The 72,089-nt window shown below is 37.9% G+C and overlaps 3 protein-coding genes across 4 annotated transcripts in view; 1 reads left to right on the forward strand and 2 right to left on the reverse strand.

Moving 5' to 3' along the window:
- Positions 1–8,054, reverse strand: part of LOC115212068 (ruvB-like 2) — a 65,381-nt gene extending 57,327 nt beyond the window's left edge. Inside the window, exon 1 of the mRNA XM_029780877.1 lies at positions 8,007–8,054. Coding sequence (XP_029636737.1) covers positions 8,007–8,015 — 9 coding nt within the window. The 5' untranslated portion in view covers positions 8,016–8,054. The remainder of the gene's footprint in view (positions 1–8,006) is intronic.
- Positions 8,055–42,546: 34,492 nt separating this feature from the next.
- Positions 42,547–43,053, forward strand: LOC115212154. Its single transcript, XM_029780994.1, has one exon. It carries the CDS (start codon positions 42,547–42,549, stop codon positions 43,051–43,053), a length of 507 nt encoding a protein of 168 aa, XP_029636854.1.
- Positions 43,054–58,532: 15,479 nt separating this feature from the next.
- The window catches only part of LOC115212155 (glycerol-3-phosphate phosphatase-like), a 122,713-nt gene continuing 109,156 nt past the window's right edge, over positions 58,533–72,089 (reverse strand). The window contains exons 2-5 of one of the 2 annotated variants that reach the window (XM_036502702.1): positions 71,217–71,364; positions 70,101–70,160; positions 63,860–64,001; positions 58,533–59,052 (exon numbers count right to left, since the gene is read on the reverse strand). In XM_036502702.1, the coding sequence (XP_036358595.1) occupies positions 58,875–59,052; positions 63,860–64,001; positions 70,101–70,110 (330 nt within the window). In that variant the 5' untranslated portion in view covers positions 70,111–70,160; positions 71,217–71,364 and the 3' untranslated portion in view covers positions 58,533–58,874. The remainder of the gene's footprint in view (positions 59,053–63,859; positions 64,002–70,100; positions 70,161–71,216; positions 71,365–72,089) is intronic. The other variant, XM_029780995.2, reaches the window with a different exon arrangement.

Consider the following 72,089-nt stretch of genomic DNA (forward strand, 5'->3'; position numbering starts at 1 on the left):
TGTATGTATAGATGTATATGTATACATGTATATGTACAGATGTATATATCTTCTCGATCTACATCTTGCTGACAAAACACTGATTCCAAAAAATGACCAGCTAAGCGAACTTAACTTTCAACCTGTCATTTATATTCATATTTTTAAGCGTTGATTCGTAACCCTAAATCCCGTTTCTCTATCATTTATTTCGCCATCTTGTATACATGGCTTCCTGTCTGTCTTAAGATCATGCATTTTCAATCCCTCCTTTAATTTCAGTGTCATCCCGTTATTATTCCATTCCCCAGAATTCCATACAAAATATTCTCTCTCTCTCTCTTATTTATATTATGTTTTACTCGATTCCCGAAGTTTCTAGATGTTCAGTAATTTCTGTTGCAGAAATTCCCCTACGAATTAATTAAACCTGTTGTTCCTTCGTTGTTATTCTTTTCCCCCAGAATTCCCTACAAAATATTCTCTCTCTCTCTTATTTATATTATGTTTTACTCAATTCCCGAATTTTCTAGATGTTCAGTAATCTCTGTTGCAGAAAATTCCCTACGAATTAAACCTGTTGTTCCTTAGCTCTCTCTTTCCTCATGTTGCCACCTGATAACCCCCCACCCAACCCCTAACTCTTTATAAAGCAGTGTTCGATTTATCTCGTCCCTCTTCTCGATCTACATCTTGCTGACAAAACACTGATTCCAAAAAATGACCAGCTAAGCGAACTTAACTTTCAACCTGTCATTCATATTCATATTTTTAAGCGTTGATTCGTAACCCTAAATCCCGTTTCTCTATCATTTATTTCGCTATCTTGTATACATGGCTTCCTGTCTGTCTTAAGATCATGCATTTTCAATCCCTCCTTTAATTTCAGTGTCATCCCGTTATTATTCCATTCCCCAGAATTTCCTACAAAATATTCTCTCTCTCTCTTATTTATATTATGTTTTACTCGATTCCCGAAGTTTCTAGATGTTCAGTAATTTCTGTTGCAGAAATTCCCCTACGAATTAACTTAAACCTTGTTGTTCCTTCGAGGTGAACCCGCCCTCCCACCCCTCCACCGGAACATCTGCTGGATGTGTAATGTCAGTGTGCACACATGACAGTGAAAGTGCTCTGAGAGAGAAATAAGAAGCATTGAATGTGGCGTACAAGAGAGACGTTTGTGCTGGTATGGTCATGTACTACGGATGGGTGAGGAGAGCTGTTTGAAGAAGTGCCACTCCCAAACAGTTGAAGGAATCCGGGGTAGAGGAAAACTTGGGATGAGGTGGTGATGCATGACTTTCTAACGTTGGGCCTCATAGAGGCAATGATGAAAGACCGAGACCTCTGGAGATATGCTGTGAATCCGAAGACCTGACAAATAAAGTGAGTTCATGACTGTATCCTACACCAGTTTCACATAATCAGCCCCAGCCCATTCAAAAGTACCTTGGATCATGGGGCAACCTGCTGTGCTTGAGGAGACCTATTGAGGCAAGTACATCAACATCAAAATGAAAATCAAATGGAAATTGTAGTTGTGATACCCGTGCCGGTGACATGTAAAAAGCACCATCTGAACATGCCCGATACCAGCACTGCCTTGACTGGTTTCTGTGCCGGTGACACATAAAAAGCACCAACCGATCATGGCCATTGCCAGTCTCCTCTGGCCCCTATGCCAGTCTCACATAAAAAGCACCCGCTACACTCATGGAGTGGTTGGCATTAGGAAGGGCATCTAGCTGTAGAAACACTACCAGATCAGATTGGAGCCTGGTGCAGCCTCCTGGCTTCCCAGACCCTAGTTGAACCGTCCAACCCATGCTAGCATGGAAAACGGACATTAAACAATGATGATGGTGATGACATCTATGCACATGCATCTATACATATACATCTGTACATATACATGTATATATATATACATCTGAACATATGCATGTATACATATGTGTGTATATATATATATATATATATATATATATATATATCATCATCATCATCGTTTAACGTCCGTTCTCCATGCTAGCATGGGTTGGACGGTTCGACCGGGGATCTGGGAAGCCAGAAGGCTGCACCAGGCTCCAGTCTTATCTGGCAATGTTTCTACAGCTGGATGCCCTTCCTAACGCCAATCACTCCGTGAGTGTAGTGGGTGCTTTTTACGTGCCACCTGCACAGGTGTCAGGCGAGGCTGGCAACAGCCACGGTCGGATTGGTGTATTTTATGTGCCACCGGCACGGAGGCCAGTCGAGGCAGTGCTGGCATCGGCCACGAGTCCGATAGTGCTTTTTACGTACCACCAGACCAGGGATCCTGGCTGGTTCAATTCGATTTCGATTTCGCTTGCCCCAACATCCAACATGTCTTCGCAAGCAAAGGGGGTTGGCATGGGTGCCTGTTGTACGGTCGGATTGGTGTATTTTACGTGCCACTGGCACGGAAGCCAGTGGAGGCGGCGCTGGCATCGGCCACGAGTCGGATAGTGCTTTTTACGTACCACCAGACCAGGGATCCTGGCTGGTTCAATTCGATTTCGATTTCGCTTGCCCCAACATGTCTTCGCAAGCAAAGGGGGTTGGCATGGGTGCCTGTTGTCGGATGAGGTTCTATATCGACTTCACTTGCCTCAACAGGTCTTTGTGTCCAAGGGAGGAAAGGCATTCATAAGTGGGCTGGGCTCACTTGTCCTGCCTGGTCTTCTCACGTACAGCATATTTCCAAAGGTCTCGGTCGCTGGTCATTTCCTCAGTGAGGCCTAAAGTTCGAAGGTCGTGCTTCACCACCTCGTCCCAGGTTTTCCTGGGTCTACCTCTTCCACGGGTTCCCTCAACTGCTAGGGATTGGCACTTTCTCACACACCTATCTTCATCCATTCTCGCCACATGACCATACCAGCGCAATCGTCTCTCTTGCACACCACAACTGATGCTTCTTAGGTACATTTCTCTCAAGGTACTAACGCTCTGTCGAGTATGTACACTGACATTACACATCCATCGGAGCATACTGGCTTCATTCCTCACAAGCTTACGCATGTCCTCAGCAGTCACGGCCCATGTTTCACTGCCATGTAGCATGGCTGTTCGTACACATGCATCATACAGTCTGCCTTTTACTCTGAGCGAGAGGCCTTTAGTCACCAGCAGAGGTAAGAGCTCCCTAAACTTTGCCCAGGCTATTCTTATTCTAGCAGTTATACTTTCAGCGCACCCACCCCCACTACTGACTTGGTCACCTAGATAACGGAAGCTATCAACTACTTCTAGTTTTTCCCCCTGGAAAGTGACGGAAGTTGTTTTCTGCAGATTTTTGGAGGTTAATGCTCCCGAGCATCTGCCACATACAAAAACTATCTTCCCAGTTAGCCTACCTTTGACATTGCTGCACCTCTTATGTGTCCATAGCTTACAATGGGTACATCTTATAGAGTTTCTACCTACACCTTTTCTACAGATCGAGCAGGGCCATCTTCCTGAAGACATTTGTGGATTGTCTACCTTCCTACTTATTAGTACTTTGGTTTTAGCTAGGTTGACTCTAAGGCCCCTCGATTCTAAACCCTCCTTCCACACCTGGAACTTCTCCTCCAGTTCTGATAGTGACTCAGCAATTAGAGCAAGGTCGTCAGCGTAGAGGAGCTCCCAGGGACAACCTGTCTTGAATTCCTCCGTAATTGCCTGGAGGACTATGATAAATAGGAGGGGGCTGAGTACTGAACTCTGGTGGACCCCAACCTCTACTTTGAATTCTTCTGTGTACATGTTGCCAACCCTAACCTTACTTACAGCATCTCTGTACATGGCTTGCACAGCCCTCACCAGCCATTCATCTATCCCTAGTTTCCTCATTGACCACCAGATAAGGGATCGGGGGACCCTATCAAAAGCTTTCTCCATGTCAACGAAAGCCAGGTACAGGGGCTTATCTTTGGCTAGGTATTTCTCCTGCAGCTGCCTTACCAGGAATATAGCATCAGTGGTACTTTTCACTGGCACGAACCCAAACTGCATCTCATCCAAACTAACTCTCTCTCTAATTAGTTGGGTGATGACTCACTCCGTAACCTTCATTACCTGATCCAACAGCTTGATACCTCTGTAATTATTTGTATCTAGGGCATCACCTTTACCTTTGTAGCAGTTGACTAGTATGCTGCTACACCAGTCATTGGGTATGACTCCGTGTATCACCTTGTTGACTATACGGGTGACTAGGTTATAGCCGACACTGCCAGATATTTTGAGCATCTCTGCAGTAATTCCTGATGGGCCTGGGGCTTTCCCTGTCTTCATGCTTCTAATTGCTTTAACTACCAAAGAATTTTCAACTCGGATGGCTGGTCCCTCTGTTGGGTTGACATTCGGCAGACTCTCTTTATCCCATTCATTTTCTTTATTCAGCAACCTTTCATAGTGGCATCTCCAAACCTCTCTCTTTGCATCCTCATTTAGCGCAAGTGAACCATCATCCATGCGAACACACTTCTCTCCTACCACATCACGATTCTCTCTCACACACTGTCTTGCAACACGAAATATCTCAAGTCTTTCATCCTCACAGCTCAGAACACTGGCAAATTTTTTCTTATCTGCTTCCCCTCTGGCTAAATAAACCTGTCTCTTAGCTTCCCTTCTGGCTGTCTGATACAATTCCCTGCTACCACCGTTCTTCCAGTCCTTCCAAGCCTGCTTCTTTTCTCTAATAACCCTGTCAACAACATTGTTCCACCACATTATTTTGTGTTGAGAGGGGACTTTGCACCATTCATAGATCTGGTCAGTGGCCCTCAGCAGGTTGTCCCGTAGAAACCTCCAGTTGTCTTCTACATTGTGTGAAGCTATATCCCCTTCGAGTAATATGTCTCTAAATCTCTGTCCATTCACAGGATCTTTAAGCTTTTTGACCCTTCTCCTCCATGCTGGTCATCTTCTGAGCATCCGTTTAGCCCTGATCCTGAAGTCACTAAGTACCAGTCAAACGCCTGAGGTTTTGGCATTTATAAGCAGCCATCTTTCCCTTTTTCTGGCGAGGATGTAGTCAATTTGGCTAGTGTGTCTACCAGAACGGTAGGTGACTGGCAAGTTTCCTGAAGTTAGTATTGCAAACCATATGATCATTTGCATCACAGAGATCCTATACTATAAGGTTTTGCAGAATAGCAGCTTTACTAATAAAATCTTTTGTAACCTCCCAGAATATGTTCCACAATATTTTATGATTTGTCCCAATCTTCTTCCTAAATGTGAGGACAAATATCGGGAGAAGATACTTTTTATTAGACAATCACATACCCAGAAACTATAAATATAGGAAGTTGTTTAATAAGAACACAATTTCTGTAAAGGCTTTATATCAAGAAGTAACTGATGATTTAGACCAGTCCTTGATGCACATGCAGCAATAAATCTAAATGGTCTCTAGAGCAGGCATCAGGAATAGGTATCAGCAAACTTTGGCAAAGGCTGGACAAAGAAGAAATGTTTTATATGGATTGTCGAAGAAAACTTTAAATCCAGATACAGCAACCATCTTTTATACCTTTAGATGACTCTAGAAGAGACATGCAACAACCCTCTCAACAATAAGGGCAAGAACATCAACTACAACATCAAATGGAAGATCCTGATGTTCCATATGCCTGCTTGAAAAACTTCTTTTAATTGTATAAATACCAGGAGCAAGATACTTTTATGTCCCCATTTTACAAAATACATCTTAGCAAGAGTTAAAGATAAACCATTGGATACTTAACACATTCCAGTGTTGGTTTACATAATTATTTGATATTCAAAAAACTGATTATATTTCCGGCAGAGTTAATTATCTCCCTTAGATTTCTCTTTTTCTAGCTACTTGTGCTCATTCAAACTTTAATTGCATTGAATGTAGTTGCTGATCTACCTTGTTCTTTTTATCAGTTTAATAAAAGGCAAAATAAATTAATATTTCAACCAGGAAACTCTGGGTAGCTGAATCTCACAAGACTTTTTATGGTTTTTATCATTATAATATATACTTACTCTCTTAATTGATTGAATGCTATATTACTTGTAGAATTTCATATCACACAGTATGTATATGTAATCATCAACATTATCCCATCCTCTAACATATGTTTTCCATGCTGGAAAGGGTTGGATGGTTTAGCCAGAGCTGGCGAGCTGCACCAAGTTCTAGTTTGATTTGACTTGGTTTCTACAGCTGGATGGTCATCATTACGCCAACCATATTACATTGTATGCTGGGTGCTTTTAATGTGGCATCGTAAGAATGCTTCAATGTGGCACTAGCAGTCAAATCCTCATCACCAAGGAGAATGGCTCAAACACTTATGCTGTGGAGGATAGGTCTTCTTGAGTACAGCAAGTATCTCAGTCCTTTGTCATCCCATGTAAGAGGTTCAGCATCTAGAGGTCATCCTTCAGTACTTCGTCCCATGTCTTCCTGGGTCTCCCTCTTCAATGTGTTCCATCCACTTTGAGAGACTGGTACTTTTTTATGGAGCTGTTGACATCCCATCTGCATCACATGACCAAATCAGCACAGTCTTCTCTTGCACACTGTATCTAATTCCTCTTATGCCTAACTTTTCTCTCAATACACCAGCATTCTATCGAACATGTACACTTACATTTCACATCCAGCAGAGCATACTAGCCTCATTCCTCTCTAGCCTTTGCATGTCTTCTGCATTCAGGGCCCACATCTCACCACCATATCCATATACAACATCATACAACCTTCCTTTTGCTCAGAGCAAGAAACTTTTGCTTGTCAACAAAGGTAAAAGGTCTCCAAATTTTCTCCATGCTATTCTGATTCTAGCTATTACATTTCTGTACATCTTCTCCCACTACTAATTTGGTCTCCTAGGTAGCAGAAATTATTCACTACCTCTAAATGAGCCTCCAAGGCATTCAAGAAAATCAATTTCCTGAGTATCTGTAGTGATCAATACTATTTTTTTTTTTTTTCACTTTAAGTAAATTCCCAGGTAAACGTTTCTAATAAAAAGGCAAAAGATACCAGAAGTAAAAATAAGGAAAATACAAGCACAGTTAAATATAAAAGTGTGAAGTATAATTTGTTACATAATCTCTATAGTAAAAACGATATTGAATGAAATAATTCCCCATTTGAATTTTTTAAATTACATATGTGTGTAGAAATCTACAGATGCACAAACGCACAAAACGGAGAAAATAAAACAAATATGGACTTGTCCCGAAACACCCCCGAGTGGGAAACAGTTCTCAAAATTAACCCCAATTGTTTTCCCCCAAAATTCTTGTCCTCGGTATATTTGTAGAGAATTTCAATATAAAATATCCATTTTCTTGAAACTTAAAACGAAATGAAGTGGACTCCGGTGAATTTTCCGAAATTCCCTACCACCCCTCCTAAAACACTTTCCCCAAAACATTTTGTATATTCGGAATCTACACGATATAACATATTCGTAGACAATTTCATTAAAAAATATTCATTTTTCTGAAAGTTATGATCATCCAATCGGCGATGGGCAGAAATCTGTAATTATACTGGAAAAATTTAAGCGAAAATGTCATTATCACAAAGTTTAATAAATTATTGACGGCTTGGGCACTCTCGTCTCGTAAACTCATAGTACATTAACTAAAAAAAATTCTAGTGTTTTTTTTTATGGAATGTTTAGAATTGTAATAAAAATAACTGATATAAAAACAGAATATTCTAACTAAACATTAACTATAAACCTCAAATCTAATACGGTAAAAGAAAATTATAATGGTTTTACGATGAAGTTGAAGTAAAAATTCATCTTGACCAAAAGCATTCAGGTCTTGACATGCATGCATTGAACAGCAGAACGCAAATTATGTAAAGCGAACAAGCTTAAACACCTAGAACATGTGGTAACATCTGTTTATTCAAAGAATCTTAAATAACAAGCACAAAAGCAATAATTTAGTTACTAAGAAATTAAATTCTTAAACAGTCGTAATACAAATTAAATTAGTAAAAAAAAACTACTTACCGCTGCCATTTTTGTATTTGCTGCGTCTTTCTATATTCTTTCCTTTGAAGTAAAAAGAGATATAAGCAAGGGAGGTAATTAATACACTCTTGGGCTTTATTAACTCTTACAGTGAGAAACATTCCATTAACAAGCAAGCCAAAAAAATAAACACAGGAAGAAAGAGCAGATTTGCAGAATACACTGCCCATCAGAGAAGGTAAAAGACAGAAATTATGGAGTGGTTTGGGACAAACTATAAAAGCGATCATAATTAGGATATTGAATCTATGGAGTTCTGTTCAAAGCACACCATTTCACTGGTCGTAATTTTTTCAGTTTTGGGTATTTTCAGAAAATGTTTCGAATTTGTATTCTACAAACTCTATCGTACAATTAAACTTAAAATTTGGTAAATTTTAGGAAGTACATCCACACGAGTTTCACCAAGAAAAGAAGAAGAAAAAAATGCGCCGGTGAACGGGGTAGTGGTGAGAGGACTGGGAACATTCCCGATGTGAATTTTCCAAGTCCTCTCTCTCCACTCCCCGTTCGTCAGCGCGCATTTTTTTTCTTCATATTCGTTTACTACACATTGTTTTACACATATTACACTATTAAAAAAAATTTTTTGACAAGATCTGAAACTAGAGTTTAACTGAAATTTGTGGGGGGAATTAATTCCGAAGAAGTGTGGGGAGTACTATCGGAAAATTCACACGATCCTCTTTTTCCCCCTCATAACTTTCAGGAAAATGGATATCTTTTACGGAAATTTTACAGAAACACCGGAGAGGACGTCGGAAAGTTCACATGATCCGTTTTTTTTACCTCCTCATAACTTTCAGAATCTAGTTTAACGCCCGGTCACCAAAACGAGAAAGAAAAAAACAGTCTAATAAGTGTTTTAAAAAAAACAGATGTAGAAAACGAATATGAAAACAAAAAATTACGCGAACTTTTGTAACGGGTGTGAGAGTTAGCACTTCCTTCTCTAAGCTTAGATTCGAAATCGAATCCAAGAATCATCGGTCGTCAAATACCAATGCATGTATAGGCGCGAAATTTAAAGATCCTTTGTTCTGTCAAAAAGTGATTGATCATCTCCCTTTGACCTGCGACCTCAGCCATGTCAGGCGAAGTTCAACTGGACAAACGCTGACCTACTTAGTATGTCTATCTGTTGCAGTATGTCTATCTTTCTAGCTGTTTGAGATATTATAAATACAAGGGAAAAACAGTGAAAGACACACAATCGGAGCTGACACATCAGCAGACACCCCGCGTTTTGGAGACGACAGAGAAATGCCTACAGGCTACTGTTCTGAATGATTCACGCACACACACCCACACACACAAACATATTCATCTTTAATATGTGTTCTATACAAGCAATGCGTAGCATTTGCTTACAGTTTTATGTAGTGTACTTATAACCCATGTAAATAAATCCCTTTTTAATCATGAAACAGTTTATGTATTTATTAATACACACACACATCCACTACATTTGGTGACCCCGTCAAACGAATTGCGCCTTCCCTGGAACCAGCTTCATCAACCGCGTCGAAGAATTACAGCTTGCACATCACCCGGCAACGAAACACCTGAGAATTCCGACGAACACAATGGCCCTCCCGGAACAGAATCCAGCGGCCAACATCATACCTCCGATCGACATGGCATTCCAAGCGGCGATTTCTTTGAAAATTCCACCATTCTGGATCCACGACCCTGCATTATGGTTTTACCATATAGAGGCACAGTTTTCCTCTCAGATTACTGAGCGATGCGTCTCGACTTTCGCATGTTATCGGTTCTCTGTCGCCAGAAATAACAAACGTTGTCCGTGATTTTATCATGGCACCACTCGGTTCTGTGTCGTACGACACTTTTAAAACCACGCTGATAAACAGAACCTCCGAATCGCAACAGAAACGACTTCACCAGCTTCTGATATCGGAAGAATTGGGTGACAAAATGCCGTCCCAGCTTCTTCGTAGAATGAAGCAGCTTCTCGGAGATGAGAGCCTCCCAGAAAAAAATTTCAAGCAGCTTTTTCTCCAGCGTCTGCCCTCCAATACCCAGGTTGTTCTCGCTTCTACCAGAGAAAATACATCTGTAGCAATATCGTTCTCTCATTGCTATCTTCACTGTTTGAGAAGAGTATTAAGAATAATTTCATTCGAGATTATAGACATCTTCGGCTAGTTCAACATTGTTGTAAACACTAATTCGATTGGCTGACACGTGGTCTCTACTACGTTCACACCGCTGGTTATCGCGTGACGCGATTTGCCTCCGCTTATTTTCGCGCCATAGTTCCAAGCAGCCAATCACAGCTTTCCATTTCTGAAGTTCATTGGGAGCCACATAAACCTTATAAAACAAGGGTTCTCAGACAAGTATTCGTCTTAGGTTTCAAGTCCTTCTCAGGGCGAACCTCTGACCACACAGAGCATACTCGACCAAGTTCCAGTTCGAAAGGCAGGCGACCACCATTAATACAAGATGTTACAGATACCTCTCATACTGTTAGTGTGAAAATATCACCACGAAAAGAACGGTTACAGGATATCTATAACTAGAGAAAAATAACCAAGCAGAATATATAATGAAGACGCAGCGAAAACCAAGCGACAGACACAACTCATCGCCAAACATCGAAGATTTAATTTGTACACAAGACAACTACAGATTCAGCTATAGCGGTTAGGTGAAAATCTCACCACGGAAAAAACGGCTACAGTTAACACATCTGGAAGTGTATTCATATCAAGAGAAAGATAAACACAACGAGTGATTCAATTAATCTCAACTACGAGACGCAACCTCTTGATATGGAACTCTTACACGGTACCTCATAAACGGTAAATCAATTATCTGTTCTTGGGTTCTAGTTCTTCTAAGAAGCCATCTGTTACTACCTGTTGCCAGGCTGATACCAACAACATGAACTGTGAACTAAATTCCATCGTCATTTCACTGGTCAGTACCTTTTACGCCTCACGAACACACAGACACAAAAACATGCTAACACTTACAAACTTCCAACATCAAGCATGATTGTAAAATATGTAAAATAAATAATGTATATATCTCAAAAAGAAATCTTGTTGTCATTCCACTTATGTGTTTTGCCGCTGCATGTAAAACTGGTCAGTAAAGACTCATTAAGAATGGGATCGCGTGCGACTGTGTCTCTTATACGATACGACCGAATGTGCTCCTATTTTTATACATCCATTGAAGAACTGGCGGAGCTAGCTGACAAAATAGCCGAAGTACCACACAAATATCCAACGGTATCGACGGTGACGCCAGCCGCTCCCAGTACCAATCCTTTCTGTGCACAAACCAGTTCTTCCGAGATTTCGGACTTGCGTGCATTAATGACACAGCAAGCTGCTCAAATACAGATCCTCACAACCCGAATACAGGCCCTAAAGCTTAGTCCCCAGCATCGAAGCACCAGCCGATCGCGACGAGATGGCAGACGGTCCCGAAGCCCCAGTGTTACCCGCAACTCACATGACACGTGTTGGTACCACCGAATATTCGGAACACGGGCACAAAAATGTACGGTACCGTGCTCGTTTTCCTCACCCAGTTCGGGAAACGGCACAGCCAGGAATTGGACGCGACGGAAGTTCCTGGCTCGCACCCACACAGTCTCCTGTTTTTTGTTTGCGATCGGGTAACAGGCACGCGTTTCCTAGTTGACACCGGTGCGGAAGTCAGCATCATCCCTGTCTCCAACACTTCTGGAAAAAGAAAAGAGACATCAGCCTGTCTTCAGGCAGTCAACCATTCACCCATCCCAACCTACGGTGAACAATCCCTAACATTGAACTTAGGACTACGCCGCACATTTCAGTGGGTATTCGTCGTCGCTAAACTGCCGACCCCTATCTTAGGAGCCGATTTCCTGCATCATTTCGGTCTCCAGGTAGACATAAAGAACAGACGACTTGTCAACACCACCACCAAGCTTACTGTGCGCGGTATAGCCGCTCGTATGGCCACAGTCAGCCCAACTGTATTGCTTACAACAACAACTCGTCACAGTTCCATCCTGAAGGAATATCCGGACGTCGCTCGACTAGTATCCCACAACCAGCCGATCAAACACGACGTTACCCACCACATCAAAACCAGCGGTCCACCTGTTGCTGCAAAGCCCAGAAAGTTACCACCTGATCGTCTCCAGGCCGTCAAGCGGGAATTCCAGCACATGCTCGACCTCGGAATCATCCGCCCTTCCAGCAGCAACTGGTCCTCGCCGATACACTGCGTCCCAAAAAAATCATCGACCGATTGGCGGTTTGCGGCGATTATCGATCGCTGAATAAAAGCACTATCAGTGATGCCTATCCGGTGCCTTTTCTTCAAGACTTTTCGAGCTCGCTGCATGGAGCTCGCATCTTTTCCAAAATCGACCTGGTGCGAGCATACAACCAAATCCCAGTGGAACCTGCGGACATCTCAAAGACAGCAGTTACTACACCTTTCGGAATGTTTGAATTCCTGCATATGCCTTTCGGTTTACGCAACGCGGCACAGACATTCCAAAGGTTTATCGACATGGTGACTAGAGGTTTGCCTTTCGTCTATGCCTACATAGACGACATACTCGTGGCCAGTAACTCGGACGAAGAACATAACCAACACCTTCACCTGCTATTCGAACGCCTTCGTCAATTTGGTGTTGTTATCAACCCTACTAAATGTTTGTTCGGAGTTGCTTCCCTTCATTTTCTCGGTCACATCGTCGATAAGAATGGAATTCGTCCCCTTCCCGAGAAAGTCAAGGCCATCGTGGATTTTCCACCACCCACATCTCTCCGCAAATTAAGGGAATATCTCGGTCTAGCGAATTTCTATCGACGGTTCGTACCCCACCTCGCTGAGATAGCGCAACTGCTCACGGATTTGCTACGTCAGCGAACTTGCAAAAATGCAGATATAGCTCTGACCGAAGATCAACTCGCTTCTTTCGCTGCCCTGAAAAAAGCGTTATCCAACGCTACCATATTGGTTTATCCAAAACCAGACGCCCCACGATGTTTACTCGTTGATGCATCCGATTCCGGAGTTGGAGGTGTACTACAGCAGCTTGTTGACGGTATATGGCAACCGTTGTCTTTCTTTTCTAAGCGATTAAAACCCGCGGAAACCAAATACAGCACATTCAGTCAGGAATTATTAGCGGCATACCTGGCCGTTAAGCATTTCCGTCACATGCTAGAAGGTACCAATTTTGCCATATACACCGACCACAAGCTATTAGTATATGCATTTAACACCAAGCCGGATCGCCACTCGCCGAGAGAAATCCGCCACCTCGACTTCATATCGCAGTACACGACGGATATACGCCACATCAAAGGGACGACCAACTTAGCAGCCAATGCACTTTCACGCGCGCAGATCAATGCTATCCACACCACGTCTACAATTGATCTGGCACGTATAGCAGCTGACCAGGAGAATGACGAAGAACTTCTAAAGTTCCGGAATTCGTCATCTCTGAAATTTCAGCATGTTCCGCTACCATCATCCACATCCCATATTTGGTGTGATATCTCCATTGGTTACCAACGCCCTTATATACCACAGAAATATCGCCGAGAAGTTTTCTCCGCTCTGCATTCTCTGTCACATCCTGGTATTCGCTCCACTCAAAAGCTGATATCGACCCGTTTTGTGTGGACCAGTATCAACAAGGATATCAGAGAATGGACCAAGTGTTGTGTTGCGTGCCAAAAAGCGAAAATCCACCGGCACATAAAATCACCAATCGGTTCATTTTCGCAACCCGACGCACGATTTCAGCACGTTCACATTGATATCATCGGACCCCTGCCACCTTCGCAGAACTATACACATTTGCTTACCTGCGTAGATCGTTTTTCGCGATGGCCCGAAGCCTGGCCCTTATCTAATACATCACCAGAAACGGTCGCCAAAACGCTGATATCACAATGGGTTTCGCGTTTTGGCACACCCGCAACAATCACCACCGACAGAGGACGTCAGTTCGATTCCCACCTTTTCACCGAGCTGACTCGTCTCCTCGGGTGTAAACACATCCGCACTACGGCTTACCACCCTGCAGCAAATGGCATGGTCGAACGCTTTCACCGCCAACTCAAGGCATCTATCAAAGCAGCTCCAGACAGTTCTCACTGGTTGGAACATCTCCCTCTCATCCTCCTTGGAATTCGATCCACGGTTAAGGAAGAACTGGGATATACTCCGGCCGAACTCGTTTATGGCACAGCACTCACCTTACCTGGGCAGATGATCGAACCTGTTTCACAAGACTTTCCTGACCCACAACAATATGTGCACCGATTACGGACATCCACGTCGCAGTTATCACCTTCAGGCCCCAGACAACAGAACGTCGTTTCACGAGTCCCAAAAGATATCAACACTTGGACTCATGTTTTCATGAGGAATGATGGGATACCATCTCAACTTCGACCACCATATTCCGGGCCCTACATGGTAATCAAAAGAGAACCCAAGTATTTCGTCCTCGATATTGGAGGCAAATGAAATACAGTCTCGATTGATCGTTTAAAAAAAAGCTTTCATCGAGGATGACTTACATTCAGTTCCCTCCTTTCCTCGAACAGACTCAACAACTCCAGCAAACACCACAGATTCTGCACAACCCCGACACACCAAATCAGGAAGAACAGTTCGATGGCCAGCAAGGTTTGTGCAAGTTTTTCGGGTAAGTTCCGAACTCTTAACTTATCCATCTTCCTAAATGAAATGCATACATCAACACATAACCCACATACAAACCCAGAGAAATCAAAGAACATTCGTGTACATAAAGAAAAAAAATGAAAACAAAAACGTTGTTCCACATCAACGAAAAACTGTCTGTATGAACATTTACGGAACATTTCACAATCGAACTTTGCCGATGAACATTTCTTTCATTTTTGCATGTACATATTTTTTGTTTTCTCTTTAAAATGTTTTGCTTTCTTGTAAATATATTTTTGCTAACTGTATGTTCACACACATTTACAAGTCATATTCTCATGTGTGCTACCACTCGATCTTTTTCGCCACTGAAAGACACCTTGCCTCTATTAGACCTCTAGTGGGTCGAGTAATCAATAGACGCACATCTCTTTCAACGCGCCAACATATTTCTGCCTGGGCACATATACATATTGCCCACCATATAGCACATACAAACAGTAAACCTTTGATTCATATTTTTATTGTTCATTTGTCTGTTACAATGTGTAAATTTTTTCTGCATACACACAAAAAATAACATTTCCAATATCGTTCGATCTCTGTGGCTTTCTCACATATTGTAGTGTAAGAGTTAGCACTTCCTTCTCTAAGCTTAGATTCGAAATCGAATCCAAGAATCATCGGTCGTCAAATACCAATGCATGTATAGGCGCGAAATTTAAAGATCCTTTGTTCTGTCAAAAATTGATTGATCATCTCCCTTTGACCTGCGACCTCAGCCATGTCAGGCGAAGTTCAACTGGACAAACGCTGACCTACTTAGTATGTCTATCTGTTGCAGTATGTCTATCTTTCTAGCTGTTTGAGATATTATAAATACAAGGGAAAAACAGTGAAAGACACACAATCGGAGCTGACACATCAGCAGACACCCTGCGTTTTGGAGACGACAGAGAAATGCCTACAGGCTACTGTTCTGAATGATTCACGCACACACACCCACACATACAAACATATTCATCTTTAATATGTGTTCTATACAAGCAATGCGTAGCATTTGCTTACAGTTTTATGTAGTGTACTTATAACCCATGTAAATAAATCCCTTTTTAATCATGAAACAGTTTATGTATTTATTAATACACACACATCCACTACACGGGTATTGTTGCAGATGTGCAAGATGAAAGAAGAACTACTCGAAGTTGTAAAGAAATCTTTTACCTATTTCTTTACTACCCACAAGGGGCTAAACACAGAAGGGACAAATAAGGACAGACAAACGGATCAAGTTGATTATATCGACCCCAGTGCGTAACTGGTACTTTATTTACCGAATCCGAAAGGATGAAAGGCAAAGTCGACCTCGGCGGAATTTGAACCCAGAACGTAACGGCAGACGAAATACGGCTACCCATTTCGCCCGGCGTGCCAACGTTTCTGCCAGCTCGCCGCTTCCTCATAAGAAATATTTTACCACTACACATACATGTCCTTGATGAGATCTCCAGTAGTTGATTTCAGAGGGGCTGACTTGGTTGCGGATGGACCGAGGGCCTTCTTCAGACCGGCATACATCCCACGGGTGTCGCCACTGTCAGCAGCTGACTGGATACTCTGACAGATTTCCTGCCAATACCTACTTGCACAGCGTCTGGCAGTCAGTTGGGTTTTATTTCTTGCCATTCTGATTTCTTCGAGTGACTTTGTAGAAGAATCACTCTTGTATTGCATCAGAGCTGCACGCTTTGCTTCGATAACTGGTTCCAGCTCTGAGAGCCCAGCACTGAACCAATCTGGGTTTTGCCTTTCTCTCATGCCGAAAGTATCTATTGATGTGGTATACAAAGCTTCCCTGATATAATTCCACCTAGCAGAGGAGGTTGGGCAGCTACTGAGGGCAACCTTGATAGAAGCAGCAAAACATTTTCGCAGTGTAGGATCTGAGGTTTTGGCAGTGTTAATGCGTGGTCGGCCCATTTTCTTGGAGTGATGGACTTTTTTAGGCAGAATCCTCACCCTACTTCTAATTAGTGAGTGATCTGTGTCACAATCCGCGCTGTGGTAACTACGGGTCAGTTGAACGGAATTCAGAAAGGATCTTCGTGTAATGATGAGATCCAGATGATGCCAGTAGTGAGATCTTGGATGTCTCCAAGATGCCTTGTGGGATGGCTTGTTGGCAAAGAATGTGTTGGTGATGCACAGGTTATGGTATGTGCAAAATTCAAGTTGTCTCTGACCATTGTCATTCATGTTGCCAATACCAAAGTGTCCAACACAAATGGGCCATAGATCATGGTCAGATCCCACGTGAGCGTTAAAATTTTCTAGAAGGTAGATGTTTTCATTGGTTGGTATATTTTTAATGACAAAGTTGAGATCTTTGTAGAACTGGTCCTTGGTCTCCTCTGAGCTGTAGTGAGTGGGAGCATAGATGCTCAGTAGATGTACTGAACCAGAAGAAGTCGAGAGGCGCAGTGAGTGGATACGCTCAGTGCCTCCTGATGGTGGTTCTATTGAGGAATGTAATGAGTTTCTCACTAGACCTTCGTTCGCGTTATCCTGTCCAGGCTACAACTGCTTGCTTCTCAAATTTATCCGGAATCGCAGTGTGGCTTTAGAAGAAGCAGATCAACTATTGACATGATATTTTCCATATGCCAACTTCAGGAGAAGTCCAGAGAGCAGAAATTACCATTATATATGGCCTTCATTGATCTGACAAAGGCCTTTGACTTGGTAAGTAGAAAAGGCCTCTTCATCCTGCTCCAAAAAATCGGATGATCACCAAAGCTGCTGAGGATCATCAAATCTTTCCATGATGATAAGCAAGGCACCATACAGCACAATGGTTCAACATCAGCCGCCTTCCAAATAAAAAACGGGATAAAGCAAGGTTGTGTCCTTACTCCTACATTATTTGGCATCTTCTTCTCGCTGCTGCTCTCACATGCCTTTGAGACATCAGATGATGGAGTGTTTCTGCACAGTAGATGTGACGGGAAACTGTTCAATCTCTCGCGCCTGCGTGCCAAGACCAAAATCAGAAGCGTCCTGATCAAGGAGATGCTATTTGCTGATGATGGCCGCTCTGGTATCATACACAGAAGAAGCCCTCCAAAGGCTCATCAACTGTTTTGAGCAAGCATGTAACGACTTTGGCTTAGTTATCAGCCTCAAGAAGACCAACATCATGGGTCAGGCAACATCGGACATCCCAAACATACATATTGGAAACCACAGATTACAGGAGGTGGAGAAGTTTACCTACCGTCACCTACAACCTATCCCTTGATGCTGAGCTCAATATACGCATTGGCAAGGCAGCTGCTGTGATGGCCCAACTCTCCAAATCGGCATGGGACAACAATAACCAAGATCACCAAGATCTAACCAAGATCACAAAAATGAAGATCTACCAGGCATGTGTACTTAGCACTCTACTGTATGGAAGTGAGACTTGAACGCCATACACGCGTCAAGAGCGTCGCCTAAACATCTTTCACCTGCGCTGCCTCCGGAAAATCCTTCGCATCAAATGGCAGAATCATGTTCCCACCAAAGATGTCCTCAAGCAAGCAGAAATCCCAAGCATGTTTGCACTCCTCACACAAAGACGTATGAGATTGCTTGGACATGTTAGCCGTATGGAAGATGGCAGAATCCCCAAGGACATACTCTACAGAGAGCTTGCTCGGGGCACTAGGTCTGTGGGAAGACCGTTCTTACGATACAAGGATGTTTGCAAAAGGGACATGAAGGCCTGCAACATCAATATTAGCAACTAGGAAGCAGTTGCCAGCAACTGTGGAGATTGGCGACGTACCGTAAAAGAGGGAACACAAAGGAGTGACAGAGAGAGAGAGAGGAGAAATGGAAAGACAAGAAAAGATGTCAACAAGAAACTATGACATTACAACCAGCCAGGAAAAGTCTTCGCTACATTTGCGGCACCTACCAGAGGGAGTGCTTGTTCAGGATAGGACTACACAGCCACAGCAGGAAATGTATTAGGACATGAAATGTAAAAGCCGGACTAGATTATTTTATGCGCAACTCCATTGTCTCCCGAGACAAAAAGGATGCCAACACATACATGTACTATACCTTCGTCTTGTTGGGGTGGACCTGACGCACAGTTACTCCTCGTCGAAACCGACCTTTCCGTTTTTTTTTCTTTCACCAGATTCCTATTATTTCGATGACAGAGATTCCAAATATGCAAAAACCAATTTTTAATTCCCCTTTCCCCACCCTCACCCCGCCCAATTTTTAATTTATAACTTTTTTCGAAATTCGTCTTTTCAATCTATGTGGGAAAATACGGAGATTAAAGATATGGGGGGTGGGGAACAAATTTTAATTTCAAATTTTTTATGAAAAACTCCAAAATTGATCAACACCCCCTCCCACCCCATCTCACTGTCTAACAGTGAAAATGAACGGCTGTTTTGTCCGTTTCCGCATGCGTAGATTTATAATGAAACAGCAAAATGAACACGGCATGTGAAGCCCTCACCACGAAACTCGATACGCTAAAAATAACAGCTAAATGTCTGGAGAATTTTTGTGTTTAAATGAACAGAGAAAGAGGTACTCTTTGGAGATTCCCGTTCAAACTCGAATTGGGTTTAATCTTTGTGTGTAAGTGGGGGGGAGAGAATAAAAGTTTTCTCTCTACAAAGAAACGATTTAAAATAAATATAGACTACGACTTCAGAAAAAGTATTTTTAGCATAAACTACATACACTATAAATGTTAACATATTAATTCACATTGTATCAACTAGTAAATATATATTTAATAATGAACCATGTAATCCACACTTTCGAAAACGTATTTCTGTAAAATGTTAGTGGGGTGGAATTTCCGAGGGTTCCACCCTACCCCACCCCCGTTTTCCAGACCCCAAAAAGGGTTTTGTGCCATATTAAGAGGTCACCGTAATTCATTCAGCGAAAAAAAAATTCCAATGATTCAGGGATGGGAGGTGATCCAGTTTCCCACACATACCCCTTTTTTGCGGCACATTAGAAGGTCAGGATATTTGATTCCACTCAAAATATCCGAGTTTTGTTTTTTGTTTTTTTTTGTTTTTTTTAGTAAAACTCGTGCGTGTGCATTTCCCAAAATTTACCAAAAATTTTTATTTAATTTCTTTTCACACCACCCGTTTTTGGCGTGATCCTAACCCTAACGCTAAACGTAACCTTAACCTTAACCCTAGACCTAACTCTAACCCTAAACCTAACCCTAATCCCAGCCCTAACCCTAAACGCCGAAAACAGGTAGCGGAGGCGTATTCTTTACCTTCCATTCCAATTTCCTGAAATTCTCAAATTTTGAAGGGAAATTTTGGACAAACTAAATAATGGAGTGATTTGGGACAAACTATAAAAGTGATCATAAATAGGATATTATTTGGATAAACTTTAAAAAAGGAGTGGCGTGTAATTAATTAGAAACAAATAAAATTAGGGTATTCATCGGATAAATAAAATGGAGTAATTTGGGACAAACTAAAAAAGAAGATAATAAGGTGGTGAGACGAAGAATAAAAGGATCTTTTCGGTTTGAACGGCAGTTTTTTAAAATAATTTCCACGTAACTAAACACTTTTAAACTTCGTACACTGGTAGAATGTGTTTATAAAGCATCTTTTTCTCTTGGCTTTATTGAGAAAATTGTATGGTTTGTAAGATATTTGTTGTTTTTTCTTCAATTTCTGCAATTTCAACCAATCAATGACGTCTATTGGGGTGAAAAACATTCTGTGCCGTATGAATATGTCCCTCGTTTAAGAAACAGATTGGGTTTATTTATATTTCTGAAGAAAAAAATATACCCTTCCCCCCACCCTTAACCCTAACCCTAACCCTAAAACAGACTGAAATGCAATAGATCGATACTAGGGTCATAATTATGGGTGACAATTTCATATGACACCGCTAGAAAAAACTGCCGTTCAAACCGAAAAGATCAGAATAAAATGTTTACAATGTTAGAAGTGTTGGCTCGAATTTGTGTTCTACAAAATCGCTGTTTTAGTTTATCCCAAATTACCCCCTTGAAATTTGAAAATTTCAGTAGTGGGTGGATAAAAAATTTTAAATCAAGAATTTTTTTTTTTTTTGCTTTATCATGCGAGATATCGTGTAGAACACAAATTGGCTATCTTTCGTTTTGACTCGAATTTTATCAACAAATTACTCAGTAATTTCCGTGAGCACGTGTTGTCTTGTCAACTGTCAGTTGACGTATCAAAGTGGAAAGAGAAAGCTAATGGGTTATATGTGCATGCGTGCTTGTTCCTCTGTGTATGTGTGTGTGTGCTTGTTCCTCTGTGTGTGTGTGTGTGTGTGTGTGTGTGTTTGTGTGTGTCTGTGTGTGTCTGTGTGTGTGTGTGTGTGTGTGTGCTTGTTCTGTTTTTATGTATTTATGTGTTGTGGAATGTAGATATAACAGAATTACGCCAACAATGTCGCATTTTAAACTTGAAGACAAAAAGCCTTGCATATTTGTTCTTACCTGTTTTGTGTGTATATGTAAAATTTGTAAATTTCGAAGCAGAAAACGAGAATGCCGAAAACGACGTATCAGTTATAGTAGTCCATGTGGGTTTTTTTTTAACCACTAAAAAGCCGAAATATTGCAACATGCATGGAGAAAAGGAAGAAATATAAATTAACACTTACTATTGATGAAAGGAAATGCGGAGGAAAGAACTATAATGACATTGAATTTTTATTAATTTTAAAACTAAATTAAAGAAGATCTGCGGGACTATACAACACATTTTATGAAATTCATAAAAAAAAACATTTTTGAAGTTGTTAATTAAACAGTATAATACAGTCTAATGCATTTTATGAAATTCATAAAATCGTTATTTTTGTTGTATCGTCGCCAACTGAACTCCAAGAGATAAGTAGAAAATAGTGCATCTGATGTGCCATGCGTGTTGCGATATTTCTTCTTTACGTGGCTCCTCAACCCCTACACCATGTTCGTGTAGATCGTAGGGTCATTGGGGTCGACAAAATGGGCACTGTGGTTCACTGTGGAATGATTCAGCAAAGCATTATATACCTGCCAGCAATCAGTCGCAATTTTAGTTCCTGGTAGCTCATGTTCATTGGTTATTGGCAGAAATGTAGCAGCACTTCTATCCAAGACAGGAACTAACGCACATCTTAAAGTACCACACTCTACCATTCCAAGTACCCACTATGGTAATTACGGTGCATGAACTTTGACTCGTCTATCTCTACGATGACATCCTGTCCCCTAGGTTGGACAGGATTGTCTATGCACCACATGGCACAAATGTCCTGGAAGTAATTATACCAGTTGACAATCGCTTCCGATGTGACCCCAACTTCTTTCATTACCATAGACTGCTTAGAATCCATTTCGGTTCAACTATATATTAAAGTAAGAAGTCATGTCATCGATAGACGGGCACCCGAAAATAAAAATAGAATTTTCTCTTAAACTCTGATGTCACCCACAAGTCGGTCATCTCCACATCTTTCCTTCAAACACTCTTTTCTTCAGTGTCAGGAACATCCAGTCATTGCAGCACTCAGAAGAATTTTTTATTAGCCCTACAGACGCAAGGAATTCGATAGTCAATGTCATGCTATTTGCTATGCCTTGACTCTCACTAAGAATATAGTTTCTTTGTGTCAAGATATGAATAAAAATGACTGAATTAACTGACATCGACCTTCCATTCTGAAATCTAATGCAGGCGTGTAGGGGCTGTTCCTAGAATTTAAAAAGAAAGAAAGGCTGGAAACTGCTGTTTATATAAGCAGAGGGTGGCTCAGCATATACTTTTTTCCTTGTGTTGGGAAGTTGAAACTAACCAATAACTCGAACTAATTTGGCAAACTACTAAGTCATGTGACTTGATGCTAAAGAAAAGAACTTGGTCGGTTCTGGTGACCCAAAATTTTCTGAAAATGACAAAAACTAAAAAAAATACTCGATTTGTCTTCCAAATGATCGCTTTTTTAGTTTTCCCAAATTACTCCATTATCCTCATTTTAAATTTGTCCTAATTTATACCATTTTGTTTAATGTGCTGGTATAGCTTAGTTAAGCTATACATAAAAATAATCTGGAACAAAAGTGTGTCAGTATATTGCTTATTTTGTTTCATTCAGTTACATTTTGTGAGGGCGGGAATTGTCAGAATTCTCCTGGCTAACCGGAAGTCCCTTCTCTGTGACCAGCTCACTAGCTAGCCTGCAGTGAAGTTCATATCTACAGTTCGTCTGTTATCAGCCCATTGGCAGTGCCCTACCTATAACCCCCCCCCCACGAACTGGCATTTGAACGGGGAATGTCTTTTAACCACTCTGCCCGTGTATGGTTACTCTGCACTTTAGTGACTGTTTGTTGTCAGGGGTTGATGTGATTTGCAGAGGGCGACCTTTCTTTGGTGGTTGAGCTACTTGAATGGGGAAGTCAGTATCAAGATAGGCCGGTTTCAATTGGTGTCTTGTCCACCAATCAGGAGTTGAAATGATTTGTCTCCTGGATGTAATACTTCATATGGGCCGTCATAGGGTGACTGAGGGGTTTTTTGTCATGCATTGCGACGAACAAACACAAACTTAGCCTTGTGGAAGTCATTTGGTACGAATGACTTAGGTGTCCTATGTGTTGACAAGGGAACAGGTTGTTAACTGGCCCACACTGTCTCTCGATTGCATAGGATATCTTTTGACATCTGAGTCTGACTTTGTACACCATTCCCATGGAAGAAATGTTGAGATTTCCTTTGGGACGGTGTGGATTCCCAACATCACCCATGGAAGTTGGTCAATCCAGTTAGGCCCATTAAGTTTGGTTGCAAATTAATTCCTTCAAGCAGCAGTGAAATCTCTCCACTAATCCATTAGCCTGGGAATGGTAGGCTGTTGTGCATTTCATTGTGTTGCCAAAAGGCACATACATGTCATTCCATAGCTTCGAGATGAATTGAGGTCTACGATCGGATGAGATGCTGTCTGGGACACCAAAACAGGCGACCCAGTTTGTGATGAAGACGTGACTGATTTCTGCTGTTTCCGTGCTGCAGAGAGAGATAGCCTCAGGTCAATAAGTGAAGCAGTCCACCAAGGTTAGTAAGTATGAGCAACCTTGCAAAGGTGATAGGGAACCAATGAGGTCAGTGTTGACATGGCTGAAACAAGCTTGTGGGGGTTCATAGCTGCCAAGAGGTGCTTTGGTGTACCGATGGATTTTGGCTTGTTGACAGGGGATACAGGTTTTGGGCCACTCCCCAATTTGCTTGGCCATACTGTACCAGATGAATTAACGTGATATCAGGTACTGTGCGTTTCTGATGCCCAGGTGGGAGAGCCCATGGATGACATCAAAAGCTTTATAGCACCAGGCTAATTGGACAATTGATCATCACAAAGTAGGATTGTTCCATTGGAACCGAAGTGCACATCCTGTAAGGAAAGGGAGGTGATGGCAGTGTAGTAGGCCCTGATCTTATCATCTGTCTGTCGAGCTGCAGCCATAGCCTCATAATTAACACCTTCTGTTATTGTAGCTATCTAGGTGTCAGAGAATTAGCGAGAGATTTCACCGCTCCTTGAAGGAATCCCTAACAACCAAACTTAATGGACCTAACTGGATTGATCAACTTCCATGCTGATGCTGGGAATCCATACTGTCCCTGTGGTGTCGGTGGAGAGGACAACAGATAAAGGAGGGTGGAAGTAGGGCTTGCAGGGGCCCGGTGGAAGACTGGAGGGCGCATGTGCGCGGGGAAGCGGAAGCGGTCAAGCGGGACGCACGTGTGGCGATCGAGGAAGCGGGCAGTTCGAGCATAGACGAGGAAGCGACAGGACGTGTTGACTTTGTAAGAGACCTGATCTTCGCCGAGGTAAGACCTGTTTGTATTTCTTCTCCTTCTCCTTCTGTTGTCCTCTTCATCCATCCCAAAGGAAACCTCAACACTTCTTCCGTGAGAATGGTGTACGGTATCGGGAGAGTTTCTTCCACACACAAAGTCAGACTCAGATTTCAAAAGATTGAGAGAGTGTGTAAGCAACGGGTTGCTCTTTCCAGTTATGTGTTGAATATCTGTAGTGTGTTCAGAAATGGCTGATAACTGTCACTGCTGACATGCAGACCATGGCTCTGACAGCTTGCTCATAGTGAAAGAGTGGTTTGTGGTCTGTGAACACTGAAAATGCAACCTTCAAAAAAAAAAAGCAGACACTTAGATGGATGGCTAGTACCTTCTTGTCAAAAGCGCGGTATTTCTGCTCAAGTGTTGACTGAAGAAGGTGAGAAATTGCCAATAACCGTTGATGTATTGTTCCAAAATGCCTCCAGTGACTGTGTCAGAGGCATCAACTACGAGTGCAGTCCATGCTGACATATGAAAATGGGAGGGCTTTTGTGGATTTGAAGGCTGAGTTCGTTGCACTATCCCACTCCACCTGTCTTTTTGAACTCTCTTTTGACAGTGCCTTGCTCTTGCTGCAAAGGGGATGAAATGATGATAAAAGTTTACCATACCCACAAATTGGTGCAGAGCCTTGTTTAAGATGAAGCATAGAAAGGATAGGATAACTTTCGTTTTTTTCTGGCAGGAGTGTAGCACCAGCACCTGTGATTCGATGTCCCAGGAAGTTGATTTTCTTAACACCAAAGACACAATTGGTGGGGTTGATTACCAAACCATATTGTTCGAGTCTATCAAAAAGAGTCACTAGGTGATTCTTGTGGAGCTCAGGATTGCAATAAGGATGTCATCTAGGTATGCAAGGACAAAATCGAGATCCAGGCACACACTGTCCATCAAGGACTGTGCAGCATTTTTTAGGCCAAAGGGTGTACATAGAATTTTGTACAGGAGTGATCACAGCAGTTTTAGGTACATCATTGCCTCATGCCAGTATTTGGTGGTAACCTTAGATGAGTGTTATGAGGGAATTGGATCAAGAGTCCAATCATGTTGTGTGTAATATATTTCAGACGACTAATCTTGTATGTGCCTTGGGGCCTCCTTTTTTCCATAAATTGATGCAACAAATAATTTACGAGTCAGACAGGTGAGAACTTTCGTGGAGACGAGTTTGCAGATCCTGCTGCTTTCAGAGGAGAATTAATTTATAACAGCCCATGCAACCTTCAAGAAAACTGAGCACCCACTAGCTGGCCTGAGAAGTCCTGTTTGTGCAGAATGGGTTAGGATGTCTAGCACCTTTGTTGCTGTGTCTCATCCAGTGCCACTGTTACATAAGAATACTTTGTTTGGTCTGAGGTGATCTTCCGTATATTGAATTGTGCTTCAACCTGTACGAAACATACCTCAGCCCACTTCGGTCAGAATTGTGGGAGCTTCAGTGCGGTGGTATGTTTGCTTGCCATGTTTGCGTTTTCTACTTCGGGGTCACCAGTTATAGCTTAGTTAAACTATACATAAAAATAATCCAGAAGAAGAGTGTGGGATCTTTTCACTTTCATCAGCAGATCGAGAAATTAATTTTTTGTAACTAAACACTTTCAAACTTCGGACACTGGTTGAATGTGTCATATAAAACATCTTTTACTCATAGCGTTTACTCTCTTTTTTCTCTCTTTTATTCTCTTTTACATATTTCAGTCATTTGACTGTGGCCATGCTGAAGCAACGCCTTTAGTCAAGCAAATCGATCTCAGGACTTATTCTTTGTAAGCTTAGTACTTATTCTATCGGTCTCTTTTGCCAAACCACTAAATTACAGGGACGTAAACACACCAGCATCGATTGTCAAGCGATGTTGCGGGGACAAACACAGACACACAAACATATACACACACACACATACATACATACATATATATATATATATATATATATATATATATATATATATATATATATATATATATATATATATATGTATATATATATATATATATATAAAATGAGATAGGGGTTGTAAATTCAACCCTCCATGGGATAACATATATCCAATATACTGCTAGAGAGGTACCCAACAAGACTAATACATAAATGTTAAAAATTGCGGTGCAATTAATTCATTTACTGTATTATGTGGGCATGGGTAAAATTATTACCGTAAATTAATAATACAAAATGAGAAAATGGAGAAACATACTTAAATCAATCAATCATCAACCATCAGATAATACCCAATCAATACTTTATTACACCATTACATAACAGCAATAACATTATACATAATATATTGCAAATATAACTAGACATGGAAATAGAAATATAAAATACAATTACATCATATCTGACAGCTGTTTCGGCCGTGAAGACAAGTATGTCTCATTTAACCCATTAGCCATATAAAGCAGGTATAAATGAGACATTAACAAGGATGTCACACGGCCTCTTCAGAGAATTTAATATAAGTGTGAAAAAAATTTACATATAAATATAAAAATATAAAATAGAAAAATGTGTGCATAGACACTCATAATTCTACACATATATATATACACATTAATATAATAATACAATATAAACAAAATATATCAGTATACATTAACAAACACAGTTATTTTCCATATTGGACTCCTAGTTCCATAACTAACATCAAGGAAATACATGTACACTCACATTTAAATTTAAAGCAGACATATATATATAAAACAATCCAGTTCATTAAAATGTATAAATATACAAAAAGTCAATAAAAATTAATATTAATAATAATAATAATAATAATAATAATAATAATAATAATAATAATAATTAATAATAATAATAACAACCATGATTGTACCATGTAAAGCAAGCGGACATCTTCATCTGTCCGCTTGATATTGATTTTCCTAGATAGATTCGATTGGCTTATAGTTTTAAATTTGAATCACAATGGAAATTTTACGGTTAGTTAGTCAAGAAACGCACATATGCACACGCACATCCACAGATCCAACGCACATACATACATAATTATATGTATACACACACACATACACCCATACACATACACACATACATAGCCACATACACAGCCAAATCATAAATAAATAATATAAGAGGTATAATCGTAACTATACACATGGAAAAACAGAGAAACCCAACCGATTGCACATACATGCATGCAGACATCAAGCCCCCCCCCCCAAAACGACAACAAGGCCGTGGTATTAACTAAGTAGATCCACTCACATATTTCCATAAAACATTAATTGCAAAGATACATACAATTATATCAAGACATAGAATGTAATTTTTCATAAGGTACATAATTCATATGACACCGTATTTTTCGTAGCCATAGTATTTTATAACTAAAAGTCTGCTAACCTAACCGCTATATGCTATATTCAAACATACGCTAAATTATAAAGTATAGATTAAACATTTCCGTTTGACTATCAAAAGACATAGAATTATACATATACTAAGTTAACATCGGTTTATAATAATTAAATTATAAGAGATTAATGGTAAGAAGTCAAAATACGCTAATATTCTTGGATATATAAACAAAATAACTCCTTATAGCATAAATAGATATCATCTCTACGTAATAAATCCAATGTTATTATAATACTAATATATATCTATCAAAACCCTTACCAACGAACTAATAGAATTACACTCACATCTACATGCCCATATGTATACTCATGTGTAGCAACAGACATACACATACACACCATATATTTTCACATGTGATGTGCGTGTAAACATTCATAGTACTTATATATAAATATACTTTTAAGCATCAGTGGACACATAAATACAAATGTAATAATTAACCGGATTTGGCATTAAATAATATCAGTGGAGGACTTACCAATAAAATAGTATATAAGTAAATAACAAAAATTAAATTAATTATAAGTTAATAATTGTAATTACTTAATATTAAAATGTAATAAAATAAAATAAGATGAAATAATTAAAATTAAAATGAGAATATAAGTACAAGCTAGTATACATGTATCTATATTTTATTATAATAAATAATGGATATGTATGTATATATCTACATATAAATAAATAAATGAATAAATAAATAGATAAATACCATAGAAAACAAATTAAGATAAATACAAAGGTACACCTAATATATAGTAATGCTAATATGTATATATCCACATATGCATAAAAGAATATATAGATAAATAAATAACATAAAATAAAATGAAGATATATATTGAAAAAAGTACATATATAAACTTAGTATACAGGCTACTATTATGTAAACATTTACCTATAGATAATGAATAAATAAATAAATAAATAGATAAATAACTTAATGTACAAATCAAGATGAGTACAAATATAGACTAAATATATAAGACTGCTAATATGTATAAAGCCAAATGAATAGGTTTATTAATAAATAGCATAAATACAAATTTAGATGAGTACAAAGATACACTAAATATACAATATAAATACCTGCCAAATAAATACCTGCAAAAACCCATATACTCATCCAAAACAAACAAAATCCAATATTGACTCTCATTTATTACATATTAGTATTACAGTATCTAAAACCAGGTATCTAACTATGATACTCATACACACTCTGCAATTTTGGAAAACTCCAAGAATATCATATTACTGTGTATATACCAAAATGTATAAATTCTTTCTTGCCGCAGTGTATTTCCCTTATAAACCAGGACAAAAAACCAAAAACAAAAAACAATTAATACAGGACATATATATTTATATACATGTGTAGCTACAAAATTATATAAAATTATAAATTTATAAGTTGCATGTTTTAAAATTGTAGAAGACTACTAGTATAATTAGATACAGAGGAGAATTAAAATATTACTAGTAGAAAAGCTAAGTTCTATTTAAATCTAGAGAAAGTGTACGGTAGTTTATGAATGCAAAAAAATTTTTTTCATTTATATTATTAATAATAGGCCTACCCGCTTTGATAATGAAAAAAATTTCATTAATACATAGAGAGCATTTTTTATTTTTCCATTATACACAGGTGCAGAAGTTAGTATTTTCCAATTTAATTTAAAATCTAAGTTCTTACTTTTGAGTTCCCAAATATACGCACTTAACCCCGTAGAGTACATCCTATTTTTATTTCTAAAAGTATATCTATGATAATAAAGTCTCTGTTTCATGCTATTCATAGTTGCTCCGATGTATACCCTACTACTAAATTGTGTATCCACAGTGCATTGATAAACTACCTCTTTCTTGAGGCATTGATTACCAAACACACATTTCTGTTTCTGAAATTACAGTTATCAACAGGTTGGGGTAATCTAACATTGGCCAACATTCCTGTAACACCATTCCCATTAGTAGTGTTACGATTATTTTTACTATCCAATCCCAAATTCAACGAATGATTTGATTTATCATTATTGGCGATATTCCTATCAATAGTAATAGTATTGGTGATAGTGGTATTATCAATTACATTAATATATGTGAGTGGATCTACTTAGTTAATACCACGGCCTTGTTGTCGTTTGGGGGGGGGCTTGATGTCTGCATGCATGTATGTGCAATCGGTTGAGTTTCTCTGTTTTTCCATGTGTATAGTTACGATTATACCTCTTATATTATTTATTTATTTATTTATTTATGATTTGGCTGTGTATGTGGCTATGTATGTGTGTATGTGTATGGGTGTATGTGTGTGTGTATACATATAATTATGTATGTATGTGCGTTGGATCTGTGGATGTGCGTGTGCGTATGTGCGTTTCTTGACTAACTAACCGTAAAATTTCCATTGTGATTCAAATTTAAAACTATAAACCAATCGAATCTATCTAGGAAAATCAATATCAAGCGGACAGATGAATTAGACTTATTGATATGTAGATGTCCGCTTGCTTTACATGGTACAATCATGGTTGTTATTATTATTATTATTATTAATATTAATATTAATATTAATTTTTATTGACTTTTTGTATATTTATACATTTTAATGAACTGGATTGTTTTATATATATATGTCTGCTTTAAATTTAAATGTGAGTGTACATGTATTTCCTTGAACTAGGAGTCCAATATGGAAAATAACTGTTTGTTAATGTATACTGATATATTTTGTTTATATTGTATTATTGTATTAATGTGTAGAATTATGAGTGTCTATGCACACATTTTTCTATTTTATATTTTTATATTTATATGTAAATTTTTTCACACTTATTAAATTCGCTGAAGAGGCCGTGTGACATCCTTGTTAATGTCTCATTTATACCTGCTTTATATGGCTAATGGGTTAAATGAGACATACTTGTCTTCACGGCCGAAACAGCTGTCAGATATGATGTAATTGTATTTTATATTTCTATTTCCATGTCTAGTTATATTTGCAATATATTATGTATAATGTTATTGCTGTTATGTAATGGTGTAATAAAGTATTGATTGGGTATTATCTGATGGTTCCTCCATTTTCTCATTTTGTATATATATATATATATATATATATATATATATATACACACATATATGATGGGCTTCTTTCAGTTTCTGTCTACAAAATCCACAATTTCAACCAATCAATGACGTGTATTCAGCTGAATAAAATTCCTGCTGTTGTGTATATTTCATTTGTCACTGTTATTTATGACATCGCTTGTGCGTTTGTACTGGTTTTAGCTTTAGGGTTTTTTGGTTAGGGTTAGGGTTTTAGGGTTAGGTTTGGGGTTTCAGGGTTAGGGTTTTGAGGGTTGGGATTAGGGTTTTAGGGTTAGGGTTAGGGTTACGGAAAAAATGAAAATTGAAGAAATTGGATGGGGCCAAAAAATTTCAAAATTCCAATTTTTGGCAATTTTCAGGAATCTCCGTATCTGAAAAGCTGGGTTTTTGGCAAAAAGAAATTTTAAAAAACAATAATTTGTGAGAAAATTGGGGTGGGTGGGGAGGAAGTCTTTCCAAAAATAGTAGCTGAAAAATAGGAAAAACCTAAAAAGCAGTAGAAATGCACAGACGATTATGGTGATGTCATGAAGTAAACGAGCTTCAGATACACTCGTTTATTCATTACGAACGTAACTGAGATGAAATATGTCATAATGAATAACAGGGACAAACAAAATATACACCGCTGGAAGTTGTTGTCAAAAAACAACAGTAGTAATTTTATTTGGCTGAATACACGTCATTGATTGGTTGAAATTACCAAAATACAGCTTTAGCACGAAATAACTTCATAAATAGAAACATTTCTCCACAACACTATGAGTAAAAGGTGTTTTATATGACACATTCTACGTTTGAAAGAGTTTAGTTACAAAAAATTCATTTCTCAATCTGCCAATGAATGTGAAAAAATTCGGGAAATGAAATACTGTAACTGAAGAAATTGAGGGAAGTTAAGAGAAGTTAAAAGAAGTTGAAATATACGTAGGGTCAATGAAAAGACTTCATCTCAGTGAAGGAGCATCTCCACAAGGCCACAGCATCCAGCACCGTATTCCAACAATGTGATGGGTATTTCTTCACCCGATACTGGCAAGTGGGACAGATATCATCAACCTCAGAATCACTAAAGCACACTTCATTGAGAAGAAAGTACCCACCTTTAACTGTCAGAATGAGCTCAACAGCTGAAAGTATATCTACTGCTTCCAGAGTTTTTAACCAACACCAACAATAACCACCACAAAAAATAAATCGAAAGAAGGCACTTTGATCTGAAAGCGCTCACATGAATAAATCTAATCTAACAACTAGCAACAAGGCTATCCACAGATTAAACTCCACATGTAGGTCGTATCTTTCTATCTACTGTTCTATTTCTCTGTCTGTCTGTCTGTCTATCTATCTATCTATTTATCTATCTATCTTTCCACCTGTCTCTTATGTCCATGAACTTTCTAAAAGAAAATTGTTTAAGCTTTTATAACCTTTGAACCTTTTGGAACTTTAAATTTAAAACTTTATAAACTTTAAATCTTTAAAATCTTAAAACTTTAAGGCTTGAAAACCTCATGACTGAATTTTCTGAGATACTTTGAGAATTTTTTGAGAAGGGTTTTTGAAATTTGTGAAGTTTTATTAAACCTTAAAAAACATTTTTTTAAATTCTAAAAAGAAATGTTCATCTTCTTTTGTCTTGTTCTTAATTGCTTTTAACTTCTTTTAGCTTACCTTAATTCATTCAGTTACAGTATTTCATCCTCCTCCTTTACCTTCTTAACCTCTCCTACAAAAGGCGTTACCCTGTCATCTTTCTATACAGTCCAATTTGTTTTTTTGTATAAATGCGCCGATTGGAATGTAACACATATGTATATGATACATATATAATACAAAACTGAGAAAAAATTGTAAAACATGATCAAAGAAAGAAAAAAGGAAAAATCACATCAATTCAACAGAAAACACATCAATTCAACAAAAAACATCAATTCAACAAAAAAAAAACAATTCAACATCGTGCTCAATTGGTTGCACACTACAAGGTTCAATAGAACCTATCAAAGCAAGTCAACATGTTCTTGGCATTACTATGGATGATGGCAAGGCATTGGAACAATCAAGTACCTTCATGGGCATCACTTGACACTTCAATAAGGCAAACCAACAACAACAACAAGAACTTTGCCATTAGCAGCCCAGCTCCTCCAAACATCTCAAATGCCACAGGCTGGAAAAGTGGTTCACTGACAAGTCCCGATACTTAAGGATTTTGTTCCATTCAGCTACAGAAGCAGTGACCCTATATTTACTACAGCATCCAGGATAGTTGTCAATTCCTAAGTTATTGTATTTTCTCAGAGTTAGTCTTTCTCATAGATTCTTGTTGTCTCTCCAATGCTTAATCTTCAGGAAATTCAAATGCTTGGTCAATCTCAGACTCTCTCCAGAGTCCTGCAACCAGGCTGCTTTACCCAAATGGTTTGAGGGTCATAAGTGCTCATCTCCATCTCTTATTTTCTTGCCTCCATCTACATCCGCTGCCCTTTGGTAGGGATATCCTTTCCTTTCCAACATGGACTAGTTCCAACAGGAAAATGGGTGAAGCTCTGTTTTAGTGGAGAGAGCTCATTTTCTCAGTTCCTGACATAGCTGAGGATTGAGAGTAGCAAAGAGTATGGGACAATCTGTGCTCCAGTTCCACTTTCAACTCCCTTTTTGATCAATCTGATAAATTCTCAAGGTGTTGCCTACTTTCTGCAAAAGCAAAATTCTCTGTGGCTAACATTAGCATTCCGCTTTGTCTCCATTGCTCTCAACGTTTGGTGGGGATTGAGATGTCGCTGTTGTAGGCCCCTTAACTCTACAAACCTTCACAGTTTGTCTTGCTGCCTAAATGCTGTTTTGCTCATCACACCAAGCTAAACTTAATCATTAAGTCAGGGTCTGCTTAATGATTAAGGTTAATATCCCCTCAGTTCTGGAGCTAGTAGGATTATCCAGAAGTGATGGGAAGAGACCATAATCTTCATCCCTGTGTAAGAGGAAGGTTTCTTACATGGGATACTTTGTGACTCCTTTGCTCCCTCCCACATCCAGAATGCTGTGGTAAATGGAAGGGTTACTGCTTCTATAGCCAAACAGAACAAAATCTTTAAGTACCGGGACCTATCAGTGAACCATTTCTTCCAGCTTGTAGCATTTGATATGTTTCGAGGAACTAAGCCACTAACAGCTAAGTCCTAGCCCATTTTTTTACCTGAATGATGCCCTATTTTTGTTTGTTCCTAATTAATTTGTAGCAAGACCAGTTTGTATTGTTGCATTAAGTTTGGTTTACATAGGTTCACCACACTAATTTGTTGTGATTGCTTAACTTACCTATCATATGAGTTATTGGACATTTATTGAGTCCTGTTTTGTGATTAGTTGAATGTTATGCAGGAATTGGGTCACAGTTTCAATCATGTTGTGTGTAATATATTTCAAATAACTAATACTGTATGTGTCCTGGAGCTTCCCTTTTACCATAAATTGGTGTGACAAATTATTAATGAGTCAGACAGGTGAGTTTGTAGATCCTGACATTTCAGAGGAGGGTTGATATATAACAGAGCGCATGATCCACGGAGAAATAAAGTCCCAATGTTATTTTAAAGATGGTTTCTTTTGTTGCCTATACAAATGAACGCACGAAATGTATTATTTAATGATATACATGATACTTTAGTAAAATCAGGGAATTTTTTCCTTGTAAAAAATTATTACTCCTTTTTTTTTTTTTTTTTTGTCCCAAATATTTATTTCATTTATCGAATAACACTCTATTTATGTATCTTCCAAGTGATTGCTTTTTTAGTTTGTCCCAAATAACCTCTCAAAATCTTCAGGGAAGAGAAAGGGAAGGACTTCAGGGCAGGGAAATAAAAAAATGGATTTGGTAGATGAAAACTGAAAGAAGCCAATCGTATATATGTATATATATATATATATATATATAAATGTGATGCCCTAGATACAAATAATTACAGAGGTATCAAGCTGTTGGATCAGGTAATGAAGGTTACGGAGAGGGTCATAGCCCAACTAATTAGAGAGTTAGTTTAGATGAGATGCAGTTTGGGTTCGTGCCAGTGAAAAGTACCACTGATGCTATATTCCTGGTAAGGCAGCTGCAGGAGAAATACCTAGCCAAAGATAAGCCCCTGTACCTGGCTTTCGTTGACATGGAGAAAGCCTTTGATAGGGTCCCCCGATCCCTTTCTGGTGGTCAATGAGGAAACTAGGAATGGCTGGTGAGGGCTGTGCAAGCCATGTACAGAGATGCCGTAAGCAAGGTTAGGGTTGGCAACATGTACACAGAAGAATTCAAAGTAGAGGTTGGGGTCCACCAGGGTTCAGTACTCAGCCCCCTCCTATTTATCATAGTCCTCCAGGCAATAACAGAGGAATTCAAGACAGGTTGCCCCTGGGAGCTCCTCTATGCTGACGACCTCGCTCTAATTGCTGAGTCACTATCAGAACTGCAGAAATTCTAGGTGTGGAAGGAGGGTTTAGAATCGAGGGGCCTTAGAGTCAACCTAGCTAAAACCAAAGTACTAATAAGTAGAAAGGTAGGCAATCCACAAATGTCCTCAGCTCGATCTGTAGAAAGGGTGTAGGTAGAAACTCTATAAAATGTACCCAGTGTAAGCTATGAACACATAAGAGGTGCAGCAATGTCAAAGGTAGGCTAACTGGGAAGATAGTCTTTATATGTGGCAAATGCTTGGGAGCATTGACCTCCAAAAATCTGCAGAAAACAACTTCCGTCACTTTCCAGAGCTCTTACCTCTGCTGGTGACTAAAGGCCTCTCGCTCAGAGTAAAAGGCAGACTGTATGATGCATGTGTTTGAACTGCCATGCTACATGGCAGTGAAACATAGGCCGTGACTGCTGAGGACATGCATAAGCTCATGAGGAATGAAGCCAGTATGCTCCGATGGATGTGTAATGTCAGTGTACTTACTCGACAGAGTGTTAGTTCCCTAAGGGAAATGTTGTACCTAAGAAGCATCAGTATGGTCATGTGGCTAGAATGGATGAAGATAGGTGTGTGAGAAAGTGCCAATCCCTAGCAGTTGAGGGAACCCGTGGAAGAGGTAGACCCAGGAAAACCTGGTCTCACCATGGAAATGAACAGAGACCGAGACCTATGGAAGTATGACTAGTGAAGCCATAACCCGTGGCCCCTACCTGGGACGTAGTCAGTCCGCCTGTGCATACCTTCCTGCTTGTGACACTTGTGAAGACCTGTTGAGGCAAATCAGATCAAAGTCAAATCGAATCAAGTCAAACCAAATCAAAATAGATGAACATCAATGGAATTTGTACCCTTGTGGTACCAGTGCCGGTGGCACATAAGAAAACCTTCCGAACGGGACTGTTGCCAGTACCGCATCGACTGTCCTCCGTGCTGTGGGCACGTAACAAACACCGTCCGAGCGTGGACGTCTGCCAGCGTCGTCTGGCACCTGTGTCGGTGGCACATAAAAACACCATCCGAGCGTGGCCGTCTGCCAGCCTCGTCTGGCACCTGTGTCGCTGGCACATAAAAACACCATCCGAGCGTGGCCGTCTGCCAGCCTCGTCTGGCACCTGTGTCGGTGGCACATAAAAACACCATCCGAGCGTGGCCGTCTGCCAGCCTCGTCTCGCACCTGTGTCGGTGGCACATAAGAACACCATCCGAGCGTGGCCGTCTGCCAGCCTCGTCTCGCACCTGTGTCGGTGGCACAAAATCACCACTGCACTCTCGGAGTGGTTGGCGTTAGGAAGGGCATCCAGCTGTAGAAACACTGCCAGATTTGACTGGCCTGTTGCAGCCTTCGGGCTCCCCAGACCCCAGTTGAACCGTCCAACCCATGCTAGCATGGAAAGCGGACGTTAAACGTTGATGACGATGATGATATATATATATGTATGTATGTATGTGTGTGTATATGTTTGTGTTTGACCTCCTAACATCGCTTGACAACTGATGCTGGTGTGTTTACGTCCCTGTAACCTAGCGGTTCGGCAAAAAGAACGAATAGAATAAGTACTAAACTTACAAAGAATAAGTCCTGGGGGTCGATTTGCTCAACTAAAGGCGGTGCTCCAGCATAGCTACAGTCAAATGACTGAAACATGTAAAAGACTGAAAGAATTGTAACTTTTTTTATTATCATCAATTTGTTAGGAGAAAGTGTAATGCTGCTGAAAATTCGATAAACTTTAAATGGTTGGAGGAAATTTAAAAGATCCAAAATTATAATTTTGGAATGTTTTTTGCCCACAAATTTCCATTTTTAAAAAATATTTTACCCTCCTCGCACTTTATGTACTTTTCCTTCCCCACAAAGTAATGATAGCAATTCCTAAAGCATAATGAAATGTTCCGTTGCCCAAAAAAGCCAAATATTTAATATAGGGCAAAGAAGTATAGTGCAAATTTAAATGCTTTCTCCATGGGGGAACTGTTCCTTGTTAAGTAAAGGACTCTGCAAAGTTGAATTAGAAGGATTGGCTACAGTTTGGATGGTGGGAAAGCTTAAGAGCTATGGTATTCTTTGTACATTAGATAGTGGTCTTACTGTATGAATGCAACCCAATTTGGGATGAGATTTTCCAAGCATCATTAGGTATCGTTTTTTTCCTGAACAGCTGCAGTGCAATTATGAGCAAACTATTGGGGAGACTTGAGACACTAAGTTTTTGCTATGTGTGGGATGTAAAGCGACATAGCTAAAAAAGAGGGTTTCAGCCATCTGTATCACTGTTTCAAAGGAGCATGAATGAAACACTTGCTACCAAGGATACATGACATAAAACTTGTGGCGCTCCAACCAGTCAACTGACTTGAAGTGCCATAAGATACAGGAGGAAAGGGATTCTGTGTAGTATGTGATTATCTGCTGGATAATTGCAATGAGACAAAGGCAAGAGGATCAGATACAGTTTGGAAGAGACTGTATGTTGAGGTAAGAAAGAAATCAAAGGTGTGTTGATTTGGAATATGAGTTGCAACGAGTTAAGGGTAGCAAAGATTCAACTTCCACACTGATAGATTGGTCTAGGATGAGTGTGAGAGCCATAAAGTGTTGAGAGCATTGAAGTCATCAGATAAGATGACTTCAGATAGGGGGAAAAAGATAGATGTTCTCAGTGCGGAAGATATTATCAAATAGTTGCTGATGGTTTGAGGAGTTTAAAGAACAATGGAGTGAGCAGATGTATTTAGGGGAATGAGGAGGGAGACTTTAGGTCTCAATAACTGGAAATTATTGTTGCTGAAATCCAGGTGAGACAAGGAGAGTGAAGTCTAGGATGTGTGTGATGTGTAGAATCTAGATGGGAGAGATGTTGAATGTTCAAGAGGAGGCCAGAGTGTTTGAGTTTATTTTGTTGACAGCATGGAGAGCATAGATGGTAATGGTGCATGCATAGGTCATGGAAATGCTCTGTCTGGATGCCTCAACAGAGTGAACTATGTTAAAAGTATCAAATGGCCATATGGTGGTGTTAAACTGGGCAGCAGTGAGGAAGGCTATAAGCCTATTGAAAGAGGCTACATTAAAAAGTACAAAAAGAAAAGGGAGGAAATGAAAGAAACAGCAATAACTTAAACAACTACTGAACAAGCTAAACATGTTGAGGGACATCCCACATGAACTAGAGTGTAGCAGATCCCTGTCAGCATATGCTGACGACATTACCACAGTTGTGTCGAACACCAAACACATTGAGATATTCAGCACTGCTCTCAGGGAATACAAAGTGGTAACAGGAGAGAAAATTAACCAGGAAAAGTCAGTGGGCTTGTGGCTCAGCACCCATTAAAGCAAGTCCATGCCATTTAACTGCTTTGCTGAATGCTGAATAGAAAGATTGGTTAAATTGCTCAGGATATGGTTTGATCTTGACTTTCAGAGTAGCAAAAACCAGGATGGTGTAAGTAGAGTAGCTAAGAGATGGCAAACGCATACATCACATCCATCATCTACTACCACCTGAGCATTACTGTACCAGCACATTTAATCTTTTGGTTCTTGTGAAAGGGACACATTTCAATGGTCAGGAAATCCATGGTGGACTGGGCATGCCATGGCTGGTGATGTGTAAACATGCACTGAGGCCATGACATCTCCAGCGCATTCTTGAGGGTTGTCATAAAGAGCATGATTTGTGTTTGTATTAGATGTTTCACTTCTCATGATTAACTCTTGCCACCTCGTCTGCGTTGTACTTCAAAATGAAGAGAACAGACTGTACCTCGAAATAACGAGGCCAGATTGTACCTTGAAATAAGGAGGTCAGATCCTGTACACTATAGATCTTTATTGCAATCAGACCTGGAAACAATGCAGCAGTGGATCATGAACTGGCAACTCAAGCTGGCTGTAGACAAATGTAACACCATGCATTTTTGGAGGAAAACCCAGCATCTACTTACTCCCTCCACAACACTAATCTAAAAAAGTCTTCTTGTGAACGTGACCTGGGCATTACTGTTGAGAGCAATTTGTGTTGGACAAAGCACATTGCTAAAATTGCCAAGGCTGAGGGTGTCTTGGCATCACTCACCAAGTCCTTTGTGAACTGTTCTTTGGCCATCTATCTGCGGCTTTATATAGCTATGGTGCGACCTCACCTGGAATTTGCATCAGCGGCCAGTAACCCCTATCTTGCCCAGGATATTAATCGTCTGGAAGCCGTTCAGTGATGTGCAACCAAGAGAATACCCTCTATCAGGCATTTGCCATATTTTGAACACCTTACTTCCCTGGGCATGGATACATTGAAACTCTGACATGTGGCAACTGACTTGGCAGACACCCATAAATTATTAATCTGAGCACCTTTTCAATAACTCTGAGCACCTTTTCAAACTCCATCTGTCTAACACCCGTGGACATGTTTACAAAGTCAGAAAACAGCACAGCTCCCATAACTTTCAGAAACATTTTTTCACGCTAAGATTTGCTGAAGCATGGAACAAACTGCCGGCATCAGTTGTTAGTTGTCGGAGCACTGCATCCTTCAAAACTTCCATGCTTCCAGAGATTCGCCAACGCTACACCTGATTTTCTCCCCTCCATACACATGCATGTATCTGACGCATACACTGTTAACTTTCCAACTTTTGACAACTTGTGGTGCACCTGAGCACTGTATACAATAATTTCATTAGTATATTATATACTGCGACGTAAGCTATATTGAATGTTAAATAAAACCTATCATAAGGTCACACTGTAAACTGTCTTCAATTTATTTAAAATTCAAAATGGAGCATTTCTTCGACTGGATGCTTTGATGTCAACCCTGATTCTCCTGATACTGCAAAGAACTGGAACCACTAGTACCAAACTTTCAACAATTTCTTATCCTTTGTTGAAGATCAAAATCCTGATAAGCTCCACTTGCTGACAAATTTCATGGCTCCATCAGGGTACAAATATATTGCAGAATGTCCTGATTATAAAACTGCTATTGAAACTCTTGAAAACTTGTATGTTAAACCAAGAAATGAAATATTCACTAAGCATATTTTTGCCACTACAAAACACGATCTTGGACAAGTTTTTGCAAAAACTTGAAAGACTTTCCAAAGAATACAACTTTAAAGCTGTTACTGCAGAAAAGAATCATGAAGATGCCATTCGAGATGCATTCATTATATCAGACAGAGATTGTTGGAAAATAAAACCCTTGACAATCAAAGGGCTTTTAACCTGGCTCAAACTCTTGAAATGGTTGAAAAGTAATCCCTTACTTAAACAACACATACTCCTTGTTGTAATATCTCTTTGAACAAGAATCTGGAGATACATCATCTACGACAGCAGCAGTGAACTCCTCGAAATGTTGCTTTTGTGGTTACTCTTGCCATCCTAGGTCAAAATGTCCTGAACAGTATGCCACTTGCAAAAGATGTAGTAAGAATTTGTATTTGCCACAGATCCTCAGCTGAATATAGTTATTACTGCAGTTGCACCTGCTAGCCTGTCTAAGCTATTATCAATATTTCCTTCAATAATGCCTCTATCAAAACTCTTGTTGACACTGGAAGTTCTGAGAGCTACAACTGCTCTGATCTTGCCAAATCCATGTAACTAGATACTTATCCCTCAGAGAGAAAGACTTCCATGGCTTCCATGAAACTTTCAACTGTAACAAAAGCACATTGTTTTGTGCAAATTTGGTAACAAGGTCAAGACTATGACAATGTAAAACTTAACTTGTTACCCAGACTGTTCAGATGTTATACTGGGACATGATTTCTTGGACCTGCATGAAAGACTTCAGATTTCTTTCAAAGGAGAAAAACCTACTTCTGTTTGTGGAGTAGCAGCAGCAAAAGTTGAAGCACCATGCTTATTTTGCAAGCTGTCCCTAGATTGAAAACCAATTGCAACAAAGTCTTAGTCTTGCCATTTTTCAAAGCCCAACAAACAGTTCATTGAATCTGACAGGATATATAGCTATGTGATGACAGGATTAAGCCTTCAAAGTCACCCTGGAGAGCTCGGCTTTTGGTAACAATAAATGAAAGACACAAGAAAAGGCTCGTAGTTTATGTAAAACCATTAATCACTTTCTTCAGCTCAATGCTTATCCATTGCCAAAAACCGATAAGATGGTTGCAGCACATAACATCAGATACCAATTAAGGAAAAAGAGAGACATTTTACAGCTTTTGAAGCCAGAGCAACCATTTTAAGCATATTCCTTTTGGGATTGCCAATGGAGTTGACTGTGTTGAACGCATCATGGACAATATGAATAGAGAAGAGAAGATCAAGAATATTCCTGCATACTTGGATAATATTACTATTTGTGGAAAGAATCAAGAAGATCATGGCCAGAATAAAGCAGTATAAAATAACCTTCAATGAAAAGAAGAGCATTATCAGTGCAAGTTACTAGGGTTTCAAGTATCAAAAGGAAACATCAAACCTGATCCTCAGAGATTGCAACCATTAAAAGAATTTACTGACCTACATGACTCCAAATCTTAAAAAGGGTCATTGGCATGTTCTCTTACTACTCATCATGGATTTTGCATTTTTCTGATAAAATTCATCCACTGATAATAAATAAAATATTCCCCTTACCAGTAAAATTAAAAAATGCCTTTGAGTATCTGAAAGCAGAAATCACAAAAGCAATTGTTGTGACTATTGACCCGACTTTGTGCCTAGTGGTTGAGAGGGATGCCTCAGACACAGCTATTGCTTCAACTCTTAATCAAAATGGAAAACTCATTTCCTTTTTCTCAAGATCAGTGAGTCCAAGTGAAAAGAATTGCTCATCAGTTGAAAAAGAGGCTTACACAATCATAGAAGCTCTTCAAAAGTAGAAACATTATCTTCTTGCCAAGCATTTCAAATTAATCACAAACCAAAAGTGTATTACTTTCATGTCTCACAATGCCCAGACAAACAAAATCAAGAATGATAAAATACAGCACTGGCATATTGAACTGTCTTCCTACAGTTATCATGTTGTCTGCAGGACTGGAACTGAAAATCTCACAGCTGATGCGCTATCTCATGCTTTCTGCTATGCTTCCACCTTGGGTAGTTCTGACAGACTTAAAGAAATCTATTCCCCTCTTTGTCATCCAGGAATCCTTAGAATGTTTCACTTTGTAAAATCTAAAAACTTACTCTTCTGCATCAACGCAGTGATGCAAATGACTGCAAATTGTAATGTCTGCTGTGAACTCAAATCTTTCTACAAACATTTTGACTCTTATTTGATTAAAGCAACACAACCTTTTGAGAGACTCAGTGTTGACTTTAGCGGACCTTTGCCTTCTAATTCCTACAAGTATCTTCTTGCTGCCATTGATGAATACTCGCACTTCCCTTTTGCCTTCCCTTCTCCCAACAAGTGTTTCAGCTGTCAAAATATGTTTTTATAAACTTTTCTCCCTCTTTGGCATGCCCTTCTATATTCATTCTGACAGGGAGACAAGTTTCATGTTTTTACGTAGTAAAGGAATTACTATGAGTAGAACCATAGCATTTAACCACAGAGGAAATGGGCAGGTTGAATGCCTCAATGGAACTCTGTAGAAAACTGCGACACTGGCTCTGAAGACAAATGGATTGGCAATCACTCAATAGGAACTGGTTCTGCAAGAATCCCTGCATGCAGTCAGGTAGAGACCAGTGTACAGCAACCAATGAAGACTCATGGAAGACTTTTCTGATATAAACATAAATCTACAACTGGTGTAACTCTTCCCAGTTGGCTTTTATCACCGGGTCCTATTCTAATGAGACAAAATGTGAGAACTTCCAAATATGAACTGCTGGTGGATGAAGTGGAGTTAATGAACTGCAATCCAATTTATGCTCATGTTAAACTGCAGGATGGGAGAGAAACTAGTGTCTCTAAGTCAGCTGTCTCCACCTAAAAGAAAGGACGTGGCAGACCTTCGCGTTTAAGAGCCAGCTCCTATCTCGCAGCTCCTGGACAAGCTGCACCTGCTAAAAGGCATGAGTACCTTTCAAGCAAGGCTTGCTAATACTTGTGAACAATATGAATATTCTACTCTTGTGGAGGGAGCTGTCTTCTATTGACTATAATACTAACCAAAATAAATCTCCTAATTCCAATATTAACCCTAATCATTCCACTAATTCACTGTCACTGCACTAACTTTATTAGAACCAGACCTTACAACTTGCGTAATAGAGAAGCCTATTTACCCTACATAGTCCAATTGCTCTGAAGATTGAGAAACCTCAACACCCTTTAACAAACAACAAAACTCTTTAAACAAACACATGTTGTGAAATGTTTCTTCCTCCTCATAGGAGGGGTGAATGTCATAAATAGCATGATTTGTGTTTGTATCTAAAGTTTGTCCTCATTAGATGTTTCATTACTCATGATTATTTCTTGCCATCTTGTCTGCTTTTATTGTAGATCATCCTGTGAAGTATACTGTATTGAATGTTAAATAAATCCTACCATAAGGCCATGTCTGTCTTTTGTAAATTCTCTTACTTCAACAGTGAATCAGTTTTTGCTAGACACATGTTTCCCTACCTTGTCGCTTTGGCAGAGCTACAGCCCTGGGTCAAGCAAAGACAAACGAAGTGCGCTTAGAAAGTTCAATGTCTTCAAGAACTATCAACCCTCTCAGCCTGTCAAGTATTGTGATAGATAGTAAATCCACTAATAACAGGTAAAATCAATGACATTCTTGGGGAAACCCTGGGCATTGCAGATAATCAACTAGCCACTTCTAGAGAACTTTTGGCCCATCCAAAAGTTGGTAACATCCAGAAATTCCTGGACTGGCAGTGCTATCAGGGAGCATTGCTAGTTTGAGATAAACTCTACAGCTGAACACGTCCAAGATGTGCACAGGGTGACGAAATCTGCATATGCTTTTCCAAGGCCCAAGCATTCCTGTCCTCTGGATTTATGTCAAACAGCTGCTGTCACATGGAGTGGATCTGAATATCTACTGAATCCATCATGAAGATTGCTCCACTGCCTTCGTTTAACCAGGAAGGGTAGACAGTTTTATATGCATGGTTGATGTGATTGAAGAGGCTGAAGACAAATACGTCCTCCTTTGGCCTAACACCCATCAACTTTGGCAAGTTACACTTGAAGAAGAAAACAAAAGTGGAGAGGGGGAGTCTTGCCTTTCAGCCATTTTGTTGAAAGGCGGATTATTATTACAACTGGGGTTTTCTGAAAATCCACCCATCCATCAGATCACCTATGGGTGTTTATTTAGATGGGTGGTTATTTGTGGTTAAAAGTTGAAACAGAGTTAGTGTTCTGGTTTGCATTCTGTTTAGACATTCATTTGCTCTGTTTGGCACTAGTCTTATTTCGTCAGTTTGATAGTTTGTCAGCTGCACCATGCCACTTGTCTGATCCAATTTGTTGTCATTGCTACGTGATCTGATTTACCGTGAATATCTCAATTTGTAACACGAGTTCTTACTGAACACTGATATCCAGGGAATAACCACTGCTTTGCAGTTAATGTTCCTTACGCGTGTCATTAGTAATTATCTCATTTCAAGCTTCACTGTTTTACCATACAGCAAGTTTTGGAGTAAATACGTCTGAAATGCTATCTAGATAATCACTGGCGATTTCTGCCTTTTCTCCAAGTGTTTTATTGTCTGCTTGACCAACATGTGTAATCTTTCTCAGAGTCAGTTAATTCTCTTTCATGAAATTGAAAATCCATTTATCAGAACATCTAAAGCTGTTTATTTCAATTCCAAATCTTTTTACCAATTCAAAAAGTATTAACAGCAGATAAGGATGCTGACCAGATTAATTATATGGATGAAACACCTGTATATGTTGACATGTTTAATTCTACAACCATAGTCTTTGTTGGCAATAAAAATGTAGAAGCTAGCCACTGTGGTGCTACCAAAGCTCGTTTTACTGCTGTGTTGTATGTTAATGCTGCAGGAAAGGTGTTGGAAACAATGATTATCCTTAAAGGATTGAAAAACGTGCTTAAAATCAAGGTCCCAAAGAATATTTACTTAACAATTTACTACAGGGGATCAATCACATATGAACTCATGCAGCTGTAGGCTGACGAAATGCTTGGGCAGAGAACAGCACAACTATTCCATGCTTCAAAATTCATTGATATTCATGGATGCACAAGAAAACAGAACTCTTATGATCAAATGTAGGAATACAATTCTCAAACTTTATTGGTCCTTTCAAGAAGGCCCTTTGTGCTGAATGGGAGAATTGGGTTTCAAATGGCAAAAAGGAGTATACAAATAAAGGATATTGCAAAAAAAACTTCTTATCAAGAGATAGTGAACTTGTGTGACCCAAGCTGTTGCCACTATAAAGCATGCTTTTGAATGTTGTGGAATTGCTCCTTGTGAACAGACTGTAGAATACAGCCTCTTAAACTCACGTTTACAGGATGTTTTGTCTAGCCTTGAGGTAAATGCACCAGATGCACATAATGACAAAATTGGAGATGAGATACAAATAAAGGAAATTAGCTATGATGTGAATTATGACCAAGCAACAAATGAAGACATTTCTATTTAACTTGAAACTATTCGGTTATTATTCTACCATAAATACCCAAGGACATTATTTGTTCAAATAAGGCTTCTATTCATATTTTCAAAAGTTTAATTTTCAATATTTTCTAATAGATCCATTGTTAACTTCAGAATATTTTTTAATATGCTACTTCTCTTAAGGCTGTTTCAATTTCTTTATGTCTAAATATATCTACTAACTGAAATGATAGTTTAATGGAATTGTATAAAATAAATATACTTTTTGAGAATATCTTTGTTTTTCCTAGGTGAAATATTTAATTTCCATATTACCGCCTATGAGCACGTTTTATAGGTAGGCAGTTATTTAAGCCGAAAAATATTTTTATAAAATAGAATTTTCCGTTTAACAGCCCTGGGCGGATTTTAAGAAAACCCTGGTACTAAGGCAGCAGCTGGCAGAATCATTAGCATGCTGGGCAAAATGTTTTGTTGCATTTCATGGTTTTATATCCTGAGTTCAAATTCTGCCAAAGTTAACTTACCTTTCATCTTTTCAGGGTTGATAGAGTAAATTCTGAGTTCAAATTCTGCTGAGATCAACTTTGCCTTTCATTCTTTCAGAATCAGTTGAGCACTGAGGTTGATGTAATCGACTTCCCCCTCCCCCAAACTTGCTGGCCCTATGCCTATAGTAGAAAGAATTATTATTATTACGATTATTATAATTATTATTAGAAGAGTATGATGCAATTGCAATAGATATTTTGACTTTGTTGAGTTCAAAAGGAAAAATGATACATAAAAATTCAAACTAATAAAAATTCAAATTTTTGAATTTGAATGAGGAAATCCTGTGTTCCCACTTTGATAGAATGACATCATCAGTCTTCAATTTAAAATTTTACAACTGCCAAAAAGAAAGAAAATAGAAAAAGCAAAAGGAGAAGAATATTTAATCAAACAGTTTTGTGTAAATAGATGAAATTTCCTTGTCATTTTGTTCATTATTTCAGGGCACGATGTTAATAACTCACAAACATTTCTCTTCATGCATTTTGAGAACTGAAAGTGTAGTAGATTCATAATATTTTCTGAGAATATGCACTTTCAAGTCTTTTTCAAAACTAAAGCCATTTGATGTAAAATGTTCAGCATTATTGGTCTTGATGTTATACCTGTGCCCATTGAATCTTTTGCTTAATTGTTGTGTTCTACAGCCAACATAAATTAAGACGTATTTGGCGTATTCTGTGTACATCAAATAGGAATCTCTACATGACCCACCTTCCGTATAAATCATAACATTTTTGTTATGATTCCTGATGGAATTCACTTGATCCATGTAGTTGCACAATGAATGGAGCTTACCTCTCTTACAGCTGTTTTTCAAGGTACTCTGTTCAGAAACTCCAATGTTTGTTTTCTTGGTGTCTGAAGTAGAGGGTAATAGTACTCTTATATTTTTATTCCAAACAAAGGCTGAGGGAATATTTTGAAACAAGGATATTTTTCCGCAACATGCTGGTAACTTTCATGTAACACCTTTGAAATGCCAATGAAATTTTGGTGCCAGTTAGTCACTTAAGAAATTCTATCATGTATTTTACTTTGTTTGCTAAAATTATGCATGAAAGTTTGACTTTCCTTAGCTATGTCACTAGCAATTTTGGTGTACAAAAGCATTTGTATGTTTCCAGTAATACCCTATATCAGTACAAATTCATTTAATCCTCAAACATTTGGATTTCGGATTTCACCAAATTATATGATGTGGATGATCGGAATGGCGATGGAGGTAAATGTGGGACAACATGGATTTGCAAAATAACTCTGTCACTATTCTGCCTCCAGAAAACCTAACATTTGTGTTAGCTTTTAAAAAACTAGACATAAATTTTATGCAGGGCTTAAAGCCAGTTTTTAGCATAACAATCACAGAAATACAAGAAGTCACTTAAACTATCTTGTGATACTTCCCAGATAAAAAGACGTCATCATTGAACCGTAACCAGAGTATTGGTTCATGACTATTTTGGTGAACTAACTGCCTTCAGTGTCTCAAATTTGGTCATGAAGGCATTACCGAAATTAACTGTCATGGGGGTACCCTTCCTCTAGTGGTAAATCTCAATAATTTACAGAGAGAATTAAATGGAATACTTTTGTTTGACTGTTTTTCAAAGGCATTCATGCATGCTTCCAACCTTTCATCGTGGTCAATATGGGGATGTAAGGAAGAAACATCCATGGTTACTAAAAAACAGTTTTCAACATTGCTTCAGTGCTTAGAAACGTTGTTGATTTTAGATACAAAATCAAAAGTATCCTGAATATAAGAAATTTGACTTTTTGTGACAGGGAGTAGAATATCATCCAACCACACCAACACTTTGGCTGTACAATATTCATATCTGCTGCAAATTGGACACATTGGAAGTCATTTTTCAGATCTTTTCCTCAACGGCTGTTTTCAACAGAATTTCTAGTTAACTAAACACTTTTAAAATTCCTATACTGGTAGAATGTGTTTCTAAAACATCATTTTTTCTTGGCTTTATTGAGAAAATTCTATATGTTGTAACATATTTCCACTTTAAAATCGAGCATTTCGGCAATTTTAACCAATCAAATATGTCCATTTGGGGTGAAAACATACCGTGCTGTATCAATATGTCCCTTGTTTAAGAAACAGATTGGGTTTATTTACATTGCGAAGAAAAATTATACCCTTCCCCTACACCTAACCCTAACCCCACCCTAACCCTAACCCTAACTCTAACTAAACCTAACCTTAAAATAGATTGAAATGCAATAGATCAATACTGGGGTTATGGGTGACATTTTCATTTGACACAGCTAGAAAAAAATCCCATTTTCCGTAGCGGTGTCGTATGAAATTGTCACCCATAATTATAACCCTAGTATCGATCTATTGCATTTCAATCTGTTTTAGTGTTAGGTTTAGAGTTATGGTTATGGTTAGGGTTAAGGGTTAGGGTTGGGGGAAGCGTATCTTTTTTTCTTCGCAAATGTAAATAAACCCCATCAGTTTCTTAAACGAGGGACAAATTCATACAGCACGGTATGTTTTCACCCCAAATGGACGTATTTGATTAGGCTTTCCCTAATGCCTGTCTTCCAAATTTCAAGAAATTCCAGTAGTGCTTGTGAATGTCCATCCCGAACTTTATCTGGATACCAACTTGGATTTTTTTCAATCCAGTAATACCAGATTTGATCATCATCAATTTTATTTTCAGTAAGCATGGGGTTTTCTGACTCCTCATTATCATTTTCTTTGAAAAACATATTCCTTTGGCTTGTGATGGCAGACAAACTGAACTAACCCTGGAACTAGTTTATTTTTGTCAAAATTCTTAGTGGGCAGAAACTCAGTCCACACTCTAATATTGTCCAGTGATAATCTTAGCTTAGATTTTTGACAAACTTATTTGTTCATACATGATATGATGGATTTTAGAAAGTGAGTGACTTTGGTTTTTGTTACTTTGGTTACTTTTGGTTTTTGTTAGCAATTGGAAAACCTTTACTTTCGTGTAAAAAACAAGATTTATTGTTCTTGAGGTAAAATCTTAAATGTGCTTGCATTTTTGACTGATCAAGTAAAAACTTCTCTGGAGTGTTTTCATCTGCATGTATCCAGAAATGATAAATGGCTTTTGATTTTAGCACAAAAACGATTATTTTCTCATTTTGAGATTCATATTTGAATGGTACAAAATCTATTGACCAAGGATTGGGCTCAACACTGGAGTCAAGCAAAACTAACAGGGCTGACTGTAAGAAAGAATAAATTGCAAAAACTATAATTTATATTGCGATTTTCTTTAGACACCCAACTGTTTAGGTAACTTCCAGAATTTCTAAATGTTCCAATTCTTATTCAGTGTAACAAAATCAACCATCTCAATCTGCTTGATTTTGATATTTTAAAAGGATTGACATAACTCTTCATGCAGGCTAATAGACAATATGAAGAGTGTGATATAATTGCAATAAGCATTTTATTGGTTTGAACGATGGTTTGACAGCTTGCCTGTCTTTGTTAAGTTCAAAAGGAAAAGTGATACATAGAAATTCAAATTCAAATGTTTAGATGAGAAGATCTTTGACAGAATTACATCATTAGTCTTCAATTTTCAATTTTACAACTGGGAAAATGAAAAAGAATATGCAATTAAACAACTTTGTGTAAATATGATGAAATTCCCGTCATTTTGTTAATTCCTTCAGGTCATGATGTTAATAACTCAAAAATATTTGTCCTTTTTATATCCTTCTACACATTGGATGTACAGATTTCACAAACAGTGATAGACACAACTGTATTCACACTACATACTAAACACAATACTCCAATAAATACAAATTTTCAATGATCTCAACGACTTCCTCGAACTCACAATGGCTCCTACAACTTCACCCTCTCAACCAATATGGTATTGTTTATAAGAGTTTGGTTAGTCCATTCTTCCTGTCGCATTGGGATGTCTGTGACTCTTGCCACATCTCCGATTTTGAGATTTACTTCCCAGGGAAGTTTAATATTTTTTTCCTTTTAGGTGCTACTTCCAACTGTTCTTTGTTTCCTCTTTCTTGTGCTGATATGCCTAAGTTCAACTTCTTGTCTCGTGTTGAACATCAAAGGTGTCATGGAGCGCTTCCATAGATATATCTTTTCGTTTTTCCATATATCTATTTTTCAACTGTTTTAAATGTCTTTTTTGTTCCCATTTTTTGCCTCTTACCATTTACATCATTTTGCCTTTTAGTTTTTGTTACTACTCTGTCTTCCCAACCTTCTCTTCCATTTTTATATATTTTGATAAACACCTTGTCAGCTATATTAGAATACTTCATTTTAGTGTTTTCCCTATTTGTTTTTCTTTCTGATAACAGCTTGTGAAAACTTGACTCTATTTTTTAAGCAAACATTAGTTCCGCAGGTGGTCAATGCTATGTCATCAACTTGCTTGTTTCTTGGTTTCTTTAATGTATCCACAAGCTGGTCCACTTGGGTGATATGGCGGAGTAGAGATATGATCAATTGCGTACATTATGCAAAAATTAAAAACTTCTTTGCTGTAAACAGAGTACCATTATCGGATACTATGGTGTCCAGCACACCATATCTTGCAAAGAGTTCATAAAGAAATTCTATTGTTACCATAGAGGTTGGTTTCCTACATCTACATAGTTCTGGCCACTCAGTATAACTATCTACTACAATCAGGTAATACATGCCATTTACTGGTCCAGCAAAATCTGAATGAAGCCCGGTCCATAGACTGTTGGTTTTAGGCCACAGTTGGGACTTGGCTGCAAGGGCACAACCTCTGCAGGATTTCATTATTGTAAGCCAATAAATGTAACTTCTCATTAGTGATTTCATTCTCGAAATACCTTATGGACCAATATGAAATTCCTTTTCAGAATTTTTTCAGTTAACCTTTTTTTACTTTGCAATATGAGCTTTTATGTCCGTTTTTTTGACAGTTAAAACATTAAAAATTTTTAAACAGACAGTTATTTTTAAAATGTAGACCTCCACACCCATAACATGGATTAGGTCTTGATCATCATTTTTCTATTTCCTTAGTCATTGCAGGTCAACAAGCATGTATGTTAAAGTAATCCTTTCCTTTGATTTCATTTGCATCATGTCATAGATTAATAATTCTCTGTCATTCATCTGCCACTGCCTGCAGAGTCAAATTCTTGTCCTGTTCTAATTTTGTCAATATCCAGGCACGTATCTCTGTTTGTAGTTAACCCTTGAACAAAAATTAGACATTTGAACATGTCCAGAGTTAGATCATTTAGTTTGAATTTTTCACGTTCTCAGTCTGGCATCTTTTTTTACTAAATTCCAACACTCCCAGAACTTCTCACACTGAAATTTTCAATAACAATTTAATTGTTTCATTAAAGCATATTTCACATGTTTTTTTTTTGGCAGAATGTTGTCACAATATTTTTGTGTTTGGTAAGGGATAATTTTCATAAAAGTCATCATACTTTTTTATTGTCTCTACAACTTTTGCTCTACAATTTTTTCATATCTTCAAATATGCAGAAAAGTAATAACTTCTGGGTTATAACAATTTTGCTATTGTGTTTGCGACGCTGTCTATCAAGAATTCCGACAACTGTTGGTATCATTGTTTTTGTTGCTGTAACTCTTCATTTCTTTTAAGTCATTGGCTGTCACAGCTCATATTTCACTGCCATGTAGCATAACTGTTTGCACACATGCATCATACACTCTGAGAGATAGGCCCTTTGTTTCCAGCAGAGGTATGAGCTCTCTGAACTTTGCCCAGCCTAATCTTATTCTCACTGACAAGTGGTAGTACTTATGGAAACCTTAGCAAAGGCATTGTATCCCTTTCTCTGTCATAAGTATTTAAATGTGGTTCAAATTGATTATGAAGGTTCCTTCTCTGATGATATATTGATGCACTGCTATGAAGTTATGTAATCACTAACTTGATATAAAGGAAAAATTATAAAGTTTGGATGTTTCTTAACTGCACGTGTGTCTATATATTTATGGAGTCATATTTGTCTGTATTCCCATATTTTAATTTGCATTCTGAAGTCTGGCATATTCATAAAGAGTCTGCCATTTGTCTTGTGTAATTTTCTTTACATTCTGAGCATGTAATTGCATAAATTAGTTTTCATATACTTAGGTAATCTTATTTTTCATTGTGAAGAGTTTTCCTCATTTGTAATGGATCTTGAATCCTTCTGCAAAATTAAAACTTAATCTAAAGGGTTTGCGGAATAATATCCAATGCAAGCATTTGTAACATGAGACTCTTAGAACTGAAGGATACACTAATTTTTTTACTGTTGCTATTGTGTGAAGTTTGGCCTGTGTTGTTAATTTTTTCATATGTTTTGGGTTGTGTGGAGGATTGGTTGTTTGGAGAATTTGATTCAACCTGAGGTCCTTTTTCAGTATTGATATGTTTTTGGAATATGACAATGTTTTGGTAATTGTAGGCAGAAGTATTTGCCAAGACCCTTGATTCTGACTTATTTCTTTGTTTTGTTTAACTTAGTTCCTGGATATTGAATTTCTTTATTCATTGTATTCCATTATCTTGGTATCTTATGATACAAATTTTTATCCACATTTCTGAGATGACTGATTCATTTGAGTATATTCAACACAAATGTAGATACAGTTTCATGCAGTTCAATATTGATAGTTATTACTCTAGTATATCTCTAGTATTATCAAGTAAGGCACTAATTTTTGCAATAAAAAATTCTTTTTTAGCACCTAGGGATATTGATATTCTTTTATATTCATATTTTGTACCAACCAGCCCCAAATGACCAACCCTTGAAAGTATGGATCACTTTTCTTATCTTGGGAGTCATTTCTCATCAAATCTTGACCTGAGCAATGAGATTTGGGACAGAGAAGAGAAACTGTGTAGTTGTGGATGTTAACATAGAGCTATAGATCAGCAAAAAAGAGAATACCTATGCTGAACTATTGAGAAATCTGCAGTTATTCTATCCATAAGATTCAGTATCATCTGAAGTGTGCTGGAACTGCCCTTAGCTGTCTCTACTACAGAATCTTTCATTAGAACCGATACCAAAATGGTCGTGTACAAACAGTGATCATCCCAACACTCATGTACGTATCTGAAACCTGGACAACATCATCATCTGAAAACATTAGAAAGAAAAGTTTCATTAAAGATATCGTTGAGGTATCCTGAACATTGGCTAGGACAACAGAGGAACAAAAATCAGCTTCTTAAAAACAGCCAAAACAACAAGCACCAAAACAACTGTGATCGAGTGGGCATGCTGTTTGAATGTCCAATGACCGTTTACCAAAACAGATCTTCTATTCTCAGCTGAAAGTAGGAAAAAGGACAAAAGAAGAGATACAGGGATCTGTTGATGGCTAGCATGAAAAAATGTAACATCAACTTTAACAACTGGGAAGAAAATGAAAATGACCAAAACTTCTGGAGATCCATCATCTGTGAAGGAACAACTTCATTAAAGACAAACAAATGTGAAAAACTGGAAAAAAAGCAAAGAAGAAGGCATGACATGCAACTCCAACCCAGACCAGATCTCCCCCAAGGAACAACTTTCCCTACTTCCAAAAGATAACTTCAGAGCCTGAATTGGACTCATCAGCCACCTTCAAATGCACCAACAACCTAACATGGACTAGAATGAAGACCATCATCCTCTGAAGAAAGAGGGATAACCATGATGAGAAGATGCTCAAGTTATAGTTTGATGTGAAATTATAGACCAGGGAAGACAGAACTAATAATTGCAATATTACAAATGCGATTCAGCAACTCTATTCAAATCATGAATATATTTATTGCACTGTTTATATGGTAACTTCCCTGATCTCTTGGGTGGTGTTCCAGGATGATACATTGTTTATAATTCCTAAAACTGGTAAAGTGTGTATTAAAAGGATAAAGACGATATAACAACTATGGACTAGGCATTACAGTAGAAAATAATCTTAAGAGCTAACTTGCTTGGCGTCACCTTAGACTTTATCTCTGATGAAAGATTAGAGTGTGACACAAACAAGTGTCTTGCTGTGGAGGAGGTACCTGGTTACCCAGCCAGAGGGAGAGAGAGAGGGAATGAGGATAAACACAGGTGTGCTGCTGTAAAGGAGATCTATAGTTACCTAACCTGGGGGAAGAGCAAGAGAAAGAGATTAGGAAGCAGCAAGAGTGCAAAAGAGAGGTGGTAGTGAAGTGCCGGGGCATACTCACAAGGAACAAGGATCAGAATATTTTTGGCATAGTAGAGTAAAGGAAGAGAGAGATAGATGGTGGGATAAGTGCTGGGCCATATCCTGAAGGTACAGAGATCTATCCTAGAAATATGATCTCATAGTAAAAGTGTCTCCACTAGAATTTCTTATCTATCAACTGATGAAATTATCTTTAGGTAACATTCTCAGTATTATAATAGCACTCAATAGGGATTATTATTATTGATCTGAAGGTGGAAAGTGGGCAGAACCGTTAGTATGCTGAGCAAAATGTTTAGTGACATTTTGTCCATCTTTATGTTCTGAGTTCAAAAATGCTGGGATCAACTTTGCTTTTCATCCTTTTGGGGTTAACAAAATAAGACCATAAAATACAGGCATTCTTTGTTCTGACTGTAAAATCCTATGGGCTGGATGCTTTTTATGTGGCACCAGCACTAGCAGGGTCACCAGGTAACTTGGAAGACAAAGATCCTTTGAGAGGAGAGGGAGGTGATCTTGTGTCAGATGATGAAAGATTAGAGTGTGACATAAACAAGTGTCTTGTATGGAGGAGCAGTCTTATTTATGAAATTGTTTTCCTCCATTTCCAGAATTATTTTGTCTAGTTCCTTTCTGTAATTGGGTATTGGATCGATAGGTAATTCTTCATGTGAAGTTTTGTCACTTAACACTTCTTCACAAGCTGAAATATACTTACTTTTGTCTATAATTACAGTAGCACCTCCCTTATCAGCCATTTTATAACAATAGAATCATTATTAGCTAGACAACAGAATGTGTAATGCTGGGAATTTGTGAGGTTATCCCAGGACTTCTTTCTACTTGTTTTAAGGCTTTCCTTAATGCCTGTCTGACAAGATTCAAGGAATTCCAGAGTGCTTGTAAATGTCCATCCCAGATAACAATTGAAAATCATTTCAGTCCAACTATGGCAAATTTGATCATCATCGTTTTTAATGAACATAGGATTTTTTGTTTCCTCATTATCATTTTTTTCAAAAACATATTCCTTCAGCTTGTGATGATAGACAAAGTGACATAACCCTTGAGCTAGGTTATTTTTGTCGAAAGTCTTAGTGCTTGGGCAGAAACTCAGTCCAAGCTCTAAGATAGAGATATGGTCCAGTGAAAGTTTTAGCTTAGATAAATCTATCTCTAGTGTGATGGATTTTCTCGGGCAAGTATTTTTCACAGTCTTCTGACTATCTTTTGGATTTTGTTCGAATTCTTCACTTAAAACATGGAACCAATTGTGTGATAAAAATTGTTTTAAATGTTTATGTGAAAGTCATAACTCCAACCATCCACATCACATAATTTGGTTAAATCCGAAATCCCAATTTTTTAGGATAAAACAGATTTATATTGATACATGTTACTACAACCAAGTTTTTGCCAGGTTATAGAAATATGTTGATTTTGCTTCAGCTTCTTGGGATTTAACTGTTTATAGAAGTGGCTGAAAGCAGCAATTCCTTCAGGTCATAGAGATTTCAGTTGTAAGTTTAAAGTTTTGTTTGGCCGTGAGATTTTGAGCTTTTAAATATCCCCTTCTTGTTTTGCATCTGATGTAAATCTGAGGGATGGAAATCATGGTCTGGGTAGAAGGTAGTTTTCATTTTATGTAGTGTTTTCTTTGTATGGATTTTGATGGCTGATTTTTTTTCAAGAAATGATTGATAATGGTTTGCTTGTTGTTGCAAAATGAGTATGTTATTTGAGGTTCTTATTTTGAGACCAAATGTTATGCAGTTGTTGTTGATGAAGATGATACTAATTACTCTAATGATTAGCCATTTGTTTTATGGTTTATGGTAAATACAAATGTAATTTGTTTATTATCTTTGCTATTTCTTTGTTCGTTCATGCTGAGTTTTATTTCTGCTGAGCACGATGCCTGGTTACAAGTGCAGGCATGACTGAGTGGTCATCAAGTTTCTTCTCAACCACATGGTTTCAGGTTTAGTCCTATAGATCATGATCTTAGGCACATCTACAATAGAGAAGGGCCAACCAAAGCTTTGAGAATGGATTTGATGGATGGAAACTATAAAAATATTGGTGCGTGTGAATGTGATCACTTGTACTGTGATGGCAGTGTGGCTGGCAGTGTTGTCAGTTCTTTTCAACAAGTTATCTTGGTCACTTCATACTTTCAGAGTTTTATGTGGAATAAGAGATCCCATACTAGAAAACCAGTTGAGGGTTAGCATTAGGAAGGGCTTTCAACTGTAAATCCAATGCCTTAAACAATGTTTGGCAAATTCATGCAAGCATGAAAAATTGGATATCAAAGAAATGAATGATGATGGTATATTGTGTTAGAGTTTGTACTAGATTTTTATGAGGTTGGCTATTTCTGATTCATAAATTGGGCTGTGTTCTTAAGTTGCCTTGATATACAGTTCTTTTGAATGGCTCTGTAATTATTTTGTTCAAAGTATGTGCTGCAGTATCTGTGTTGGTGTCTGTGGTATTATTGAATTCTGAAAACTTTCACCCTGTTACTAGTTGAAACTCATTCCACTTTTCTTTTTCTGATATACAACTGTATTGTGATAACTTGTAGGTAGCTAGAAGTAAGTTAAGAAATTAGAAATAGATGATGTCTGGGAAAGAATTGTTATTGCTGGCTTTAAGAGGTATACATATGTTGATGTAGGTTATTCATCATGTAAAGTGATATTTTAGTGCAATATTGTCTTATTATCTGTACTAATTGAAAACCAGGTATACATCAAATTATGTTGTATACATCAACATCAGGTATACATCAAATTATGAAAGAATGTTGAAGTATTGCAAATGTAGTTTGTGTATATAACCTTGTGAGGCAAAAAGTGAACTAAGTGGTTATATGTACATGTTTATTCTATTAGTGTGCTTCCTGTTACTGGTTATATTTTGAATACCCACATTTCAAGTGTAGTGTTACTCTCTATTAATTTATGAATGTCACTTGTGGAGTCTATCTTCTGGGTTTGTGATGTGCTCTACCATTGGATAAGGTCTGTTTAACCTTTTCTGTTTTTTAGTTAAAACTTTCTATGGTACCTGAATTATTGCTATATGAATGTTGTACATGATAATTTTTGTGTAATATTTACAAAGGTTATTTTAGAGTGCGATGGATCTTTTTTTAACGTAATTTGTGCAGAACATGTAACATCAGGAAGGGAGATAATAATACCTCCTTTTTGTTGTCTTTCTTATTGTTGTTGCTTCTATATCACATATTTATGAGAGTTTGTTTAAATCCAGATAATCTATATTAAACAGACTTATGATAAAAGACATTCTGACCACAATCATCCTGTCTTTTTATGAGTATCTAAACTTACACTGTACAATGTTCCCTTTCTGTATTTTAGATGATAGGACATGATTTGAGAGAGATTTGACAGTGACTTCATAGATATTTTGTAATTAATTGATGTTGTTCGATTATTTCAAAGTTTTAGAGATTGTTTCATGCAAAGATATTATTTTCTTGGTATTCTGATGTAGAAGACCTTTTTATTGATTCATCCATTCATACTTAAATAATAAGGAAACTAGTCCGAACAGAATTTGTGGATTTTTTAATTACAATTTCTTGAAATTTAAATAACAAATCATATATCAAAGCAGACTTCATGAAGAGATTGTATACAACATACTAACAATTCAATAATTATTTTAGAGAAGTTCTAAGTTCAAAGAACAGGGCAGAACATATTAAATGAAAAATTAGTTCTGCAGAGTTAGCTATATTTTATGAAGCTGGATATGTTTTTAGTTTAATTTAAAATATACCAGCTTCATTTTCCACGAAGGTTTATAATAAACAGAACTATAATCATTATCTTAGTCTTATTAACATAAGTTAATTATTTGCACTGCTGGTATGTTTCAGACAGCAATCTAATTGGGTAACAATTGAGAAAACTCAGCTAGTGAAGGTAAGTAATAATCTGGGTAAGGGTTTTCATCAGAAGGATTCTTTTCAGCTTCCTGAATGTCCTCTAAATTTGAGATGCCACTCAATACTAAAAGTGATTTTAATTTATGGTTTTTAGCAAAAGCAATATCAGTATTCAATCTGCAAAATAGAGAAGAGATTAAATGAGAGAAAATAAAGGGAAATGCATGAGTTGATGATTAAGTGAGTGCAAGTGTTCTTTCACATCAAAGTTATGTTGTAAAAACCAAAAATATTGTTATGTATCACAAAATTAGATATGTAATCCAAATCCACTATGGAACTCGCCTCATACTTAAAGATATCCATGGTGATGAGTGTCTGCATGTGGAGAGTTTTCATGTGAATAGACATTAGTCATCACTATGCAAACTATTATAAGAGCTAGAGTATGAACCTAATGGCAAAGCTCTCACAGAAGTTGAACTTGGTACTAGAAGCTAATGAAACAACTCAATTTTACTGTTTGCATTAGTGAAGTGTTTCTAGTTTGTAGCATCATTTTTACAGTCAGGCAGAGCTACTTAAGATCAGTGTACTTTAAAGAAACAGAGCAGTGCCATGGACAGGATATGAACAACTTATCCCTTAGCTGGTTGTTTCATAACCGAGTGACTTAACCATCCATGATTTCACTCTAATCTAATGTAATATGTAGGAATGCGACATTCTTGAGAACTTGGAATTATCATGCTGAAATAAGAAAAACACCTCACAGATCAAGAATGATTTCCAGTTTATTTTATCTTCCCTTATTTCAGTACATTTTTCTAATTCCTCTTCTATAGAGATAAATACTGGTTCTAGTTCAGGTACACAACAGCCATTGATAGATAAATATTTCTATAGTTTCACTTAAAGTTTATTCTATTCCACTTCACCTTGTTTCTAAAACAAAATCACAAGCCTTTCTCAGTAGTAATCTGATTAGAAAGCTGTTAGAACAGCATTTCATTAAGATAATATCTTTTTCACTATACTATCCTTATAAAATTTTAGTTTGTCATTCCTTATAGTAAGTGTATAACAATCAGTTCATTATACTACCACTATAATATCTATATAGTAGCTCAGTAAAATTAAAATGTTAATCTAGGATTTGAAATTGATTTGAAAGATGATACTGAATTTATAAATAAACACAAATAGACAAACATACAAACACACACACATTGACTGACATAGGCGATTTTCATTCAAGGAATGCAATAAAAAATATACACATTAATCAAGCAATTTTTATATCCAACTTAGTGTGGATGTCTTGTTAGAATGCTGAATACTGCAGTGTTAACCTTGAGATGTCCTCTCATATAGACAAATGGTATATAAAACTACAGACATATATCATAGATGAGAATCATCTGTTAAGGTCACTGGTACTGCCACATCATGTGATTTCAGTGTACTGCCCTTCTTCAGTGATAGGCATCCAGTGATCGCATACCAGCCAAATTTCACTATCACAATATATAGGATAGTGTCTTTTCAGCTGTTGATGTTGCAAATAGTCAGCAGGCTTATTAAAAAATATATATATATAAGTGATGGAAACAAGGCAATCTTTATATCTAACTTAATGTGAATGCTCTGTTACAATGCCAAATACTGTGATATTCACTTTGAGAAGTCCTCTCATATAGATGCATAATGCATAAAAGCACAGTCATATATCATATCAGACAAGAATTATCTGGTATAGGTGCTAGAACTGTCACATCACATAATTTCAGTGTATTTCACTTCTTCAGTGGCATCCAGTAACTACACACCAGCTAAATCACGCTACCATAATATATAGGATATCAGTGTTGTTTCAGTCACTGATGTTGCACTGAAGAAGTACAGTAACACTGAAATCATGTGATCTGGCTGTTTTGGCACCCATTCCAGAAGAATCTCGTTTGCTACAATATACCACAGTAATTAGTATTCTGACAAGACATCCATGTTAAGTGGAAAATAAAGATTGCCATTGGTTTTCATACTACTTCTGCCACAAAAGATTATTTTTAATAAGCCTGTTGGCTAACTGCGACATCAGTTGTTGTGACAGTGAAGTTTCGCTGATAATACTGCTTTCATCACTGATAATAATTTTTTTATAAATACACCATATTGTATATGTATGATATATAGGTACATAGTGTTGTAATACACAAGATGTTTAAAATAATTTATAATGAATATGATGTAATAAAAAGTGTTTATATTTTGTGTGTATGTGTATGTATATATACATATATATATAGATCAGTTGAATAAAGTTAAAACATAGTCTGGTTTTCACGTTTTTTATCATGGTATTTTAACAAAATTAGCGCTTTCATACATGGTACTCATCAGTCTTCACATTTGTTTATTTTTGAGTCGAGTTCTTGACAACTTTAGTACCTCTTAAAATGCTTCAACCAGCTGAATTTTCAGAATACCATTTTGATCAATCCACATGCTCTTAAATATCATGGTTTGCCAGGCATACCGATATTCTGTAACATGTTTATATTTATTAATCCGCATCATTAAATGGTTGTTATATTATTGCTGTTATTTCCATTCAGGACAGATTTGAACATTTTAATAAACCATTTTTCTTTTATCTTTCTTCCAACCTCACTTATGTCTTGTAGTTTGTGGAAAGGTAAAATTAGAAACATTTCCTGACCACATGTCTCTATATGTTCACTCAATGGAATTTAGTGAACATTGGTGTTCCAATAATTCATTCCCTGTCTCATCTATATATAATTTCTTGCAATTTGGGCATTTAATACAGTAGATCAAATTTCTGATTTTGCAGTTCATAAGTGCATTTGCTAAAATCTGTCCATTTTTTTTCTAATGTATCTACCCATATGCATGTATTGACACATTCCAGATCTGTTATCATTACATTTGGATACTGTGAATGTGTTATTCCATTTGTTCATGTTGAATTTTACCTTTGTAATAGTTTCTTTAGGTTGTGAGGTTGGCTTTGGCTTAAGATAAGTGTTTAATTAGTTATTATGTTTTTTCATTTTTTTCTTTGTTTTATGATTGGCAAATTTGTTTTGATTAATGTGAAAAATGTTTCGGTGATGTGGATTGTGTGTTACTAGAAATGGTATTGTGTTCCTTTGAAGAGAACTATGATATGACCTTTAAAAGATGTATAGAGGACACATGGAAATATACCTCAATGATTGTTTCTTAATTTGGACCAAATCCCTAGAAAATCTGGAAGAATTCAGCACCCTCCTCAATAATCTACTCTCTAGTCTTAAATTCACAAGAGAAATGAGCAACACACAATTACCATTTCTTGACATAATGGTAATTAAAACAACACCACAATCACAACTGATAGTTATTACAAAAGCACAGATACACACCAGTACCTAAATTTAAAATCATGCCACCCAACATAAACAAAACACAACATCCTGTACTGTCTTCCCAGGAAAATTTGTACTATAGTTGATGATCCAAATACCAGATATAACATGACTTATAGAACTTAAAGGATTTCTGCTCAAGCAAAATTACCTTCTCCTACTTATAGAAAATAGCATACAGCAAGCAAAAGAGATACCTATAGAACAACTTAGGGCAACACAGAAAAGACGAACCCATCAAAGGAACACAATACTATTTTTAGTAACACACAATCCACATCACCAAAACATTTTTAACATCATCAAAACAAATTTTAGCAATCATAAAGATTGAACCTGGTGCAGCTTTCTGACTCACCAGTCCTCAGTCAAACCATCCAACCCATGCCTGCATGGAAAGCAGACATTAAATGGCAATGATGATAAAACAAAGTGAAAAATTAAAAAAAACATAATAACTAATTAAACACTTATCTTAAACAAAAGGCAACCACATAAACTACAGAAACTATTAACAAAGGCAAAATTCAACATGAACAAATGGGATAACACATTTGTGTAATGATAACAGATGTGGAATGTGTCAATACATGCATACAGGTAGATACATTAGAACAAAAAGTGGACAGATTTTAGCAAAGGCACTTATGAACTGCAAAGTAGAAATTTGATCTACTGTATTAAATGCCTGAATTGCGAAGAATTATATATAGATGAGACAGGGAATGCATTATTGGAACACTCGTGAGTCCCAGACAACAAATCTGGAACATCATTGTTCGTCAAATTCCATTGAGCGAACATATAGAGACATGTGGTCAGAAAATGTTTCTAATTTTACCTTTCCACAAACTACATGACACAAGTGAGGTTGGAAGAAAGATAAAAGAGAAACAGTTTATTAAAATTTCAAACCTGTTCTGAATGGAAATAACAGCAATAATATAACAACCATTTAATGATGTGGATTAATAAACATAAACAAGTTGCAGAATATCGGTACGCCTGGCAAACTGTGAGTTTAAGAGCATGTGGATTGATCAAAAAGATATTCTAAAAATTCAGCTGGTTGGAGCATTCTAAGAGGTACTAAAGTTGTCAAGAACTCAACTCTCAGTTAAATACATTTGAAATCTGATGAGTACACTATGTATGAAAGCATTAATTTTGTTAAAATACTATAACAAAAATCATGAAAACCAGACTATGTTTTAACTTTATTCAACTGATTTATTATTCTAAACACATTCACACAAATTTGAAACACAATAGACATAGTTCTATATTTAAGAGATTAGGAATTATGTACATTATTTACATTTGACAGATATTTGTCCTCATCTTGTTTGTTAACACGTTTCGGCTGATATACCCTCCAGCCTTCATCAGGTGTCTTGGGGAAATTTCAAACCTAGGTTCTCATTCTTAAGGTATTTTTTGATGTTATTAATATTATTCAGGTCAAATGTAAATAATGTACAATATGTGTGTGCATGCATGTGTGTGCGTGTGTGTATGTCTGAATGTATATATAACGTATTATACACTACCTGTCACCAACCATAAGGGCTCTAGATGGATTAAGGCCATCACGTTTCTTGAGCAACTCAATGATAACAGGATGTGGTTTGCCAATGACAACAGGATTAGTTTGTGAAGGGACTTTTACAGCAGAAACCATGGTACCTGTACCTTTCACAAAAATAAATAAATCATGGAAAATGAAACATTTAAATTGACAGTAAAGTATGTGATGTATAAATACAACTAATGGAGTGACATTTAGTAATGCAAATAACTTCATCTAAATACAAAGCTGATAAACCAACAATTTGTTGAACAACAATGATAATGAGCTCAAGTTATATTGAGGTAGAGTGTTTTAGATAGTTGGATAATCAGAAACAGGGCAAAAATGTCAGATCATGTTTGTTACCCCAAAATACCAATCAAGAATACTGGTTGACAAGTAGATTATGTGACAGGACAACTATCTCACCCATATAACATGAAAGCAGAACCAAATCATGAATGTTGCAAAGCAATAAAAGCTTGAAGTTCATTGTCTTCTTAAGATCACATTGATCATTACCTAATAGCAAAAGATGGTGTAATTGTTTTAACAAGAAAAGGGCTTTTGCAACCAATACCTGCTGCAACATAACTTATTTCTATTTACTGTTTACTAAACTTGGAAGATAGACACTAAATAAACAGGAAACAGCAACTCCTCAGCTGGAATATCAAGTGACTGTTTCCTACTGGTTTTTTATTGGTGTAAATAGTAAAATTTTTTGATGTGCCATTCCATTAGACTGTGTTTCAGGTACTGCATTTTTATTGCTAGACCTGGACTATGTGCTGGGTGTGGTATCAGTTTGATTCCATCTACTTCTTGGGAGTTTATTCTGGGTCGTTTGTGTGGTGTGAGGTCTTGTGTTGTCACTTCCTGTGAACCAATACTGGGTATTTTTGCCACAGCTGTTTAGAGTACAGGTTGATATTGATGGTTTGTCCAGAACAAACTCATAGTGAATTATCCCCTCATTATTCCATCAGACAGAGAGCATCATCTTGTATTTGAAACACCTATATTTGGTGACAATTTCTGAAAGCTGGCCCTTCTCTAACCATAGCTTAAGTATGTTAGGATTGTGGAAAAATAATGTCCTTGGATTATTACTTGTTCTGATCCATGGCTCACAATATCCAAACAGTTTACAATTTAAATATACCACTTCAAAAAAGCTAACTTTCTAAAGGGCAAGAATTATAATTTTCAGTCTTCGAAGTCCACTACTAATGTAGTCCACTACTTCGAAGTCCACTCCATCATCATTCATAGGATAAATAGTGGACTGGATAACAGTACTGATGCTCAGACTATTTCTGTAAGCATTTTTCAAGCATGTGTCAAATAATAGCAAAGAGGATAACTTCATAAACAGACCAGCTTTGGCATATCTGGTAAGAATCATTTCAACCATCACTTAAGTTCAAATGAGAAAAATATCTAAAAGCTTCTGTCAATAGTCAGTCTTCTGACAATTATGAAATTAATGCCCTTAGGCATTTGTTCCAGGAATTAAGCTCTTCCTGCTGTTTATAATGATATACTTGAGAAAGAGACATGCTGACATATTTCCTGAAGATATGATACTTTACAGTTTCAACTTAGAGGACAAACCTAGAAGCTAATATTTTCAGTGACATCATGAATTCCTGACTTTTCCCCAATTTTGGTGGATAGGACTGTTTTGATGGAAGTTTTTTATCTGGTTAAACTCTTAAATCTTTAATTCACAATTGATTTGAAATGGAACCCCTAAATTAAGTCCATTGCCAGAGTGGCAGCTAGAATGGTTCTACTATTCAACGTTTTTAACACCTTTGGCTTTATTGTATCTCTCTAAGAGATCAGAGATGCTCCAAAATAGAATACTGCTCACACATTTAGGTAGGTTCCTCCAAATGTATTGGTTACTTTTATATGAGTACAGAATTGAATGTGTGTCTAGTTGGTGATGAGCTCTTTTCATCACTAATAATGTCTATGTAATGTTACCAGCTTACCAGTAGAGAACCACTGTTACTTCTGCAGTAGGTGTTTAGATGCATGTCATTACTTGGTCTTGCAAGTTTCAAAATTTACCATAAGAACTCAACCTAGCAAATTTAACAAATCACAACAGTGTTTCTTGGATGTCTTATGGACATGAAGCAATTTCCATGCACAAAGTTTTCCCCTAAGAACAGATGATTGTGGAATAAACTCTCCTCTTATTGTTTTCCTGTAGAATATGTCCTTGATCTCTTTAAACTTAAGGATAACAAGTGCCTTGCTTAATACTGTTTTCTTCATTTTAGTACTTCTATAGGTTATTTTATTACCATCTTATTTGATTCATTTTATTTGGAGTAAAGATTGTTTGCCAACATAACACGGTAGCCCTGGTTTAGGACGAATGTTGCTGTAATCTAGCCCCAGGAGTATGAACCTAATGGCAAAGCTCTCATCGTCTCCAGCTGGCTATACGACACAATCTGTGTCTTTGCATTTTCGAACAAGGGAATCTAGCACCCCCACTCAGCTCAAAAGAATATATGTGTATCATGATTTCTGGGTTATTTCCCTTCATCAGCACAGAATAATTGTTTGGTTAGAGGTGAATTTTTTATTAAGATAATTATTATCGTACACAGAGGGAACAAAACAGGACAATACAAACAATTATTGTTATAATGAGTTCGAATGATACTTGAATTTTTAAAATTTAGGATGATATATAATTTGACTTTTTTGGGTAAAACTTGATGAGCTGAAAAGCCCAGCAACTACACCTTTTTCTTTTTCCATGAAGATTAAGCAGGTCACTTGCACCCACCTTTCTTACCACAGCCTTCCCTCTTTTGTCAAACACACCTCGTGACAGTTGTCTCCTCTCCAGCCTTATCTTGCTCTTCAGATGATATCTGAAAAAGGTGAGCAATCCGGTGCCAGAAATGAAGGTTCCTGTTACGAGTCCTTGCAGTCTAGTCTTCCAAACACTCTTTCAACACTGCCACTGTAAGGAAAAAAACATGCCTCAACTTCCTTCGAGAGTCTGGTGGGCGGCACAATCTTTATTTTAAGATTCAGCTGATAGCTGTACTCTGCCTAGGTGTGACAACATGTGTTCAATGTAAACTATCAAACCTAAAAGTTTCCGACAGTGTATAAAAGCATAGTTTCATCATCCAGCCCACATCTTGGACATGTCAGTGGCACTGACATTCTGTGCCTGGATAACTTATCACGAACAGGTAAAGCGTTCCTGTAGCACTGCGAGGTCAGGGATTTTTGGTAATTATCCAAATACCCCATCCCAAAAGTCTTTTGGAACAGGTTGGTAAGTTGGTTCTCATCGAACCCCAGAGCCCCTCCAGGGACATCATCATTTTTAAACTCTACGAGCCCTCTAGACAAAACCGAGGTGGTATTACCACTGCTGGCCTTGCCCATCTGGTGGATCGCACGAGTGCCTGTTGATACTCCTTTTGCCATTCTGACAGATTGCATCTTTTAATAAAACCGGGTTTGAATCTCTCCAAAGAGGCTGGTCGCAGGAAGAATTCCTCTGCCAGCGGATTCCACACCTTGTCACCCTCCAGATAGCACCAGACATGTCTCAGCCTCAACGCATGTTTGCGCATCATAAGCCAGAGCATCCCTAACTCACCTTGTAGTGGTTCCCGGCAGCAGATGGAGCACCTTACAAGTGGCTTTCCTCCCTTCCACAAAAAGCGGAAAAGGAGGCACTCCAACTTGTTTAGCCACAAGTCAGGGCAAGGGACAACAGTTAGGTGGTAGGTGATTACAGATGTAATAAACACCTGTACCACCTCCGCCCTTCCTTTCAGGGATAGAGCCTGTCCGAACTAGAGCTTCCACCCTGTCTGCCACCTTGCTCCAATTCTTCTCCGTTTGGGAGTTCAGTCCAAACCAAACTCCAAGCAATTTAACAGGACCATCTGTCCAGTGACCCACGACACTGGATGATACCAGCTTGCTCCACCAGCTGCCAAGGCGCAAACCAATGGACCTGTCTTTGTTAACTTTTGCTCCTGCCACCACCTCGTATCCTTTGATAGCATCCTCTACACAAGGTTGCTGAGCCTCATTGGACACGATGATGGTGATGTTATCCACATAAGCAGAAACTGACTTACCACATTCTATTTCATTGGGGGTGCATCCCAAATTCTCCAACTTCCTCAGTAAAAGCTCAAGAGCCAAAATGTACAGGAGCGGGGACAGGGGACACCTTTAACAAACTGAGCGCTTGATCAAAAATGGCTCCGACAGGTAGCCGCTTATCTGGACGGTGGATTGGATGCTGCTATACATTGCGGAGATCCACCTATGGAAGTCCGGGGCCCAGCCCAGCCACTTTGAGAACTGCTGCCAAGTACTGGTGGTCTACCCTATCAAACGCTTTACTTTGGTCTAAATGGACCAGTGCCCCACCTTTGCCGGTTAATTTACACACCCTGTCTAAGGTGTAGCGTATAAGGTGAAGATTGCCCTAGATCGACCTGCCCGGAATGGCGCATGTCTGCACCTTCCCTACAAGCTTCTCCACAACATGCGTCAACCTTTTTGCTAATATCTTGGCCAAAATCTTTAACTCTACATTCAGTCGAGTTATGGACCTGTAATTACTTATACTGTCCCCCTTGCTTGGGTCCTTCTGTATCAGCATCACCAGAGCATCACAGAGCTGGGAATCCTCCCATTCTGTTGCCAGTTTGTGTTGACGCCTGCCAGTAGGTCTCCGTACAAGTCCGGCATACTACGATAAAACTCATAGGGTAGACCATCCAGCCCTGGCGACTTGTCCCTAACGCACTCAGCCAACACCTCTTTTACCTCCACAGGTGTAATTGGTCCTTCACAGCATTCTACCTCATGTGCCGAGAGTCGCAGCCCACCAGTGAGGAAGCTCTTCAGGGCCTCCTTACACTCCACTCAAAACAATATCTGTGTATCATGAATTCCAGGTTATTTCCCGTCATAGCTGAACAATTATTCTGTGCTGATGAAGGGAAATAACCTGAAAATCGCGATAACAGATCATGTCGTATAGCCAGTTGGGGATGATGTCTTCTGGGGCCAAATTACAGCAACATTTGTCTAAAACCAGGACTGCCATGTTATGTTGGCAAATCCAAAGTACTGTTGCTGAATATCACTCATTGTGAGATTTAAAAACAGTAATTTTCTAATTTATAGATCAGTGACTAGTTGTCACTTTGAAAACTATATATTTCGAGTGGGATTTTGGCAGCACCACCTCTAGCCAAACAATTATTCTGTGCTGATGAAGGGAAATGACCCTGAAATCGCGATACACAGATATTGTTCTGAGCTGAGTGGGGGTGCTAGATTCCCTTGTTCGATAATACAAGGACACACGATGTCTCCTAGGGCTAAATTACAGCAGCAGTTGTCCTAAACCAGGACTGCCATGTTATGTTGGCAAACAATCTTTACTCCAAAAGTACTGTTGCTGAATATCTCTCGTTGTGAGATCTAAAAATAGTAATTCACATTTTATTTGCTCCTGTATTGCCTTTATCATCTCATTGTATTTCATTTAAAGTTTTTACTGTTTTATTGCCATATTCTATTTACTTCTTAAAAATGTATATAAAGTTTTTGTTGCATTGATCCTATATCCTCTTCTCCAAAACTGGTGCCTAGAAGAGGCCTATAGGCCTTGCTTGGAATAATTTTGAGCAGAAAAATCTTTAGATAAAAGGGTTGTCAAAAGATTAGATGAAGTAACAAAGAAGGAATGAACCAGTAGGAGTCAGTAATACTTCTTTTCATTGATTAGACAAAAGAAAAAATTATTTCCCTTAGTAATGAAAAACTAAATTTGGAATACTGAGAAGTCCATTGTTCCTAAAATGATCAGCTAATCTGTTTGCATTAGTTGATACACTCACTTAATGACATCCAGGACAAAGACGCTCAAACTGAAACTATAGACATTTTTCACACCGCCAAACCCAAATATTACCCAGCCATCATCATTTCTGTCACAAACAAATTGTCTGACTAAGGGAAACTCATTCAGATCTTAATGCAGAAAATTCTTACTGCCCTATATCCTCTGCCATTTCAAATGACAGCAACTCACCTGAGATGATAAAATGTATGACTAATATCATTCTGCAAAGTATGTCTCACCACATTCTCCACATAACCAGAGCTCATACTCCAAACTTCACAAAAGAAATACTTACAGCTGTACATGGAAAGAACACTGCCTTCAATACCAGGTGGAACATACTCACCATCACCAACTAGAAGACATTTAATCATTAAAATATCTATAAGAAAACCATTTGAGAAGCAACTGAAACTTTGTGCACTACATAATCTAAGAGCTATTTTGCTTCCTTAATTGAAATTGGGCCTTCTGATCCTTTGTCAAAGAGGTCACTATTAACCTTCCCAGTTCTTTCAACCTACTACACCTGAACAAAAACAGTTTGTTAATTAAGCCATTGCATTTGCTGCTAATTTCACTTTCAACTCCATGCACACAATTCTCCTCTACTTTACATCTCACTATCATGTACACATAGTCCCCAAGTGCTAAAATTTCTCCACCCTCTCAAATACAATAAAGCAATAAGTCCTGACAGTGTCTCTTCCATTATCAGTATAGCCAGCAACTATACAATGTGCCCTACAGCTATAAAAAGCCTACCTGCTCAGCAAGGCTTGTAGAAGTGCTACTATTCTTTTCTGTCTCATCTTCCACTACAATATCTGCTTCTCTCAACAATCAACCAGCATAGAACACAACACATCCATTTCTTCCCCTTCTTGTTTACCCTACTGTGTCTCACACTACCACAAACTCTACACTAAACAATTTAAGTTTTTCAATCATTCTTCCTCAGAAATACAGTATTTCTTAAATTTCCTTTCTACCAAATATTTTTTTCTATAGAGAGTGACCTATAGCAGTTCAGACTGAATATCAACTGCATAAGTCACATTTGTCTGGGCAAACTTGTAAAGGTTATAGTTATCAGAGCATCAGCAACAATTACCTAACATCAATTTATGACTTTTAAATATTTCTATCACGTTTTCAATATGGGCACAAATTTTGAGGAAAATTACTTCAGTACTTGACGTAGTCCTGAAGGGACTTGAATTTAGAATGTAAAGAGGTATATTTAAATACCACAAAGTATTTTGTCTATCTTTAGTATAATAATAAAAGTCAAATATATGAAAAATTTTAAAAGTCAATTTGATATTTAACTTCTCTGAAATATTATTATAGAGATTTTTCTTTGTGCTCCATAAATAAAATTCATACAAATAAAAAAAAGTCAACTTACCAGGTATAATAACATCTCCAGGAATTGGTAAGTTAGAATCTTCATTAGTAGCTATGAATAAGCATTTTTTCTTTTTGATGTAACTGGCTGCCTTCAATATTTTAATATAGCTGATGTGCTGGTCAAAACCAACAAGAACACATTTAATCTGAAAATTAAAAATAGAATTACTATAAACTCAATCTTTATTTTGTAATCTGCAAGACCAGATCAGTTGATGACAAACAAGTTTTAGTTGTCAGTATGTGGTTTTACTACCACATAACAATTTACCAGTCCTCCCTTCCTAGAACTGTAACCAATTGGAATTCCATATTTTCCACCCACATTTTTCTTAAAAACATTAACAAACTGGGCTTCAATTCACTGGTACCTGTGAAACTTATGGGCACCATCTCCACCTATGATAAACTTATAAAAAATATAATTTGTTAGTAGCAGAAATAACTGAGACTGTCAGTCACAACAAATGTTCCAGTTGATCCAATCAACACAACAGCCTGCTTGTGAAATTAACATGCAAGTGGCTGAGCACTTCACAGACACATGTATCCTTAATGTATTTCTCAAGGAAATTCAGCATGATACAGAAAGTGACAAGGCTTGCCCTTTGAAATACAGATAAAATTTATTTTTGCTAGCTGAATGAACTGGAGCAACATGAAATAAAGTGTCTGGCTCAAGGACACAATGTGCCACTGGGCATTGAACTCATGACCTTATGAATGAGAGGCAGTAATAACATGCACACCATAAATCTTTTGCCACTATGACTGATAATTCTTCATCCTCCCCCGCATCATTATTTAATGTCTGTTGTCCATGGTGGAATGGGTTGGATGGCTTAACTAGGGCTGGTAAGCTGAGGGGCTG

The sequence above is a fragment of the Octopus sinensis genome, linkage group LG5 (assembly GCF_006345805.1).
Source record: "Octopus sinensis linkage group LG5, ASM634580v1, whole genome shotgun sequence".
NCBI lineage: Eukaryota > Metazoa > Mollusca > Cephalopoda > Octopoda > Octopodidae > Octopus > Octopus sinensis.

What these genes read in the sequence shown, in the direction of transcription:
- LOC115212154 (XM_029780994.1), top strand. Translation starts at nt 42,547, where the DNA reads ATGTCTCACAATGCCCAGACAAACAAAATCAAGAATGATAAAATACAG.